At 45.7% G+C, this 71920-nt stretch overlaps 1 protein-coding gene across 1 annotated transcript; it reads right to left on the minus strand.

Annotated features, from left to right (window-relative positions):
- Nucleotides 1–12703: 12703 nt before the first annotated feature.
- Nucleotides 12704–35531, minus strand: ATP6AP2 (ATPase H+ transporting accessory protein 2). Its single transcript, XM_004587846.3, has 9 exons — nt 35342–35531; nt 29681–29811; nt 27627–27758; nt 20326–20421; nt 20047–20184; nt 19005–19058; nt 17935–18084; nt 15950–16069; nt 12704–13171 (listed from the first exon to the last, which is right to left on the minus strand). The coding sequence occupies exons 1-9, from the start codon at nt 35379–35381 to the stop codon at nt 12983–12985; spliced, it is 1050 nt and encodes a 349-aa protein (XP_004587903.1). The 5' UTR covers nt 35382–35531; the 3' UTR covers nt 12704–12982.
- Between the last annotated feature and the right edge of the window lie 36389 nt (nt 35532–71920).

Consider the following 71920-nt stretch of genomic DNA (forward strand, 5'->3'; position numbering starts at 1 on the left):
GGTTCTCCGTGCATCACATCAGGGTCACGTGCCGTCTGGTTGTCTCCTTAGCTGGGGTCAGGTGGTGGTCACCAGGTTTCTTCACTGTGAAGTCAGCATTTTCCTCTTTGCAATGAATATGTCATTTGTGAGGAGATACTTTGAGACAATGTGCATATGGATTTCCTCAGCAAATATTTAACCCACTCGTTTTTGCAACCATTGATGATTCTTGCCTGAATCCACTATTACTATAATGACTTCAATGTTTTATTTTTTAGATGAGTTTTTTGCGTGAGGGTTTAAAGCAATAAAATGCAGAAATGGATTCCATTACATTTGGCCTGGAACACTGGCCAACATTTATGAAAACATATAACTGTTTGTGAATTATGACTGTGAAAATGGGCTGTTTAGGACTGGAGTATTTTCAGAATTGTGTGTGTGTATGTTACCATATCTTGTGCTGATTTTCCTTGGAATATCTGGTCTTAATCTACCAAAGGGAATAAATAGCATTGTGCCTCCAGAGAAGCAGGGTGAATAAAACAATAGGCGGGTATATTGGCTGTGCTATTTCCAGATGCTGCTGAAAGTAATTTGAGAGCCATCTGTGGCCTTGAGTCTACTCTTTTGCCTTCGTTGCGGTTTTTCCCATGTGAAGACAGAGGCTGGAGGCTGGCTGGTTGTGTAGCATCTTCCGGTAGCCATGAGAATGTTCGTTCAGAGTGTTGCACCTCAGTCTTTTTAGGTATAAAATGCTCCTTGTGTTGTGGTTTGGTCTGGGTTCCTTGTGGGGCACAGGGCCAGAGGGAATCAGCTGTATTCAGCTCCTGTGGAACCACTGCTCCCTCCCAATCTTTTGCTTATTCATGTTTGGATAGCTCACCCCCTTAGGTTCCCAGTTTGCCCTAAAAATTAGGTTCGCCTTGCTTGTAATGGCATGGGTTTGCCAGACTTGTGGGGGTCTTGGGGCTCGCACGGGCATGTGGGGCCTGGGGAATTGTGCATGTGCTTGGATCCCAGGCTTGTGGGCAGGCATGGTGCAGAGGAGGGGAAGGGAGACTGGCATGATGTGGTGTGTTGGTGGACGGGTATGAGGAATGGTGAACGTGTTTGGGTTGCACGTGGGTGGAGGGGTAGGGTCCTAAGCCAAAACGCATGGTGGACTGTCTAGGGAACCAGGCATGCACTTGGGTCCCTGATGGGTGAGGAATGACTTCTAGGAGACATCCACCAACAAGACCATGGTACTTGCAGGTAAGTAAGGGGGCTGTGACCAAGTAGTTTTGAGGAGGAAAACTGGAGGACTTTTCTGGGTCAGACCAATACACTTGCCTATGTGTGAGACCTGAGGTGGGTTAGTGTCTGCCACCACCAACCACCACCCACCACCCACTGGCGCACATGTAAGGTAGAGCTTGGGTTCTGCATGGCAGGCCTTGACCACAGTACCCGCTAGTGAGTGTTGGATCATAGGATGGGCCACATTAGGCTGGGCCATGACACTAATCAGCACGTGAGAGACTATGTCTGGGGACAGATGCTGTGGGGGAAGATGTGGGCTCATCCCTTTGGGTTGGGACTGCAGTATCTGCTGATTTGCTCAGGAGCTGGGGATGATGATGGGCCAAGCTAAGCATGACCTTGGAACTCACCAACACTCATGGGTGCTGGGGTTGGGAACAGGCTGGGCTGGTCCAGGCTGTAGCACCTGCAAGTGCACCCAAGAATTGAGTGTGGGGTGGGCCAGGTCAGAATATCCATCAGCACAGACAAAAGCTGACATGGCGTGGGGTGGGGGCATGGGGCAGACTGCCAGGTAAGGGCCTAACACCCACTGTCACACGTGAGATTTGGGGAATAAATCAATGAATCAAAGACTCTCTTTTTCCCACTCTATATTGGTCTCTGTTCTCCAAATAAATAAATCTTCTGCAAAGAGAACTATTTTTGATGAAGTCTTTATACAGACTCTCCTTGGCTCTGACCCCCCATTTTCCTGAGGTGGGAAGGGCATCTTACACACACCTTACACATAGGAGTTGTCTGTCATGTTTCTCAGGAGGAGGAGAGGATTAGGAGTGCTTTTGTGGGTTCTCTAACTTGCAGGTGCATTTCACAGCAGGTGTTACTTGTTTCCAGGTGGCTGTTTCTGCCACTTCTCACTGTACTAGGAAACAGGCTGCTGGCTACTACTAGTGTCCAGTGTTTGCACCAAAAGGAAAACTTTTCAAAAAAAGATTTATTTATTTTTATTGGGAAGGCAGATATACAGAGAGAAGGAGACACAGAGAGGAAGATCTTACATCCGATGGTTCCACTCCCCAAGTAGCCACAATGGCTAGAGCTGAGCTGATTCGAAGCCAGGAACCAGGAGCCTCCTCTGGATCTCCCACGTGGGTGCAGAGTCCCAAGGCTTTGGGCCATCCTCGACTGTTTTCCCAGGCCACAGGCAGGGAGCTGGAAGGGAAGTGGAGCAGCCAGGATTGGAACTGGCACCCACACGGGATCCTGGTGCATGCAAGGTGAGGATTTAGCCACTATGCTACCACACCAGGCCCAGGAAAACTTTTTAATTTTACTAAGGGAATCATCCACTATTTGAATCTTTTCTTTTAAGATTTATGTATATATTTTTTGAAAGTCAGATTTACAGAGACTAAGAGAAACAGAAAGATCTTCCATTTATTATTTTACTCCCCAAATGGCTGCAGTGGCTGGATTGAGCCAATCCAAAGTCAGAAGTTTCTTTCAGGTCTCCCATATGGGTACAGGGTCCCAAAACTTTTTGCCATCCTCCTCTGCTTTCCCAGAGTACACACAGTGAGCTGAATGGGAAGTGGAGCATCCAGAACATGAACCGACGCCCACGTGGGATGCCAGGGCTGCAAAGCGGAGGATTAGCTAGTTGAGCTATCACACCACCCCTCCCCGCAAACATTTTAAAACTTAAAAAAAACATGTGTAAAAGTGTAGAATGTGACTTGTTAACAACTATTTTATTTTGGAAATATTTCACACTTTCCAAAAAGTTGCCAGAATAATACAGAACTCTCCTTGGCCCCTTGACTCAGACACCAGTGGCAGTCACCTGTCAGAGCATCAGAGGCACTAGGTGACAGGGGATTGACTTTAGGGAGCAGAGCCAGCAGAGCGTGAAGTCTGGGAGTCTAAGGAGGCAGCGCACAGCTAATGTGTGAAACCAGCAGCAGGCCTAAGGCCCTGCATGGAGGCCTGGCACTGGTGATGGGCTCAGGGGAGGGGTCACTGTGAATCCTTGAGCCTCACAATGAGGACGGAGAGCAGTGTCTGAAGTAGGGGAGTGTTTCACAGTTGCAAGTTTCAGGTAGGCGTTTGGAGTAGTGCTTAAGCTGCTGCTAGGGATGCGTCCATCCTGTGATATCCGAGTTCAAGTTCCAGCTGCCCCATCCGTCCCAGCTGCCGCAGGCACTCGGGGAGTGAACCAGTGGGTGGGAGCTCTTGCTCATTTTGTCCCACTGCCTCTCAGATAAGCAGAGTGAAACATGTGAAGAAGTTGAAACTTGTTCTCTGTGTACAGGATTCTTAAGGGGCGGCCAGGCTAGATAGAACATTCTTGGCTTGCGTGATCTTTCCTTCCTCTCCCCTCTTGGAATACTTTGGAAAAGTCTGATGCCAGCCACATTTTCTCATTCAAATATGGAATCTGACCTTTTGCCTGAAATCCCTGAAAATGTCTTCTTGTCATTTAAAAATTTATTAAGCTCTGTCTTGGAGCCAATTTGATATTGTCAGTTTCCTCTAGTGCATGCTAGGCCCTTTCCATTTATAGATTTAAGTTTTCTCTTGTTTCTGAGAAGTTTCCTTAGAGTTTAAAAAATTATCTCTCTTTTATTATGCTTCACTGACTCCAAAAATAAAACAATATGTTGGGGGTTTTCAGTAACCTACGTTAAATTTTCATTTGAACCTCCTCTCCCATGGGCGCTTTGTAATTTATTCATTTCTGAAATGGTTGTCTTTGCCCTGTAGGTTTTTTCCCTGGGTTCTATCAGCTCACATGCATTGTTCGCTGTTTTTTGGTCTCTAAAGCTTGACATTCCTGATTTTAGGATTTTTTTTAATACAAAACGATTTATTTTATTTTTGTATTTGAAAGGCAGAAATACAGAGGGAAGGAGAAACAGAGAGCTCTTCCATCTGCTGGTTCATTCCCCAAATGGCCACAACAGCAGGAGCTGAGTTGATCCAAAGCCAGGAGCCAGGAGCCTCTTCTGGGTCTCCCACACGGGTACAGGGTCCCAGCGCTTTGCGACATCTTCTGCTGCTTTCCTAGGCCATAAGCAGGGAGCTGGATGGGAAGTGAAACAGCTGGGACACGGACCAACACACATAGGAGATGTCAGCCGACAGTCCTCAGAGTATGGGAAAGAACCAGTTTCTAACTTCAATTCCATAGTGGACCAGTGATTTTATAAAACACAAGACTTACTTTGAAATGAAAATTTTAAAACATGATATAGAAACATAAACCTGATTTTATTATATTTGAAAGATAAAATTGTAAATAATCAGGAGAAACACAAGGTTAGTCTTGGAAAGTATAAATAGGCAATTATGTGATAATGACTTGTCATTCCCCAAATATGATGCACTAGAAAGTTGGAGTCAAAGCAGTTTCTCCATATTAAAAACCTACATGCACAGTATGAACAAAATTCTAATATTAGTAAAGTTTTTTTGGTAAGATTTCCTTTTTTAAAGAAAAAGATTTCTTTATTTTTGTTTAAAAGGCATATTTACAGAGAGGAGACAGAGAGAAAGATTTTCCATCCGCTGGTTCATTCTCCAAATGTCTGCGAAGTCCAGAGCTGGGCTGATCTGAAGCCAAGAGCCAGGAGCTTCTTCCACATCTCCCACATGGGTGCAGGGGCCTAAGGGTTTGCAGCAGCTTCTGCTGCTTTTCCAGGCCACAACCAGGGAGTTGGATGGGAAATGGAGCAGCTGGTACATGAGCCAGCACCCATATGGGATGCCGGTGCTAGTAGATGGAGAATTAGTCTGTTGAGCCATGCCGCTGGCCCCTATGTATTTAGTTTTTATTTGGAAAGTCAGATCTAAAGAGAAAGAAAAACAGAAAGATCTTCCATCCACTGCTTCACTCTCCTAGTGGCCACAACAACTGGAGCTGAGCTGATCCAAAGCCAGGAGCCTAGAGTTTCTTGTGGATCTCCCACATGGGTGCAGGGTCCCAAGGCTTTGTGCCATCTTCTGCTGCTTTCCTAGGCCACAAGCAGGGAGCTGGAAGAGAAGTGGAGCAGCAGGGACACAAGCCAACACCCACATGGGATCCTAGTCCATGCAAAGCGAGGATTTAGTCACTAGGCCATTGCACCAGGCCCTCCTACTTTTTTATTTCAAAGTCAGAAGAAGAAGCCAGAGACGTCGATCTGCTCTTTCACTTAGCAGGTGGCTGCAGCAGCCAGGGCTGAAGCCAGGAGCTTCTCCCAAGTCTCCCACATGAGCAGCAGGGACACAAGAACTTGGGCCATCTTCTGCTTTTTCCCAGGCCGTTAGCAGGGAGCTGGGTTGGAAGTGGAGCAGCAGGGACAGAAGCCAGCACCCATATGGGATAAATAAAGTACTTGGTTACTTGTTACTGCGTTTGATTTAGGTCAGGTTGTTGACAAGCCTACCTTTGGGGAATGATGTGTAGCTAAAGTATTTCATCATTTTGTCTTGAGATTTATGGTGAAGCCAAAGTGCCTCAGAGGTGTGTTTCTAGGAGTCGAGGATGAAATTTTTTTTTTTAAGGATTTATTTTTTTTTTTAAGGATTTATTTTTAATTTTTATTACAAAGTCAGATAACTGAGAGGAGGAGAGATAGAGAGGAAGTGGAGCTGCCGGGATTAGAACCAGCGGCCATATGGGATCAAGGCGAGGACCTTAGCCACTAGGCCACGCCGCCAAGCCCGAGGATGAAATTTTAAAGGAACTCACCAAACTGAGGATGTTCATTTTTATTTATTTATTTATTTATTTATTTATTTATTTATTTATTTATTTAAAAAGATTTATTTATTTTTATTACAAAGTCAGATATACAGAGAGGAGGAGAGACAGAGAGGAAGATCTTCTGTCAAATGATTCACTCCCCAAGTGAGCGCAACGGCCAGTGCTGTGCCAATCCGAAACCGGGAACCAGGAACCTCCTCCGGGTCTCCCTCACGGGTGCAGGGTCCCAAAGCCTTGGGCCGTCCTCAACTGCTTTCCCAGGCCACAAGCAGGGAGCTGGATGGGAAGTGGAGCTACCGGGATTAGAACCGGCGTCCATATGGGATCCCGGGGTGTTCAAGGTGAGGACTTTAGCCACTAGGCCATGCCGACGGGCCTGGATGTTCATTTTTAAAAGTTTATTTATATCTGTTTATTTGAAAGGTATAGTGACAGAGAAATAGAGAGGCAAAGAGACTATCTGTCCATCACTCCACAATGTCCCCGACAGCCAGGCTGGGGCTGGCAGAGCTAAGAGTCTGGAATGCCTTCTGGCTCTCCTGTATGGGTGCCAGGGTGCCAAGTTCTCGAGCCATCATCCCTTTGTCTCTTGGGGTATACAGTAAGAGGGAATTGGATCAGAAGATGAAGTGGAACTTGAACCCAGGCATTCTGATGGGCATTCAGGTGTCAAGCGATGCCTTAACCTGCTGAATTACAGTGCTTGCCCCCAGGATATTTGTTTTTAATTTTTATCCGGAATAGAAGTAAATAATGATTTATCCCCAGAATGTCTTCAAACATTCATGCAGTTTCTATTTATAATTTAAAACATAGGGCTAACTATAAATTCTGAACATTTTTTTGATTTATTTATTTTCATTACAAAGTCAGATATACAGAGAGGAGGAGAGACAGAGAGGAAGATCCTCCGTCTGATGATTCACTCCCCAAGTGACCACAACGGCTGCTGCTGCGCCGATCCGAAGCCAGGAACCAGGAACCTCTTCCATGTCTCCCACACGGGTGCAGGGTCCCAAAGCTTTGGGCCGTCCTCGACTGCTTTCCCAGGCCACAAGCAGGGAGCTGGATGGGAAGTGGAGCTGCCAGGATCAGAACCTGCGCCCATATGGGATCCCGGGGTGTTCAAGGTGAGGACTTTAGCCGCTAGGCCATGGAGCTGGGCCCTAAATTCTGAACTTTTAAAAAAAGACTTATTTGTATTGGAAAGTCATATTTGCAGAGAGAAGGAGAGAAAGAGAGAAAGACCTTCCATTCGCTGGTTCACTTTCCAAGTGGCTGCAATGCTGGGGCTAAGCTGATCTGAAGCCAGGAGCCAGGAGCTTCTTCCAGGTCTCCCAGGCGGGTGCAGGGTCCCAAGGCTTTGGGCCATCCACTTGCAAGGTGAGGATTTAGCCAATTATGCCATCATGCTGGGCCCTAAATTCTGAATATTCATACTTTTGGGTGATAGTTGATGCAGTCATTTAAACTTGGGTTTTCCCTTATGACATTCATATTTGAGCTTACTCCCAATTGTGAGAGATTGAGAAGGTGGAAACTGGAGGCTAGTATTTTGAGAGGGTTCAGCCGCTGCCTGGCACATGGACATTCTGTGTGAGCCTCGGTTGGAGTCCCAGCTGCTCTGCTTCAGATCCAGCTCCCTGTTCACATGCCTGGGAAGGCAGTGAAGGATAGTCCATGTCCTTGGGTCCTGCTACCCACGTGGGAAACCTGGGTGAAGCTCCTGGCTTCAGCCTGGTCCAGTTGTGGCCATTATGACCATTAGGGAACCAGTTGATGGAAGATTTCTCTCTCTCTGACACTCTGCCTTTCAAATAAATACATTTTTAAAAGGCAGAAATTTTAATACAGTTGTTTGGAGATAGGGCCTTTGGGAGGTGATCAGATTAGATAAGGTCTCCAGGATGTAATCTCCATTAGTGAATACTAGTGGCTTTATGAAAGAGACCAGAATACGTATGTGAGTGCATTCCCTGGCTCTTGTAAGGGACTCCCTGGCTCTCACCTTACTTCAGAACTCCATCAGCAAGAAGACCAGGAATAGTTGTGGCCTTGGACCAGAACTGTGAGCCAAAATAAACATCTTGGTTGTAAGTACTTTGCTATTAGCAATGCTGGGGATTAGGACAGTTGGCAAACCAACCTCACACCGTATTCCAGCTTGGCTTTGTTGTATATGGCTAGGCTGCAGGTTGTTCTGTATGTGGCTCACCACACAAGCTTCCCAACACCCAGACTGTTCTGTACCTCATTCAACACAATGAGTCTGTTTTTGAGTTTGGATATCATGGAATATCAACTTGCTATACAATTTTTCAACACACTGATCTCAGTTTTTGTGCTTACCACATGGCAGGCTATGGGCTGGCAGCAGGTCCACAAGCCACATTTTGAGTAACCCACATGATCCACTGGCATGAATGAAGATCTAGCTGAGCTGTTAATTGAAGATTAAGGGAACATTGAGTAATAGACCAAAAAAAAATCATCAAATCTAACCAAGATCTAGCTGAGCTGTTAATTGAAGATTAAGGGAACATTGAGTAATAGACCAAAAAAAATCATAAAATCTAACCATGACCTTGTTACCCTTTGAAGCATCGAAAGCAAGAACATTTCTTCCTACTCCCTTACTCATTTTCTCACTATCTATTCTAGTCATCACTTTAGCTAGCTCCCTGTCCATCTTTATCATCCTGCTGTAAAGATAAGCTTCTGGTTAACTTAAACATCTAGCCTATAAAGGTAGGTGCTGCCAGAACACAAGCTATTCCAAAGAATGGTGGGATGTCAAAAGAACACAGGAGGCAATGTATAGGGGCTCCCAAGAGCCACATCAGGGACAATTAAGTGACAAAATAAGTGGCAGTGCTCAATCATAATTTAGAGATTTATCAGAGGCTAAAACAAATACCCATGAGTTCATGCCAATATAAATAATAGAATAAATAAATTAATGAGGGAGAAGAGAAAGCTGTTCTTTGCAGAATTTCAATTAATAATTTTAAAGGGAATGATGGAAATAGAAAATAATTATTTGGCAAGCACTTCAGTAATAATTGTTTTGGATAATAATCATCAGATGGGGGACCAGAATTGTGACTTAGCTGGTAACCAGATGGGCACCAGCTCGAGTCCTGGCTGCTCCACTAATGATCCAGTTCCCTGCTAATGGCTTGGAAACGGCAGCGAAAGATGGCATGAGTATTTGGGGCCCTGCCATCCATGTGGGAAACCTGGATGAAGCTCTTGTCTCCTGACTTTAGCCTAGCCCAGTTCTGGCCATTGGCCCTCTGGGGAGTGAACCAGTGGATGGAAGACATCTCTCTCTACAAGTCTGCCTTCCAAATAAAACAAATAAATTTTAAAAAATCAATGCATGATAAAATTAATGTTGGAAGTATGATAAAAATGGAATAATTTTAAAGGCGTTTAATTTTGGAGGCTGTACGGTAACATTGTAACCTAAGGCTCCACCTACATACAGTGCCAGCATCCCTTATAGGTGTGGGTTTGAGTCCTGGCTGTTACACTTCCTATCCAGCTGTCTGCTAGTGTGCTTGAGAAAGAGCGAAAGATGGCCCAAGTTGTTGGGCCCTTACACCCACGTGGGAGACCCGGATTTCTGGCTTTGGACTGGGCCAGCTCTGGTTATTGCAGCCATTTGGGAGGTGAACCAGAGGATTGAGGATCTCTGTCTCTACTTGTCTCTGTGTTTTGTATATCTGCCTCTCAAAAATTAATAAACATTTTTAAAAAGTGATTTGTATTAGCCCTGGGCTAGAAGTAACCAGGCTCGTTCTTTCAAGTGTTTAATAACAAAAAAAAAAAAAAAAAAAAAAGTGTTAAAAGTGTTAAGGAAAAAAAAGTGAGTAACTTTAAAGGGGAAAATCTTGGCAGTTTGACCAAAGTTTATATAATCAAAAATGAGACATTGATATGCCATATCTCCTGATAAGGATGTATTGTGATGGGCACACCACCACTTCACTTGTCTTCTTTCCAGAAACAAATAGCCTGAACTGAGTCCTGAGTAAAGCCCAAGCCCAAATTGAAGGACTGTAAATTAACTGGTTAACAGTCTTCAACATCAAGCAAGATTAAAGGGGACAAGTGTTAAGGACACGAACAGGCCAACTGACATTTCACTGGAAGTTTCCTGCTGTGGCTTGTAATCAAGAGACCGGCTAGTGAACATCAGGGGCATAATAATATTGGTCTGAGTAGAGTTCCTGAATTTACTTGACTTCAACTAGTGTACTGTAGTTTATTAACCATCCACAAACTTTAGAACATGTTTTTCTCTTTGAGTGCTAATTCCCACAAACCTGGGGTATTACCATCATTCAGCGAGGTTAAAAGATTTTCCTGAAATTATTCAGCTATGGAATGGTGAAGCAGTGAGTCTAATTCAGTGATATGTGTGTTGATACATTTTGATCACAATGACTCTTACTCCTGACCTCCTTTGACCCACTCTATTTTCCCAAGAAAAGGTGGTATATTCAGCCATTCTGACATGAAAAGGCTAGAAAGAAACTTTATCTAAGTCCAAGGCTAGAAGGCTTGATGCCACTGTGAGATTCAGAAGGCATGGTTATTGGTCCCAGCTCCTCAACTGGACTGTCCATTGAAGTTTATAGCTTCCATATGACATGGATCGATGAAAATATATTATCACTCACTTAAGAAAGACATAGCCAAAGAAAATAAAAATTGATTCTGTGTTATTTCTAATAGAGTAGGCCATAAGCACTATCTGGCACATATAGAATCTGATATTTTGTAATCCTGGAATCTTCCAATTAGCTGCCAAGTGATTGGATTGGATTTCCTCTTTCAATGTCAGAGCAGTCTGCCATGAGTCTGCCTTTCCTGCCTCTCACACAGATCTCAGCACTGTGATTTATGTTCCTGAACAAATTAGACTTAATTTAAGAGCAAATCATCAGCAACAGGTATAATAATCTTGGCAGAACATTTATTTTAATTAATTGCTTTCTGCCTAACACAGATAGAAGGATGCTGATGCCATTTACCCTGTAAGGATTAGTGCTGTCATGTAATTAATTTTTTTTCTTCCCCTAGAACTTAAAGTCTCATCAGTTTTAAATTACAAAGGCATTGGTTTACTTCATATTTAATCATAACAGTCTAACTTCTATGGCAATGTTTATATAAGAAACTTGGGAGAAAAATGGATTCCAACTGCTCTGCAGCAGTATAGATTTCTGCTCCCCAAATGTGAGCTCTGTTGGGACCAGGCAGCTAAAACGCCATCACCCCATCAAGCTGGCAAGGGGTGAAGAGCAGAGAATACTTGAGTGACTTGGTAGTTTTTCTTCCCTGTGAGACTGCTTCACACTATTACGTATATTTCAGTGAGAGGCCAGAGGAAAACAAAAACTGACTCCATTCTAAAGAAGTCTGATGTTTAAGAAAAGATCTACTTATTTGAAAGAGTTACAGAGAGAGGGGGTAGGGGAAGAGACGAGAGAGTGCGTCCATCTTCTGGTTCATTCGCCATGTAGTAGTCACATTTGCCAGAGCTGGCCTAGGCTGAAGCCAGGAGCTTCTTCTTGGTCTCTTATCTGGGTGCAGGGGCCCAAGGACTTGGGCCATTTTCCACTTGTTCCCCAGGTGTGCCAGCAGGGAGCTGGATCAAAACTGGTGTAGCTAGGACTTGAACCAGTGCCTATATGGGATGGGCTAGATGCCTATATGGGCTTTGTAGGCAGTGGCTTAATCCATTATACCACAACACCAGCCCTATTTATGGAAGTTTTTTTTTTTAAAGATTTATTATTTTTATTGGAAAGGCGGATATATATAGAGGAGGAGAGACAGAGAGGAAGATCTTCCATAAGATGATTCACTCCCCAAGTGAGCGCAACGGCCGGTGCTGCGCCAATACGAAGCCAGGAACCTGGAACCCCCTCCAGGTCTCCCACAAGGGTGCAGGAACCCAAGGCTTTGGGCCGTCCTCAACTGCTTTCCCAGGCCACAAGCAGGGAGCTGGATGGGAAGTGGAGCTGCCGGGATTAGAACCAGCGCCCATATGGGATCCTGACGCATGCAAAGCGAGGACTTTAGCCACTAGGTTACCTCACTGGGCTCTGTCCGACAGGTTTGTACATTATAAAAAATTTAGTACTGAAGTGGAACAAATTTGGAATCATTCATAACTTTGTCACTCCTTATAGTCATTGGTCCACTTCTACACGAAAAGTAAAAATCATCCATTTTTCATTTAATACTCTGCAGAATGAAATTTTACCCATACTATAGTAAATTTATAGGGGAAAGGTTATTGAAGCAAAAACATGATTCAAGATACCTTTCCCAAAGATCTGTCTCTATCTGTATAATTGTAAGTATCTAGACTCCACAAAGCTAGTCTCCCCATAGATCACTGCAGCAGCTTCAACATCTATACTAAATAGACCACCAAACTTGCAGAAGTTCAGAAACCAGCTACCCTGTTCATCAGACAGTCCTAGAGCAAAGCGATTGTATATGCACACCCACGTTTGAAGGCTGCACTAAAACACTTTTCTTTTGTTTCAGATATTTACATCAAATTAAGACATTTATAAATGGTTCAGATACAACATCCCAAACATGATCTTTTTTCCTATCTTGTGTGAGAAAGTTGAGCATTGATGTTTCTGTAATAAATTCAGTGTACTTTTCCAACATAAATAACAGAGACTGTTCCAAGCGTTTTACATTTTCATTCAGTGCATATTTCCAACTTTATTAAATGGAATGAGATTATATTACATGGGTATGTCATAACAGTCGAGCTTATCATGGAATCTGTCATGGAGTTCACTTCATATCAATACTACACTTCACTCTGAAAAAACATCACAGGCACAGACAAAATAGAGAACATTTTTTAAAACAAATTTAAAGTATTCTATCTACTTCAAACCACACTAAAAGATACATTTTAATAAAACAAGCAATTCCTAAACTCCTTTCCTAAGTCTGACAAGTTCAATCCATTCGAATCTTCTGGTTTGTCATCCTATAAATGATGCTATCATATCCGGGATCCATGTTCCAAATATTGTAAGCAGTGATGATCACAGAGAAGGCCAAGGCGATCATGATCCAAAGTATCATGTTGAAAATCACTGGATACTGAAAATTATAGTTATATGCAAGGTTGTAGGGACTTGGATTCTACAATGAAAAAAGAAAAAAAATCAACAAGGATAAATTTTTTCAAAAGCCATTCTTTTTCAAAGATTTAATTATTTTTACTTGAAAGGCAGAGTTCCAGAGAAAGAAGGAAAGATGAGAGAGAGAGAATCTTCCATCTGCCGGTTCACTCCATAAATGGCTACAACAGGTGGAGTTACAGGCTTGTCCAAAGCCAGGAGCTTGTTCTGTGTTCCCTACATGGGTGCAGGGGCCCCAGCACTTGGTAAGCTGGGTTGGAAATAGAGCAGCCGAAACTTGAATTGCCATCCATATTGGATGCCAGTGTCACAAGTCAAGGCTTAACTTGCACAGCATCTGCCCCAAGGGAAGAATTTTAAGATTGGAAATGATCTCAATATAGTGGCTAGGATTCATTTGTCTAACAGACATTTATTCATAATTGGCATAAGATATCACTTGCACCAGGAGGAACTAATGGGGACCTTTGTGGAGAGGGTACTTGGCAGTACTGGTCGTAGTATAAACTGGTCCAGCTGCTTGAGAAAAGTTGGCAACACCAAATGAAGTTGAAGGTGTGCATATACTGCGCTTCAGGAAGTCCACAGCCTAGGGAAGACGTCTAGCTATACCCATTCCAGGACACACATGAGAACAGCAACAGAATGCATAGTTGTAGTAAACCCACACAAGGGTTGTAACAGAAATAAAGTGACAGAACTACAGCCATGTTGATTACCTGGCATGGTTTTCTTAAAGACAATACTGAGCAAAGAACCAGAAGAAGATGTGCAGTGTGATTCTATTTGTAAAAAATTCAAATACAGATGAAACCAGATGATAGCACACATGCAGCCCAAGTGTAAGGAAAAGCAGAGCATGACAGAGAATAGGCAGGCTAATAGTCACCTCTGGAGAGGGACGGACAGACCGAGAAGGTAGGAGCTCTTGCCAGGCACGACTGTTCTCTTAAGCCACAGGGAGTTAATATTTTCATTCTTTTACTAGTATTAACCAGCTTATAATTTTAAAGAGGGAAACAAATGGTGCATCAATCCCATCACCTGTCTTGGAGCCGGATCTGCCAGGCCTCACAGGAGGGGAGAGGAGAGGAGAGAGGATCAGTTCCTGGCCTGGCAAAGGCATTGATGATAAAAGTGAATTCATTTTGGCCCTGAACACTTCAACAGTAGGACGACAGCAGGACAGGGAGTAGAATCAGGGAAGACATGGAGTATCTGGACTTGTACCTAGGGGCACGGAGAAGTCAGGGGCCACTTCTAGACAGGAAGTGAGTGACACGATCAGGTTTGGCTTAAAAAAGGTGAAGTTTGATGTCAGTCTGTAGGATGGATCTGGGACAGGCCAGCTGAGCAAACAGGGACACAATTTAGAAGGCAGTGCCGAACAGGTCAATCAACCACCTCAGCTAAATGTTGGGCAGCGAAATACTGGGCAAAGGAAGACTCTATGATGGACTGTGACAATCAGTGGATTCTTCAATGACCTAATCGAGCTGGGAGTGGTGAGACTGGCAGCGATCCATAACTGGAGGACTATTAAGACTACTTGAGCAAGTATCTCAGAGCATGCCCCACATCCGGGACTTTGGGCGGGTGGGAGACTGGGTGGGGATTCTCCCTCAATATCCCCCTTCACCTCAGATACATAAATAGTATAATAAAAATATATATTAAAACAAAGAAGAAGAAGAAGGCAGTGCCATAGTGAGGTGCGAGAAATGAGGGCACGGTGCCTAGCAGTGCGAATGGAGAATACCCACCCAGGTTCTATCTGCCCCACTAGGAGCACGCGATCAGCATCTCCTTACACTCAGGGAAGCTGGGCGTTTCAGCTGGAGCAGAGAATGGGGACGCACATGTGTGTGTTACCGCAGAGAGCTTAGGGTTGAAGTGAAGATCTCCAACCCTGGAAAGATTATTGGTTTCTCTTCATAAGCAGGTTCCCTTCCCCATGCCTTTGACAGGGATGACTCAATGAATTTTAGTGTATTTACAGAGCTGCACAGTCATTGTCACAACCTAATTTCCGAAGCCTACAAAGATACTTCATGCTGAGGCCTCTCTCCTCTGGGAAGCAGGACAGAGCATGAGTACAGAGGGGCTGGATGTACCACAGTGATGGCCAGTGACAAGACTGAGGGAATCGGAGACTGCACGTTTCATACTGACTTCCCGTTTCAGAGCATTCACTTTGGTCTAGTATGTTTAGCAAAAATGGTCTAAGGATTCGAGGTGGTGGCTGCAAGGTATTAACTCACTAACCAGTGACAAAGACACATATATTTTACCATGGCCACTGACCGTGCCTCCAACCCACTAAATGCTTAAGATCAAAGAAGGAGCCTTATCAAAAGACTGTTGAAGTCAAGTCAAATTAGAGTCGTGCACAAAAGGGTCACAATGAACCTGTGCCACAGAGACGACGAGGCACCTCCTAGAGGAGTGGCATCCACAGGTGGCGGGAGCCTGCCATCCCCGCAGGGGCACTTTGGATGCCTCCTCATGTCTACCCATATCTGAATGGCCTTTTTGGCTTTGACAGATTTGATTTTTACCCCAGACTCAACTGCTTGCGTGGTGTGATTACACCCACAAAGAAGTGAGCATTACTGGCAAAGAAGTGGCAAACTGTAAATGAGAAACCTTGCCTTCAACTGAAATTGATTGTCTGATTCACCGACTGCTCCTTTGTGTCACCCACAGGAGCTACAGGATTGGATCTGTTTTTTAAAGTGACCTTTGTAAGTTTTAAAGCAGGATGTAAAATCATACTTACATCTTGTTTTATCTCAAGGATGGTCCTTGCCTTCCTCCCAGCGGGTGAGTCGAATGATTTGATAGTCACTAATTCCACCACAGCATTCCCACCATACAGATTGTACATGTCATCTGCAAACTGAAAATCTCTTATTAATGTTATTTGTCTCAAATACATCTTTATCACTTCTAAATGGACAAATAAAGTCTTTACACAAAATGGCTCAACTGAGCTAATTAACATGCATCACTCACATTCTTTTTAAAAAATGGCTTATAAATCATTAGTGTAGCCATAAGCCATATACTTACTGGTGGTTCACAAACTACACTATGTCTTATTATTTTTATTTTCAAAGATTTATTTATTTTTATTTGAAAAGCATAGTTAAGAGAGGAGAGACAAATCTTCCATCCACTAGTTCACTCCCTAGATGGTTACAATAGTCAGAGCTGGGCTGGTCAGAAGCTGGGAGCTTCTTCCAGGTCTCCCAGGTAGGTACAGGGAGGGGCCCAAGGACTTGAGTCATCTGCTGCTGCTTTCTCAGGTATATTAGCAGGAAGCTGGATTAGAGGTGGAGCAGCTGGGATTCCAACCAGTCCCCATACAGGATGCTGGCACCACAGGCAAAAGCTTAACCTATAATGCCACGGTGCTAGCCCCTACACTATTGTCTTAGAGAGGTCCAAGTCTTCAAGCTTTTGATTATGTTAAAATATTCAGAAAAGCATTGAGCTTGAACAGCTATTGAAATTTTGAAAGTGGTTGCTTTGAGACTGAACTTGTTGGCATATAAACTTGGGGAGGGGGAAGATAGAAAGGGAAATGAAGAATTCCTCCTGATGTGGGGCCTTTGGTGCAATTTAGGACAATTGGTGACCCATATCATAGTGCTGGGTTCTAGTTCTGGCTCTGCTCCCAATTGCAGGTTCCTGCTAACACCCACATTGGCAAACAGTAGGTAATGACTCAAATGCTTAGGTTTCGGACACCCCTGTGGGAGAGTGGACTGACTCTGAGGCCTGGCTTCAACCTGCTGCAGTCTGTGCTGCTGGGAGCATCTACAGAGTGAACCATGAATGGGAGACTGTTCCTCTCTGCCTTTCAAGCGAATAGAAATAAATCACAATAACACCGAATCTTCCTAAGTGGTCTCTGTTTAATCACAAACTTCTGCAAGGCCTTACTAAAGAAGTTCAGGTGAACAACTTCAAGGGCAGAGGAGACCATGCATTTCTTAAGCACCTACTAAATGCCTGTTACTATGCTAGGCAGTCTACCTCGGCTGTCTCACAGTGTTTAACACGTACAGAGTTTTAGTTCAGGAAAATGAGAAAGTCCTGGTGATGGAGGTTGTGCAATATGTCAATGTATTTAAAGCCACTAACACATGATTATAGCACTGAGTCCAGCACAGTAGCCTAATAGCTAAAGTTCTCACCTTGCCTGCACTGGGATCCCATATGGGCGCCAGTTTGTATCCCAGCTGCTCCACTTCTCTTCCAGCTCCCTGCTTGTGGCCTGGCAAAGCAGCAGAGGACGGCCCAAAGCCTTGGAACCCTGCACACCTGCGTGGGTGACCTGGAAGAGGTTCCTGGCTCCTGGCTTTGGACCAACTCAGCTCTGGCCATTGCAGCCACTTGGGGAGTAAACCAGTGGATGGAAGATCTTTCTTTCTGTCTCTCCTTCTCTGTAAATATGCCTTTCCAGTAAAAATCTTTAAAAAAAGTGATTACAGTGCTAAGTTTTACATATTTATACACAATCCACATATGCACAGTACTGCGCTGGAGGTATCACTTGCTTTCTAATGCTGCTCCTTCCAACATTGGGAAAAAAACCTCCCACTATGCATACCCACTTCGGACTCTACCCTTGGCCACTGTGATAAGGAGAGCCCTGCAGAGGGCACGGGAGACTTGACTCATGTTTCCTGGAGCAGTTTTCCATGTGGAGGCTAAGAGCTGGGCACACTCCACACTCTTACCCACACTGAAATTTACCTTTTGCAGGGCATTCACAAGGATCTTAGAAGCATCTTGAAATTGCTCAGAGTCTTGTCCATAACGTTTCCCAATTTCATCCAAACCTGCCAGCTCCAGCGAATACAGATCTGGAGAATGGTCCTTGGCTAGATGCTTATGTCGAGACAACTGGGGAAAAGAGAGCAAAGCGTGACAGCAGACAAAGTAAGGTGTCGCACACAGCCGTTCCAAGTGTTAGGCCTTATTTATTGACCCATGCCAGTGTCTCAACAGTCTAAAATGGGGGCAAAGGCAACTGGTTTTAAATAGGAGTTTTTGATAAAAACAAACCTAACACAAATCTTAGGTTTAGGAGCAGTGCCTGGACTCTGAATCTTTAATGAAAGCTCTTCAAAAACTGCCTTGGTTTTAAGACTTCAGATATGAGCCAGGGGGTGAAAGAATAGAAGGGTAGACCAGCCTGATGAGTTCAGGAATCTACGAGCCCCCCGTGGTTAGAGCAGAACACACCTCCCATAGCCCCTCTCAGATGGCATCCTAGGGCTACAGTGCTTGGCTTGCAGAACTTCTGCTTCCCCCAAGGTGATGCGCGCTGAAAAGTTTAGGAACTGATTTTGGCAGCGAGCAAACAGCTAAGGGGTTCCATTTTAGCCACAAGGATGATTTTGTAAAATGCATTCACCAGAAAAAAATTCAGGCAGATTTAGTCTCTTCTTGACTTGGTCAATAGCACTATTAGCTCCAATATTATTTCCATGGTCGGCCCAAAGATACCAGAATCAAGTCTTAATATCTTAGAAAAAAATTGATGGCTAAGTTAGGACTATAGCCAAGGTGGTGTTCTTATTCCCAGGCCTGTATTCTTGGAGAATATACTGTCTCTCTTAAAGGTATAAATGCATTTTTAAAAAAGTATAAATGCAAAATAATGACTCTAAACAGGAGATGAATTTAAAACTCCCTAACTTCGCAGTTTTCATGAAATCCTAAATATCAGACATCAACTTTCCCACTGTCCTTCAGTATCATTCAGGGATCCTCTAAAAGCTAAACAAAATTGAACTAAAACGTGAGGGCTGTCAACTTACCAAACTTGAAATGTCATGTAATACTTGCAGTTCAGAGAAGAAGAGTAGGTCAACCTTCAAAGCCAAAGGAAATGAGCATTATTTTAAATATGCATCAGAGAGCTGTACAAGGGGACCTCAAGCATTCTTGAAAAATGGAACTAAAAGACATGTTTTTTCCATAAAGTGCATTTCCCATCAACTACTTAAAGAATGCTATGATTTCAAGTTTTCTGCACTGAAATAAATTTACCTCTTAATTCCATTTTTCCACAGACTTTTTGAAGTTCCCTTCTGTTTGCCATTTACCAAAACAAGGCACAGGATATTACAAATGTCACTCACGAAAGAGAACGCCTACAACTGTGCTCCCCTCGAGAGGTTCGCTTCCATTGAAAAAGCTATCAAATGCTGTTTCCAAAGAAAGAGGTGACCGCCATGCCCTGGCAGGGTGATCACTACTCCATTTTTCATACACCCACATTCTACAGTGGGGTTCCCTCCAGCTGCACTGCACTGAGATCCTGCCAGTGGCCCAGTTTGCTCACTCCCTTTGACCACTTTCCCTGCTGGTGGTCTTAGCCATTCACAGTGGATAAAGAGACAGGCTGCTGGCAAAGAGGTATGCCTCGTAATTATGAGGGTGCATGGGCAGGTGGGGAAGCCACAGGGCAGGAGCCAAAGGCAGGGGTGACTCCAGAACCAATGGCACTGCACTGAATAGTGGCTTTCGTGTAACCATGTCTGCAGGTTTCACTAGCCGCCAAGGAGACACGGTGATCTCCGGCCTGTCCCGTAATTAATTGGGAGGTGGGAGATGGTGGGGGAAATGACACAGCCCTCATGCTAGAATGTAATACTATTTCCTACAGCTCAGCTTATTAATCAAATCAGTTTGCTCATGAGATCTGTATGAGCACACCAATATAGACTCTAGTATGGCACAATAATTGCACAACTTTCATTTTCTGAAATTTCAAAGTTTCCAACATTTCAAACAGCATGAGAAATGGGAAACGAATAATGACATTCATGCATTCAATCCAGCAACCACACTCCTTACTTCATTGTTCCTACTCAGAGAGTTGAGGGGAAGGGAATTGAGAACAGAGTTTTCTTGAAACAGGCGATTACGGAGCTGTCGTAAGGTGACTGACAGGTCTTCAAACACGGAGTTTGCCTTCCCCACCATATATACTCTCTGCAAGGAGAATCCAAAACACCAAGTTACATTCCTCTGGACACACAAGACTGACAGCATGGATCACAACCTGAGTTTTAAAATTATCACTAAGTAATGAAAGGCTAGTTTTCAAAGCATCAGTACAAATTATTAACTTACTTCCTCACTGGGAGCCAACTGCAAAACGACTGGAGTTTCTTCAGAAAACAAGGAGTGAATGGAATTGGCAACGTTGTCAAGACTAAAAGGAACGGCCTGAAATTTAAGAGTAAAACCACAATTATTACCTGAACCAATATAGGAAGGAAAATCATGGAGATTGGCATTAAAAAGGAGCTGTATTTTAAAAAGGGCAATGGGGCTTTCCATGGTAATAAAGATGCAAATCATTTCCAAATCAAGTCGCTGCTCCAGGGCACGGAAGATCCAAGTGCCCCCTAGAGGTCTAAGTCTATATTTTGCAACATGCCTAAAGGGAGAACTAACTGGCAAAGGTCTACCACAGATCATTTTCTGGTCATTTGTGTATGCGGAGCAGCAAAACATTTGGTTTCAATAGTGATTCAATGTACCACAACGAATGTGTATTCCACAGTAAAATATTAATTTGCACCGAAGAGAAGGAATCGGAACAGAAAGAAATGCAGACCTAATTTTTCTCTGTGAAACTTTAAAATTGTTCCCTAAGAGCTGGGGTTTGTCTTCAGACCGTCTGAAGATCTGTAGACAAGGACTGTAATATACACAGCAACAGTGAGGACCACATGATGATAGTAGTCTGAAAAAAAAACCCAGTTATGATTAAGACCTAGTTTTTCCACTGGATTTTTTTAAAGCAAAGTATAACATAATAGACTGCACAAACCCTGAGTTCCCAGTTCAGCAAGTGTTGACAAAGGAATGCACTTGAGTCACCCAGCCAGATCAAGACACAGAGCACCATCAGTGCCTTGGGAGCACCCACTTGTCCCCTCAAAGGTAGCACACTCTGACTTATGGCATGGCATATTTGTTTTGCTTTATGTTATTTTAAAAAGATATATTGGAACTAGTGTTGTTGCAGCAGTCAACCTAAGCCACTGCCTGTGCCCACAGCCCTTGTGGGCAGCAGCTTAAGTCCCAGCTGCTCCGCTTCCAATCCAGCTCTCTACTGATGCACCCTAGGAAGACAGCAGAAGGCCCAAGTGCAGCTACTACCCACATAGGAGTGGCAGGCTCCTGGCTTCAGCCCGGCCCAGCTCTGGCTGTTGCAGCCACTTGAGGGAGTGGACTAGCAGATGGAAAGTCTCTTTCTCTCTCTCTCCCCCTTCTCTCTTTAATTCTGCCTTTTAAAGAAATAAATCCTTAATATATAATTTTTTCTTCTCAAAAATACTTGCTTATATTATTCTAACACGTGGATTATTCTAACACGTGGTAGTGGTTTTATTTTTGATTTATTTATTTGTTATTGGAAAGGCAGATTTCCAGAGAGAAGGAGAGATAGAGGAAGGTCTTTCATCTGCTGGTTCACTCCCCAAATGAATGCAATGACTGGAGCTGAGCTGATCCGAAGCCAGGAACCAGGAGTTTCTTCTGGGTCTACCACGTGAGTGCAGGGTGAGTTTTGAGCCATCCTCTACTGCTTTCCTTTTAATTAATTTTTTTATTTTTATTTTTTACGTTTCCTCTACTGCTTTCCAAGACCGCAAGCAGGGAGCTGGAAGGGAAGTGGAGCAGCCGGAACTAGAACTGGCTCCCATATGGGATCTTGGCGCTTGGAAGTGGAGGACTGACTACTTGAGCCATTGCACCGGCCTCTGATGGTAGTTTTTTAAATGGCGATTTTTTCCCCCCAGTAGTTCCCTTTCCTATTTAACAGTTCATGTTTATAAGTAGCAAATTAATGCTAATGTAGTACAGGCAGGAATCAATGTGATTATACACATCTTACTGATGAAATCCCAGCATAAAAATTAAGCTTATCAATTTCTGGATACTGCAAAATGAAATCAATTTCTTATCTTATTCAGGATGCACATTAACTCTTCTAAAAATTCTCTTAAAATGAGTTGATGAGTAACTAAAGAGGGATAATGAGTAACTACAGAGAGCTCAAACTTGTAAAATCATACCACAACCAGCCTGCTTGAGGCAGCTGCAAGTGGTTTTGCCATCATAAAGCTCACTTACTCAGCCTTGGAGGGACACAAGATACTTCTAATAAGTTTAAAGTTGAAATATATGTATACAAGGGATCTTCAAAAAGAAGTGGGGGTTTGGCCTTGGGGTGCAGACACAAGCGTCCTGCATCAGAGTGCCTGCTTGGGTTTGATGTCCCTTGCCAACCCCTAGTTCCAGCTTCATGCTAATGCGAACCCTCAGTAGCAGTAGTGATGGCTGCACCTGCTGGACTGCTGCCACCTACACAGGAGACCTGGACTGAGATCCTGGCTTTCAGTCTCAGCCCAGTCCTGGCCATTGTGGACATGTGGCGCAGAAACCAGCAGATGGGAGCTTGGGTGCTTTCTCTGCCTACTAAAAAAAAAAATGTGTATTAGTATAAAACTGCATGGATTTAAAAAAAAAAGATTTTTACTAAAAAGGCAGATTTACAGAGAAAAGAAGAGACAGAGAAAGATCTTCTATCTGCTGCTTCACTCACCAAGTGGCCACAATGGCTGGGTCTGGCCTGATCCAAAGCCAGGAGCCAGGAGCTTCTTCTAGGTCTCCCACACAGGTGCAGGGGCCCAAGCATGTTGGGTGTCCTCTGCTGTTTTCCTAGGCCATAAGCAGGGAGCCGAATAGAACATGGAGCAGCAGGGACATGAACCAGTGCCCAGTTGAGATCCCAGTGCTTAGAGGTGGAGGATTAGATAGTTGTGCCATCATGCCAGCCCCATGCATGGACCTTTTTTTTTGGGGGGGGGGAGGCCATCAAAATAAGCATCTTTTAATTCTATTTCTCACAAACTTTGAAGTATCCCCGTACATGAGCAATGACACTAACCCGCCAGCAACATTTCGCCTGGTGAAGTGGCACTGTGTTTAGGGAAGTTGTAGATTAAAAGTCACCTGTCCCTAAGCCACCACACTGGAGAAGTTGATGAACTGGAAGAAAGGCAGGCTGAAAAAAAGGAAGTGACTCCATACACAGCTAAGCTAGGGAAGTAAAAGGCTTGGGTGCTAAAAAATCTGTTTTCTCCCCCATATTAGAAGGCTGTCCATATTTGTCCTGGAATTTTTGTACTCCTATGACATAAAATCTAATTAAAGTTGCAAACTAATCAAACAGGAGCTTCATTAAGCAGAATCCTAAGACCATCTGTTAAGTAGGAGGTTAGAAATCCTCCTGTGTGTGTGAGGGGGCATGAGGAAAACAAAGCAGCAGTAGCCGCTTGGCAGCAGCCCAGCATTTCCCACTGTGCAGTCCTGCCCAGACCCTGTAACTTTACAGGTGGTCCCAGCCTTTCCCCCCAGGAAGGCTGCCCAGGAGAATCCCCTCTGCCCAGCCAGCTGGGCAACATCTGGTGACAAAGCCTTCACCGCCCTCCCCCAGGAAGGCACCACCTTTGTGCGGTGCCAGGTGGACTAGCCAGCTTGGGAGCACCGAGTACGGAACTGGGAGGGATGGTTCCTGCTTCACACCCAGCAGCCCCTCTGTTCTGGAGAAGAGGGAGGAGGGGAAGAGGGAGAACTGACCCTGTGCCCAGGCTGAGTGCAGACGGCGTGCTCAGCTCCCAGCTTTCCCCCGGCCGTCCTCCAGCCTGCCCGCCTGCCCGCCTGCCCGCCTGCCCGCCTGCCCGCCTGCCCGCCTGCCCACCTGCCCACCTGCCCGCCTGCCCGCCTGCCCGCCAGGTGTGTTCCCTCATTCATCCCCGGCCCCTTGCCTTCCCCGGCCTGAGGGAGTGGGTGCTCTGGCTCGGGTTCTGTCTGCAGAGGTGCCCATGGGTCCTGATGGATGCCCTGCCCCCTACACCTTGCTGACCATTGCTGTCTGTCTCACGTCTGACTTCCTTCTTGCGAGAAAACAAGAAGCTACCCCAGCCATCTCTGCTAACACTTCTAGATCTTAAACACTATTGTTGAAGGGTCTGTGCTCTGAGCCTTACATCTCACTCCCCAGCTTTGGTCAGGAAAAGTATATTCTGAGCGACCCATGAAAAGTCAAGCAACAGAAAGAGTTGTTTGCCCAACTTCCTGGTGTGTGGAAGGGGACTGGTTAGTTCCCTTTCCAATGCTAACTTTGTTGCTATATGCTAATGAAAGTCTTGAAATGGCATTTTGGACTTTTCTATTTAAAGGAACTCTTTTACATTGATTCGTCTCAGAAACTGCACAATAAATTGGAAAAATACTCCTTGTGAACATAATCTGCCTTTTCATCTGCATATGGTTCTTTCCTGCTTTACTGGCATTTACTGTGAAATTCTTTTGGTTTCTAGAAGCTCACTAATTTTCAATCTTGGCCCATCTACATTGTCTAACATGCACATATAAGGCTATACATTTCCCTTCTCTTACCCCTTCAGCTGCACCCCACAACTTTGTAATATATACTACACTCATTGTTATTCAGTTCCAAATAATTTAGAAATCTCCACAGTGATTTCCTCCTCAAAACATGAATTATTTAAGAGTGCATCTATTCTCTTCTGGTGCAACTCTCTTCTTGTTGACTTTTTAAAATAAATTAATTTGAGTTATATATACACATTGCTTAAAGAGACAGTTTCCTAAGACTTTGTATGCAAATTTGCCTCTTCCCTCATTTCCTATTCCTTTGAGGCACTCACTTTTCAATCCTCTAATTGCTTCCCTTTGTTTTTAGCACCATCTCTAAGACACTCATATTGCTGAATCTTGATGTTTCCCAGTTACTGTCCATTATAGAAAATATAGGTTTACACAGCCCCTCCCCCATCTCAGGCCAGTACTCTGCTTCTGGCTCTTCCTCTTCCCAACAGTTCTACTGGAATTTTCCCTATATCAGTATCATTTTGTTATTATATCAATAGGCATAATATTCCCAGCCTAGCCTTATACTAAATAATTGTTACTTTTCCTTTCTGGTTCTTCCGGTCTGCAATAGCAATGATGAGAAATGTCATTCAACTCTCATTCCTGTGTAACACTGATGTCTTTCCTGTCTGATAGCTTTCAAGGTTTGCTCTTTCCTTCTTCAATTTCTCCAGATCTAGATATTGATTTGGCTTTAGCCTCCTGGGTGTTCAGTATGCTTCAAACCTGAGGAGTCACAGCTGTGGTTTGTTCTTATCATTTCCACATATATTCATTTTAAACTGACAAATCATTGTAGATATTTATGAGGTACAGTGATGTTTTGAACTCAGATCGCTGGATTCAAAGTCCACAGTGTTAACCATCACACCATAGAACCACACACCTACAGTGATGTTTTGATATGTACACATACAAAATCTGCTGCCTCACATACTTTTCCTTTTTTTTCGCATATAACTAAAACATCTAATATCTACTCTTTAAGCAATTGTGAAAAACACAATGCGTTTTTATTCTACCATTCTTTGCACCGTTCTGTGCAATACTAAAACATGAGCCAGCAATCTCACACAAAGGAAATGGAAGTAAGCTGAAGGGATGGCTACACTCTTGTCCGTGGCAGCCATAGCCACAACAGCCAAGACAGGTGAGCAACCCACACGTCTGTCCTGAGATGAATGGGCTAAGAAACTGATGTAGCCACACAACGAAGTATTATTCAGTCTTAACAGTGCAACAACAGAGATGAGCCAGGATGACGTTATGGTAAGTGAAATCAGCCAGGCACAGGACAAGCACTGTATGATCTCACTTCTACACGGAATTGAAAACAGCTGACTTATACATGTACAGAAGAGACTGGTGGTTAGCAGAGGCTGTGGAGGGGAAAAGGCTAATGCAGATCTGAACAGACTTCTCAACAACCATTCTGTTATTCTTATATTTAGCTGTGCTGTGGTTAGAGCAGGTGCTTTACATCATGTGGAATTCTTCATCCTTCAGATGTGCCCTTGTGACCCAGCACACGGGTCATTTTTTGCAAGCATTCCAACCATATGTTCCTGGCAGTAATTTACCATAGGCCACAGCAGTACCCAAAAAACAATTCAGTCTTCCTCAAACCTCGGCATCACACAGATCACAGTCTTGTTAAATGCCATGACATTAAACTTGTAGAAATTGGTAGTTATTTTGTATTGACAACAGTACCACATAACATAAATGTGTTATAACTGTCTCATAGTTTCAATTCTTTCAAATTTTTTATACTTTTAATATATGTACTTAAAAATTTTCTTGGAGATTGGTTTAAAGGGATAAATTTTATTTGTTGCACCTGCTGACTCTCTCATGATTTTTTTTTCCTCCAAGAGTTTTGTAAATGTGACTCATCTTCAGTGTTTTTATCGAAGGAGCTCCAGGTTGTGGAGGTGTCCCTATAGGGTGGGTCACCTGAGTTGTGATGACCCAGTCTGTACACAAATCCTGTAATTCTGATTTCTCTTAGGTGACTCTTTGAGACTCACAGCTGGAGTTTCACTAGTCTTCAAGTAAGGTTGATAGCATTTTGTGGTCCCCAGCCCTCCGCAGAGAGCACAATTTCAGAGTTAGCTCCTGCTAAACTGTGGCTTCTGAGCTAGCTAGCTTCTTTTTGTGTCTTTTTTTTTTTTAAAAAATGAAATTTTAATTTTTTGTAAGCAGGCAGACAGGCAGGCGAGGTTGATTCCCCAAATGGTCGTAACAGCCAGGGCTAGGTCAGGTCAAAGCCAGGAGCTGGGAATTCACTCTAGCTCTCCCATGTAGGTGGCAGGGACCCAAGTACCTGAACCATCACCTGCTTCCCAAGGCTGTACATTAGCAGGAAGCTGGAATTAGAAGCAGAGCCAGGCCTTGAATGCTGGTAGTCTGATATGGGATGCACACATCCCAAGTAGAGCCTGTTACTGCTGTACCAACTGCCCACCCCCAAGTGTTCTATTCCTCTCTGGCACTGTGCGGATACCTTTCTTGCTTTCCTGTTTCATTACACCTGTAGAAATGACTTTGCCAAGTTCTATCTGGCACTTGAGGAAGAACACTCACTTTTGGCTCCATCACTTGTGGTGACTGAAAGCCTGGAAGAAGTGAGTCTGCAAGCCTCTAGTCTCCTTACACATGGAGATGCCATGCTGCAGGGAAGGCAATGTTCCCGGAAACTCTGGCAGACTATTGTGAATGGGATCATTTAATTCTGATCTCAAAAAGTGCTCTCACCTGTTTGGAACAGCCACGTCTCAGTGAATTGACACTCACCATGTCATGTTCTCAGAGAAAGTGTTTTCCAGATCATGCTAAGGAAACCGTGCTTTCAAGAAATTGTGCATCAAACAAGAAGAGGATGTTTAGCAGATAGTTCATAATGACAGCTGACCAAATCAAAGACTAGATCCCCTTCATTTCTTCTAGTTGGTACTCACATTCTCCAATGGGTATGAAATGACATCTTCCGGAGGCAGAGCCAGTTTGTCGACTCCCTTCACCAGCACCATAATAGTGGCCCGGGGCCGGTGGAACAGGTCACCCACTGCGAGTCCTGGCCAGGAGAGGTCCTATGCAAAAGCAAAAAAAATGGTGCTTAATGATGAATGCAGGAAATCACCTCCCAAACATCAAAGCATCTGAGCAGAGCTATAAGGGGGCCTGGGGTGACACTGGTTAAGCCAATTCCCAGGGAGAGGCAACATTTCATTGAAGGTCATCATTGTGACCTCATCAAGAATGTCAATTTCTGCCTCAATTGATAGATTTGAAACAAAATCTCTAAATCATCTGCAACTTTCTGTGGAAAAAGATAGGTGAGTAAACAAAATTCTTTTCAAATTTCAGCTTATAAAATATTATCTTCTTCAGCCAGCATTGGACACTTTTTCTACATAATCTTCCCCTTTATATGCAGAATATTTTTCTTTATCTTTCTTAGTGACCTATCAATACTCTCAGTTTTTAAAAAATATTTATGTATTTGAAAGAGTTACTCAGAGAGGGGGAAGAGACAGAGGGACAGGAACTCTGGTTCACTCCCCAGATGGCTGCAACAGTCAAGGTTGGGCCAGGCCAAAGTCAGGAACCAGCAGCTTCTTAGGTGGTAAGGGCCGAAGCACTTGGGCCATTTTTTCCTGCTTTCCCCAGGCCATTAGTAGGGAGCCGGATGGGCAGTAGAGCAACTGGGACTTGAACTGGTGCCCATTTCAGACACCACCACTTCAGGCAGCACCTTTACCTGCTATGCCACAATGCCGGCCCCAAGATTTTCATTAAAACATTCTCTTCAGAGTAAGCTCATTTTAAATAAAATTCCTGTTGAAAGTAACTCATCTTAGTTTACTAATAATTATTTCTAAAGGTTAACAGTCATTTTTATTCATGTTTAAGGCTATAAAGAATTAGTTACAAATTTCATCTAAGGACCAGCATTTGCGGTATAGCAGCTTAGGCAGCCACCTGCAATGCAGGCATTCCAATTGGGCACCAGTTCAAGTTCTGGCTGCTCCACTTCTGAGCCAGCTCCCTGTTAATGCACCTGGGAAAGCAGCAGAAGATGGCCCAAGTGCGTGGACTATTGCCACTCATGTGGGAGACCCAGATGGAGTTCCAGGCTGCTGGCCTTTACCTGTTTTAGCTTTGGCCCTTATAGTCATTTGGGGAGTGAAACAGTGGATAGAAGATTGATTTCTCTCTTCATAACTCTGCCTTTCAAATAAACACATCGAAAGAAAGAAAGAACTAACGAACGAAAGAAAGAAAAAGAAATTTCACCCCTAAGTGGAAACAACTTTGGTTGCGTGACGAGACTGCAAAGAGTTCAGGGGCTCCACTTTAGGCCCAGCAGCAGAGGAGCTCCCAAGCAGAGCTTTTGCTTTGAAGGGTGAGAAGAAAGTTGCTTTGGGTGACCGCTGAAATCTAGAGACCGTGTCAAAAGCACCACACTTAGAAAATGGGAGGAAACAATGACGGTAGGACAGAGCCAATTGCTGTGTCCTTGCTTCTTAAGCCCTCAGCTCTCTCGGGAGGCCAGGATCTTGGTCCTTCTGTTAACAGTCCACATGAGTGGCCAGTTGCTGCAATAGGTTCTAGTTTTGTTCCAGCCGAGCAGGAAGGTCCCAGGCTGCCCTGCAGCTACCAACCACATTATCTGCAGAACCTCAGGCAGGATGTAGACACAGTGCCATATCACGTATTGCAAATCGATGTATGCCCTGCACTGAAGTGAAAGTCAAAGCTCATACATGTCATTCATACTGGGACAGCACATTTTTTTTTAATAGACAAAGGATTTTACTACTCTGACTAGACAACGGCGTGCCTCATGGCTTATGACTTGGCTTCAGAAGCCAAGCTTGAGGCACTTCACCAAATCCTCCAGCTCTACAAAGAGGCTTTTTCACTGCGTTTATCTGTTGCAAATGGAGCTATGTTGGTTCGTTGCTTTCTTTGAGAAGCAACAGCAGCCATTCCAAAGCGGCACACATACTTCTTTCACAGAGAAGCCCATGGACAGCGCAGCCACATCTGGGATTCGCTCTCCTGAGATGGGCCAGTTGCCATTTCGGAAGACCACAGACGCCGGAGATTTTAAGATACTGAATTCATTGCCTAAGACACCTGAGGAAAGAGCAGATTAGGAAGTGAGTCACAAGCACCACATACTTCTTGCAACCCATTGGGAAGATTAGGAGATGGAATTCATGTTTCCTTCTTTTCTAATGACACAGCACATCAAGCTGAGATTGGACAAAATGCCGAATCCTAAGCAATACATTACTTTTCAAAGGATCCCTTTAAGAATTTATGTCCACGCATTCTGCTGGAACAAAGATAGCCTTTCCAAAGCAGGATTCCCCCTTATGATTCTAGAAGCTTTCCTGGCCCTTCACAGGGGGGCACACAGAAATTTGGCAAGAACCAGAGATGCGTGACAGGAACACTTCATCTGTTTCATGGAAAGAGGTGTTTCCCAAACTCTAGAATCAAAAATAATAGCCAGTAAGACCTGTAAACCAAAAAAGAAAAGAACAGAACTCCATGGCATTGCTCTAGAATTAAAACAAAACAAAACAAAAAACCGTCCTGGCACAGACAAAAAAAAAAAAGGGAAGAAAGCTTGAAGTCTCTTCATAACTTTTATCATCAGTCCGACCGAATCCAAAGTCACCCAGTTACCGCAGCAGCTTTGCGTATCTTAAGATGGACCACATCCTTGCTTAGTGCCCATAGGTGAACCTAGTGAAATGCAGCTGTCAAATGGGGCCGTCAGTCAGAATATAAAACACCAAAGACTTTAGAAATAAACTCCAGAAGAGTATCTGCAGTTGACACATGAAGAGGGTGAGAAAAGACCTTCTGCAGTTGAGAGTCAACCCATTCAAGACTCTGGGGTCTGGGATTAAACAATGAAGGATGAGCGGAGGGGCTATTTTACACAGCCCCCAGCGCTCAGGATGAGGTGTCTGACTTCCACACATATGTTATGTACTGACCTGGTCATGTGTAGCGTCCACAGGGTCAAGCAGCCAACCCAGACTTCTTAGTTCCTGTGTAAACATTAGCTGCAAATCCAGAAGAAATCGGAGTGTGGAAGGGGGGGGGTTCTCTAGTATGGGGCAGTTGGACTTCAGTTAACTCACAATGTTATTCTCTTGACCTAACTTATCATGGAAGGGTATGAACCAAGTTGAAAGCAGCAGTGACTGGGTGTTACAGTGTTGACAGTAAATAAAAGGCCTCACAGTGGTGCTGATACAACCTTAGGAGTTAGGAGTTCTAATTCGGTCACCAGAGCAGGAATTTCCAAAGAGTTCTAGCCAAAGGCAGACCACCACCAAAAAGACCCAGACAGACATCTAGTTCACTGAGTAGGAATATAGCAGAAGCAAAGGAAAATGGGACAGCAAGAGACCCACACTTTCCATGTGCATTCAAACAACCCCCTTCTGACCTGGAAAAACCACTGTGTTGAGCTGTGGTCCGACTCAGCAGACCCCAGTAGGGCTGTAGCCTCATCTTCATAGTTGGGAGTCTGCTTGCAGGCTGCCTGCACACCAGGGGCATAAGCACTTGGCAAAGCCTTTGAGTGCCCTCCTTCCCACCCCCACCCCCATCCCCACAGCAATTCTGCTTTCCTGAAGGTATCCTATCTCTTGGGAATGTCTGGCAGGAAGCCACCTGGACACTACCGTGATGGGGGACACCCCCAATCCCCCCACCGGACTGACAGCATCATGATGGCTGGCAGACAACACCGCAGTCCCAACACTCTTGCCCTTTGACGAACCTCTCCTTGTGCCAGCTGCCAGAGCTTCCTTACTAAGGTCTCTCGGGGTGTGTGTGTGCGGCGGTGGTGGTGGGGGAGACACTAGAACTTGAACCACCTGCTCCCTCGCCCCCACCGTTTACAGCAGCTGTGTAGAATACAAGCTCTGCGAAAGCCGGGATTTCCATGCATCTTGTTCACTGACTCCTCGGGGCTGGGAACGCTGTGGCCTGGCACGTAGGGGGAGCAGGGCTCACTGACTACTTAGTATGAAATGAATGAATTGGAGTCTCCTCTCGGCCACCTCCTTTGCCCTCGCTTGGTTCTTGCACTGTGGCATAAAAGCATGTTGGGGGTTGGGGGTGCTGTCATGTGAACATTATAACCACACAGGGCCCTTCCTGTGGTCCTCCCAGGCTCCCCCAGGCTCCCGGCCTCTTCCCTCCCAACACCCCACCCCCCTTCAGAGGGGGAGCAGTCTGCCACCAATGGCTTCTCTCCTGCCTCTCACCTATGTGCCCCCTGCCCTACAATAGATCTGACCTTGTCACTGAAATGACTGAGCCACTCCAAAAACCATCTTTTAGTGCTGAAAGCCCTAAGCATCACCAGCAGCTCCTTCCCTCCATGGCAATCTCCTGCCTTGGGCCTCAGGAAGCCAGAGTGCCTGGTTTCGCTTCCAGCCACTCTGCCGGCTTCAGGCTCTCCGCCATAACAGCCACTGCAGCAGTGCTGCTGCAACTTTATACACCTCCCCCTTTCCAGCACAGCACTAGCACACAGTCCCCATTTGCACTTGGGGCACTTTAAAAAGTTCAGGGAACATGGAATTGGGTTTATTTGGGGAGTAAGAAAATTTTTGAAGTCCACACATAATCTTTTTTTGCTATATATATATATATATATAGTTTGTGAACTTTCTGAAGATCTTGTGTTTGACATCAAAGTCTGTGGAAAATAGAATTTCATTGTGCACATGTTTACAGCATTTTGAAGCACGCTGGGGGGGCCCAGCACAATAGCCTAGTGGCTAAGGTCCTCATGTGAGCACCGATTCGTATCCTGGCTGTTCCACTTCCCTTCCAGCTCCCTGCTTGTGGCCTGGGAAAGCGATGGAAGACAGCCCAATATCAGCATCCCATAATCAGAGTATCTTTTCAGATCCCAGCTGCTCCGCTTCTGATCCAGCTCCCTGCTAATGCACCTGAGAAAGCAGTGCAAGGTGGCCCCACTGCTTAGGCCCCTTCCACCCAGGTGGGAGACTCAGATGGACTTCCTGGATGCTGGCTTCATTCTGGCCAAGCCCTAGCTTGTTGTGGTCATTTGGGGAGTCAACTGGTAGTTGGATAACCTCCCCTAGCTCTTCTATATGTATGCATGTGTGTCGTTGTGCCTTTCAAACAAATATTTTTAAAAACAGACATAAATGCTAAGTTCTAGTACATTCTCATGGCACTCCAGCTAGCATACTCTGTCTGCTTCTGAGATCTGAGGACTTCACTTCTAACCCTCGCTGCTTTTCCAGTCTACAACTCGCCCATCCACTCCTAAGGCTGTAAACAGCAAACACACACTAATGGCTCCCTGATCTTTATTTCCAGCCTCCATTTTCCTAGAGCATTAGACCTACACACCCAGCAGTTTATTGAGCATTTCCATGGGCTCAGGAGGTTCACAAGTGAAGTCACCATTTCTCTATGGGCTTCTCTATCTTCCCTCTCTCGCAAGATGACACCACCTTCCATTTAGCTACTCCAGTCCATTCTGCACCACTCTTAACCACCCCTTGAATGCTGTTTTTTTTTTCCCTAAGTATCTCCCCTCCCTGGATGGGCCTCACCAGGTTGGTGGCAACTGCCTGTCGCGTGCCCCCATTCATGTTACTCCCTGGTTCCAGCGTCCCACCACTTTGCAAATACAGATTTGCTGGGTCATTTTTTTGGCTTACATACTTTCATTCCCTTCAAGGCAAAATCCCAAAAACTTCCAGGGAATCTCAGCAACCTTATTTCTGGGGCCTCCCCAACTCAACGCCCAGACAGTCTGGCCCCACGAAACCATCTGCTCTTTTGGTCTCACGCCCCTGAGCTTTCCACGCCTGCTGTTGCTTCCCACCATAACCTTTGGCATGTCTGCACTTGTAAGACACTGCTCCTAGGGTCACTGCCCGCAGGCAGCTAGCTCTTCAGTGTCCTGCTCTGGGGGCATTCCATCAGGAGCTTGTTACGACAGGTGGATAGAATCAGCCAAGAACGTCCCCAAAATGGAACCTACTTTTGTCCACTGGGTTAGCAGTGAGTGAATGAACTCCATCTTCTACATGGCAACCCTTCAGATTCCATGTGTTTCCCCTTGACCTTTCCTTTCCAGGCTAAACATCGGGATTTTTTTTTTCTCCAGATGCTTCTCATGACCTGGTATTCATCACCCAAGTTCCCTATGTTTCTTGTTCCCTTTCTCGCTCATTCCTTAGTTTCCCCTCTAGTCTCATAATGCCGTTTTGAAGGATTTTTATTCTTTTTCTGAAATGGAGAAGGTAGAGCTGCTAACCATGTTTTCCATTAAGTCATGTTTGGTCATTGTGGAAAATAACTATTTAATCTTGGCAGACAAGCCCAGGCAAAGCAGAGCCGACAGGATCAGAACCCTGTTCTGTGAGCACTAGACTACTCTAATACAGAAAGTCTGCTCAAAGCACCGAACAGGAGCAACTCCTTGATCTCGGACCCAAAGTAAACAGCAAAACCCAAGCCTCGCGGAATCACAGCTCTATCGGACATACGTGAAAACGTGGAGTTTCAACAAATGTTCGGTTCAACTGAAATTATCAGAGGGAAGATTCTTTCCAATTTGAAAAGCAATGCACCCACTCTGCCAGGTTGCTAGCAACCTGACCACTTGTTCAGTATGAATGAAAGTATGTCAGCCCAGTCCACCGCCATCACAGCCCGCTCTACCCCCATCACTGTCACATTCTTGCACAGTCCTAGGACCTGTGCCACAGCATGCCGAATGCAAGAGCCGGCCCCTCCCCCGGGAGCCAGCAGATCTGGATTCAAATCCAGGCTTGCCGCTTACTCCCTGTGGGGGCTGGGTAGTGTATTTGGGCTCAATCACGCTGCAAAATGAGGCCCCATACCCTCTTCTAGGAATTGCTGCAAAAGAAAACACGTTACCACACTACAAAGCAAAAGGCCACATACTAGTGGACTTGCACTCCTTTTATTAAATGGTAGCCAACCTGGGCTCCAATCGGAAAGCTGCCATGTATTTGTGACCCTAAGGAGGCGACTGACATCCTACTTGCCCTTAAAATGGGGAACTGTGACACACTTGTGCGAGGTGCTCTATATTCGCCTGAAAAAACATATAATCACATAAATCAATGACTCCACCTCAACTTTTACGTCCTGAGACATCTACAAGGCAGGGGAGGCCGTTCTGTCCACTGCTAACGACAACCACTGGATATTAGGGCACCACGTCAACGCAAAACAAGGCAACAGCCCGTGGAGGCTAAGAAGTCTGCTTACCCTTCGTGGCGGAGGGCTACGGTTCAACAGTTCATTGAGAAAAGCATCCCCGTTCTCCGAAGGGCCTCCCGAGCCGGAAAAGGAGGCTGTGCTGACCGGAGGTCGGCGACGCGGCAGGCGGAGGGTGGAGGCGGCTTGAGCCGCACCGCCCCTGAGCCGATCGCGAGGAAAGACCAGTGCAGAAGCTAGGCCGCCGTCGGCTTCCCGCACTGCGGCACGCGTCCCGCCGCCGCCCACCTGCGATTGCCCACGACCCTTCGAGCCTTGCGGCACGGCCCCCATTCCCACCCCCACTCCCGAGCGCGCACCCCGCCTGCCCGGGGTTCCCCGCCTGCCCGGGGTTCCTCACCTGCCATCAGCAGGGACACGAGCAGAATGAGTGCAGCCATGGTGCCGCGGTGGCTGCAACACTGCAGAGCGACGAGGCAAGCCCGCGGAGACGCCAAGCCACAACCGCTGCGTGAAGGGGAGACGCGAACGGGCTCGTTCCGACCTCCTGAACCAGTCCTTCGCTCCCCTCCGCGGGGATAGATACTTCCTTCTCCACCAATCGGCGGCTACGCCGCAGACGTCGGCGATGACGCAACCCGGGAGTCGTCAGCATGATGGGCGGACCCTCAAGTGACGGATCGAGGGCTCTACCAGTGGGAGGCAAGGCTCCAACAGCCGAGCAGTTCCGCCCCCAGACCCGTGATGACGGGTCACGAGATGGAGATAGGGTGGGTGGTCAGCCCAGGGCGGATGCCGGAGAGGGTCAAGGGGTCTCTAGAGCCCGTGGGGGTAGAAATGCCTCCAGGTGCGGGCCTTTTGGTTTGCGTCTGCTGGTCTCTAACCAGGGTGAGTGTCTGCCCGCCAGGAATTCCAGCTGCGGAACTGGGGCGAGCTTGGGGTTTTATGCTCTACCCAGATCTGAGCACCTACAGTGAGCCGGTTCCTTGGCATAACGCCTGTCCTCGCAAGAGGGGTGCCAGATAAAATTCAAGACAACCCTATTAAGTTTTAACTTCAGAACACTTTTAGGATGTTGCAAATATTTCAAGGAACCTCATTAGACTCAAATAAACATTCCTTGTTTATGTGAAATTCAGGTAGAACTGGGCATCCTGCGGTTTGATTTGCTAAGTCTGGCAACTCTACCTCCAAGCACTTTCTCATGCATAGTGCTCAAGTGGGACTGAACGTGCATTACTTCATTCTTGCAGTCATTGCTTCATTCTGGCCTTGGGTGTGTCAGTCAGTGTGGGCAAGGGGTTCGTGAGGATGGGTGATGGCTAGGCATTCTGAGCACACCAAAGTTCTGTCTTCCCGCAGTTTGTAGTCTGTTGCCGAGAAGTGGCGCGGTGTAGCAGCTGTGGTTGCAAAGAAACAACGTGCCAGCTTGAAACCTAAGAGATGGCTCAAGTTTTGGAAGAAAGTAGGGAGAGTCCAGGTACCCAGGACTGTGAGGTATGACAGGGAGCCAGCCTGCTCAGGTGAAGCCTGACCGGCTTGCGTAGAGTGACCGAAGAGATTGTGTGGGGAGAGGGACACCCAGAGCTAAGACTTGCAGAATCTTCAACTATACACAGAAAAACCATTGGAGGTCTTTGAGCATTGTTAAGAGAATTTGGGGGGATGGCGGGAAGAATGTATTGCTCTTTCCTTACTCCCCACACCCCATTCTTTGTCCCTTGGAATCCTCTGTGCAGATAAATTAGGAGACTAGGGTCAAAGGAGTGGCTGTAGAAGCTTGCCCAGACTGCAGGCCCACCCCAGGCAGAACAGGCCCAACAGGAAAGTAGAGCCAGAACATGTCCCAGATATGCAGCGAGAGTCTTCTAGAACCCGCTTGTTGTGTCCACTTTGAAGCTCGGGAATGCACAGGGAGTTTCTTCATACAACCCCAGGGAATGGAAAATTCTTGCCTCTCATAGTTGTACTTTTTTTTCTTCAGGGAAGAATTTGCACAAACGTGACTTTAAAGAAACCTGAAAGTGGAAAGAAAGAGCTTTCCATTAGGAATGTGAAACTGTCACAAACAAAATGGCTAAACCAACTGATTTCCAAAATATCAACTCTATCGTGACTGGCTTATAAAAATGTAATCAGTTTTTAAAGATTTATTTTTTAAAAATATTTTTATTAGAGAGGTAAATTTTGCAGAGAGAAGGAGAGAAAGATCTTGCATCTGCTGGTTCAAATCTCAAATGATCTCTCCCTTTTTCAAAAATCTCAATTTAGAGAGAGATTGTTATTATTATTATTATTTTAATCAGAAAGTCAGATTTACAGAGAGAAGGAGAGACAAAGAGGAAGATCTTTCATCTGCTGATTCACTCCCAAAGTGGCCACAACAGCTGGTGCTGAGCTCATCCAAAGCCAGGAGCCAGGGGCTTCTTCCAGTTCTCCCACATGGGTGCAGAGTCCCAAGGCTTTGGGCCATACTCAACTGCCTTCCCAGGCCACAAGCAGGGAGCTGGATGGGAAGTGCAGCAGCCAGAGCACAAACCAGCGCCCATGTGGGGGTCCTGAGGGATGCAAGGCAAGGATTTAGGCACTAAGTTATCGCACTGGCCCCCCCTCCCAAATGATCTCAATGACTAGAGCTGAGTCAATCCGAAGCCAGGAGTCAGGAGTGTCTTCTGGGTCTCCCATGTGAGTGCAGGGTCCCAAGGCTTTGGGCCATCCTTTACTGCTTTTCCAGACCACAAGCAGGGAACTGATGGGAAGTGGTGCAACTGGGACACGAGCTGGTGCCCATATAGGATGCCTGTACTTACAGGCAGAAGATTAGCCAATAGACACATTGTGCCAGCCACAATATTTATTTTTATTTGAAAGACAGAGTTACAGAGACAGAAAGAGACACAGTGAGACAGATTTTCCAGCTGGTGGTTCATTCCCCAAATGGCCACAACCACCAGAGCTGAGCTAATCTGAAGTCAGGAGCCAGGAACTTCTTAAGGGTCTTCCATGTGTGTGCAAAATACCCAAGGACTTGGGCCATTCTCTAATGCTTTCTCTACTGCACTGGTGTGTGCCACTGGATGCTACTTGAAGTGATGACCTATTTGGTAGGCTAAAAGAAGCCTTCCTCCTCTTCAGCACGCCTCCCCTCCCATATCCAGGCCCAAAGGACCCCCATGCATGGCCTCAAGGGGAGCAATAGCAGAGAAGAACCAGGAAACAGATTCAAATTCTGGGCTCTTGAGAGTCAAAACTAGAGGTGCAGAGCCTGGCGTGATGATACAGTGGCTAAATCCTCACCTTGCATGTGCCAGGATCCCATATAGATGCCAGTTTGTATCCTGGCTTTTCCACTTCCATCCAACTCCCTGCTTGTGGCCTGGGAAAGCGAGGACCCTGCACCCACATGGGAGACCTGGAAGTTCTGGCTTCAGATTGGCTTAGCTCCATTGTGGCCACTTGGGGAGTGAACCAGGGGGCAGAAAATCTTTCTCTCTGTACCCCCTTCTTTCTGTAAATCTGCCTTTCCTGGAAAAACAAATCTTAAAAACAAAACAAAACAAAATAAAACTAGAGGTACAGAGATAGGATTTGAAAGAATACAACAATGTATTGTGGATGGAATCCTAGAACAGAAAGAGGGAATTCAAATGAACTGTGGGCTGTGATTGATAATGACATTGATTTTGGTTTTCACTGTGCCAGAGGGGTCATCCTCATGTTCATGCTAGAGAAGACTGTGTGCAAAGTGTATGTCTTCTTAATTTTTTTTTGTAAAACTAAAGCTGTTTTTTCAAAAAGACTCCACAAAGTGAAAATGCCACAAAATGGAAAAATCAGATTGAATCTGTCATATATAAATCATTCCTGTAAATTCATGAGAAGACAGCTTGATAGAAAAATAGACAACTGATTTCTGAGGGTATTTGACAAAAGAGGAAATCCAAAGGCCAATGACCTGGATGAATAAATAGGGAAATGCGAACATGAAACATGAGATACCACAGCACATCACTAAAGTGGCAAAAATTATGAAGTCTCATTGTGTCAAGTGTAGGCAGGCAGTGTGAATTGAATGGCACTTTCATATCACTGTGGTGAGAGTATAAATTGCTGGAGTGATAGTGGAAGAGATTGCCTAATCCGTTGAGCACGAACATGCATGTGTTCTGAATGTAAATAGAATGTTTCTTTTTTTTAAGGATTTATTTTTGTTACAAAGTCAGATGTACCGAGGGGAGGAGAGACAGAGAGGAAGATCTTCCATTCGAAGATTCAGTCCTCAAGTAACCACAATGGTCGGTGCTGCGCCGATCCGAAGCCGGGAACCGGGAACCTCTCCTGGGTCTCCCATGCGGGTGCAGGGTCCCAAGGCTTTGGGCAGTCCTTGACTGCTTTCCCAGGCCACAAGCAGGGAGCTGGATGGGAAGTGGAGCTGCCGGGATTAGAACTGGTGCCCATATGGGATCCCGGCGCGTTCAAGGCGAGGACTAGAGCCGCTAGGCCATGCCGCTGGCTAAATACCATTAGGGTATTTAAGGAGAGAGACATTGGATGGAAGATCTCTCTGTCTCTCTAGTTTTTTCCTCCTCTACCTCTCAAGCAAACAAACTGAAATCAAGATAGTGTTTGTTTCTAGAGTGGAAGGGAGGTAGATGTGTCAAAAAGAACACATGGGAGCCAGTGTGGTTGGCACAGTAGGCTAATCTTCTGCCCTGTGGCACTGGCATCCCATGTGGGAGCCAGTTCATGTCCCAGCTGCTATACTTTCCATCCAGCTTCCTACTTACATCCTGGGAAAGCAGTCGAGGGTGGCCCAATTTCTTGGGTCCCTGCACCCACGTGGGAGACCTGGTGGAAGCTCCTGGCTCCTGGCTTCGGGTCAGTTTAACTTTGGGCCATTGTGGCCATTTAGGGAGTGAACTAGCAGATGGAAGACGTTTTCTATTTCCCCTCTCTCTATAAAATCTGCCTTTCAAATAAAAGTAAAGATAACTTTTTTTTAGAGGAACACATAGAAAGATTTAGAGAATATTGAATGTAGGCTGTGTAGTGGCTAGTGTTCACTTTGATTACCCATATTTTGGACAGCGATGTTTGTTGGCTTATTTGTGTGTCATTTTCTATAGGAGAAAGGTTCTGAAACTACAGTTGGGTTTGTTTGTTTTTTTTTTAAAGATTTATTCATTTTATTACAGCCAGATATACACAGAGGAGGAGAGACAGAGAGGAAGATCTTCCATCCGATGATTTACTCCCCAAGTGAGCCGCAACGGGCCGATGCGCGCCGATCCGAAGCCGGGAACCTGGAACCTCTTCCGGGTCTCCCACGAGGGTGCAGTGTCCCAATGCATTGGGCCGTCCTTGACTGCTTTCCCAGGCCACAAGCAGGGAGCTGGATGGGAAGTGGAGCTGCCGGGATTAGAACCGGCGCCCATATGGGATCCCGGCGCTTTCAAGGCGAGGACTTTAGCCGCTAGACCACGCCGCCGGGCCCAAGTTGGGTTTTTTAAATCCTGAGAAAGTATGCTTCCTTTTGACTTGGTAGAAATAATTTACATGTGGATTCAGTTTATGTTTTAAAGGACTGGTTCTGTGGCACAGAGGATGAAGTCATCCCATATGGGCTCTGGTTTGAGTCCCAGCTGCTCCATTTCTGATGCAGCCCCCTGCTGATACTGGAGAAGCAGTGAAATGAGTCCCAGGTGTTTGGGCCTCTGACAGTCACATAGGAGAACCGGATAAAGTTTCCGGCTCCTGGCTTTCGTCTGGCCAAGTCCTGGTTGCTGTGGCTGTTTGGGAAATGAATCAGTGAATTGGAGATCTCTCCGTAATTCTTTCAAATACACACATTTTTTATCTTAAAAAAAATCAAAAGAATATGGATTTCTAAAAATAAAAATTATATGTGAAGCCTGAGAATTCATAAAAACTCAATCTTTCATTTAAAATTATTCTTTTAGGGCCTGGCACCATGGGTCAGTGGCTAGATCCTCCCCTTTTGTGTACCGGGATCCCACGTGGGCGCTTGTTTGTGTCTTGGCTGCCCCATTTTCCTTCCAGCTCCCTGCTTGTGGCCCTGGAAAGCAGTGGAGGATGACCCAAGGTCCTGGGGCCCTGTGCCCGTGTGGGGGATCCAGAAGAGGCTCCTGGCTTCAGATCAGCTCAGCTGCAGTCATTGTGGGGAATGAACCAGTGGGTGGAAGATCTTTCTTTATTTCTCTCTCTCTCTGTAGGACCTACCTTTCCAATGAAAATGAATAAATCTTTTTAAAAATGATTTTAAAAATAAAATTATTCTATAATCTTTTTTAAAATATGAAAGGCAGGTTAACAGAAGAGGAAGAGATACAGAGAAAGAGAGAGATCTTCCATCTGCTGACTCATTTCTCCAAAATGACAACAATGGCCAGGTCTGCTCCAGGCAGAAACCAAAAGCTCGAAACTCCGTGCAGGTCTCCCAAATGGGTGCAGGGGTCCAAGTACATGGGATATTCCAAGGCACATTAGCAGGAAGCCTGATTGGCAGGGGCAGGTCATCACTTGACACATTGTGTCACAATGCTGGCCCCTTAAAAATACTTCTAGTTGTAGGGCCTGGCACAGTAGCCTAGTGGCTAAAGTCTTCATCTTGCACGCGCCCTGGAATTCCATATGGGCGCCGGTTCTAATCCCGGTGGCCCCGCTTCCAATCCAGCTCCCTGCCTGTGGCCTGGGAAAGCAGAAGAGGTTCCGGGCTCCTGGGTTCAGATCGGCATGGCTCTGGCCACTGCAGCCGCTTGGGGAGTCAATCAGCAGATGGAAGATCTTCTCTGTCTCTTCTCCTCTCTGAATATCTGAGTTTCCAATAAAAAATCTTAACAAATATTTCTAGCTGTAGTAAAACACAGGTAACATTCAATGTGCCATGTAACCGTTTTCAGTACACAGCCACTTAAGGCATGGAGTGCATTGAAGCTGTGCAGCCAGCTCTTGCAGAGTTCCTTCACCTTGAGAATCAGGCACATACATTGGACAATAATTCTGCATTCCCTCACGCTGCAGCTCCTGGAACCACCATTCTACTTTCTGTCTCTAAGAATGTGACTGCTCTGTTTCATCCAGGTGGAATCTGCTTATCTTGTGTACGTGCAGCACAATATTGTGGAAAGCTCTTTGGAATTTGTTTGTGATGGACTTCTTTCACAAGTCCCAGCTGATCTACTTCTAACCCAGCTCCTTGTTAATGTGCCTGGGAAAGCAAAAACAAATGCCTCAAGTGCTTGGGCCCCTGCCACTCATGAGGGAGACCTGCATGAAGCTTCTGGCTCTTGGTTTCAGCCTGGCCCAACCCCACTCATTGTAGCCATGTGGGCAGTGAACCAGTAGATGGAAGATCTCTCTGTCCCTCTCTCTTCCCTTTAACCCCATTTTTTTCAAATAAATAAGCATAAAGCCAGGAGCCCCTTCTGGGTTCCCAGGTGGTTACAGGAGCCCAAATATCTGGATCATCTTCTCCTTTCATAGGCACATTAGCAGGGAGCAGGATTGGAAGTGGCTTCAGATCAGCTCAGTTCTGGCTATTGTGGCCACTTGGGGAGTGAATCATCAGACAGAAGATCTTCCTCTCTGTCTCTCCTTCTCTCTGTAGATCTGCCTTTCCAATAAAAAATAATATATCTTTACAAAAAAAGAAAATATAACAGATTGTTCACTTTAAAAATAAAGCATTTTACCACATGCAAATTATACCTAAAAATATTTCCAAGTGGGGTGGGCTGTTTTTAACTTGCATCTAGTGGATACACATACTTAAGTTCACACAAATAGAAAGTGCTTGTGGTTCATATTCATCCCTGTTTCTAACGTTGTGTGTTCATAGAGTCCTGCGAGTGCTAGGCCCTGTTAACTTAGAGCTGACTCAGAGAAATAAGCTAAGAATTTGTGTCCCATTTGAAGTGGTTCTGCCGCAACGTTCACAGAGCACATTGCAAACACATGCCATTGGATAAATGGATGCAGGAGCAAGTGACTCAGTGAACAAATTAACAAATGATGGTTTCTATTCACACAGGAAATATGAAGTGGAGCGAAGGGATTGCAGTAAGTTCAATTTCCAGATAATTACAAAGATAAAGCTTGTTTCGGCCGGCTGGGCCGGTAACGTGGCACGGCGAAGGATCTGGGGATGAGGCACCAACACACGGAGACTAGAGATGGTGGAAATGTCTCTCTCTCTGGCCTCTCTCAAGGCCTGCTTTTATTGCCTCCACTCTTGACCTTTCACCTAGTTTTTGTTTACGCTTTAGCCCACATTCTCATTAGCAGAATATTGGATACAGCTGAGTTCCATTAGACCAGGTGCTTTCAGCCCAAGCCCATTCATTCCCTGTAGTGCTCAGCTTAGCCAGTGCTAACCAACTCCTTAGCCCACAACAAAGCTAAGGCAAGGCCATGTCTCCACCACAACTCTTTTCAGGACAGTCTTTGGAGCTATCTGAAGTTGCTTGACACATACTATAGTTTGAACATGCTTTAGTTTTCCAGTTTGTACAAAGTTGTGAGTTGATGGTCCTAGGAGGATTTAGACTTGATTCAACTGTGGCATATGGGAGGTGAGCCTAGTGGGAGGTCCTTAGGTTGCTGCTGAAGTTGATTGTAAAGCCAAATTGGGCCCAGATCCTCTCTGCTGCCTGTCCCTTCTTCCACACACCCTCTTCTGTAGCCAAACCAATGACAGTCACCTGATCTTGGGCTGCAACTCTCCAAAACAGTTCACAGAAATAAACCTCCTTGCTTTATAAGTAGCCTGTGTTTGGGATGTCATTAGAATAATGGAAAGGTGACTAATCCAAGATGCTTGAACAGGTGTCTCCTGCACCAGGTGTCTCCCACACCAGTTCCCTTCTGTCTTTTCTGCCTCCCCTGTTCTGCCTTGAACCTATGGGCTGCTCCTTGTTCTTTTACCACAGCCTGATTCATTTTCCTCTTAGGTCTTCTCGTGGTATGTAGCTGCCTACTTTCTCTTCCTATGATGGGCCGTGGATTGCTCTTATAGACATTAGCTTTCAGTTGGGCCATCAAACCTACCTGCCCATCCTTCCTCCTGCCCTGCAGCTTTTTATAGCTGAAGTGTCTCTCTCTGCTTCCTCTTTGGACATCACAAGGCTGGCTCCAGTCAGCTATTGAACATCCAGCCTGCTGACCATGAGAGGACAGAGCCCAGACTCAGGAATGTGAATCACCACTGGCTGATCTGTTGCCAGCATCAGGAAACCAACTGTTCTCACCTTCTCTCGTCATGACTGGGAGCTCCTTCCCCTTCTTTATGAGTGTGTTGATTTCTTTTTTTTTAAACATTTATTTGTTTTTGTTGTAAAGGCAGGTCAGATTTACAAAGAAAAGGAGAGACAAAAAGATCTCTATCTGCTGGTTCACTCCCCAAGTGGCCACAATGGCCGGAGCTGAGCCAAACTAAAGCCAGGATCCAGAAGCTTCTTCCAGGTCTACCACATGGGTGCAGGGTCCCAAGGCTTTAGGCTATCCTCCGCTGGTTTCCCAGTCCACAAGCAGGGAGCTGGAAGGGAAGTGGTGCAGCCAGGACATGAACTGGTGCCTGTATGGGATCGGGGTGGTTGCAAGATGAGAATTTAGCCATTGAACTATTGCTGTGGGTCCTGTTTTGATTTTTAATGAAAAATCTCCAATCTCCAGCTAAGTGTCCCTCACCCTTGAATGGGTCACACCAGGAACCCTGCCCCCAGCAGCCTGCGGGGTGCTTTGCATTGACCCATTGGCCCCCTGGCCTAATCTCAGGCATTGGAAAGGATCTGAAAGCAGAACATAGGAGCCTGACTTTCATCATGATTCTTATACACGTTTCCTGCCATCCTGAGTTCTGGCACAAGCTAGGTAAGGTGCTGGGGTGGGAAGGACAGAGTTGGCTCAGGCTTGACTCTCAAGGAGCTCACAGCCCTGTATTCAAAACTCATCTCTGGCCTGGCATCTGCTATCTCCTTCGTCCTCCATTAGCCTGTCTGTTATGCCAGATGCAGCTTTCCAGTTGGAGTGTGTTTGTGTGTTTGAGTCAACTCTTTATTTGAGAGTAGTTTTCAATCTATAGACCACATACAAGGTAGCCAGAGAATTCCCATATACTGTATACTATAAATTGTTAGTATCTTACATTAGTACAGTATATCTGTCACAACTGGTGAGCCGGTATCTGTTACTAGCTTAAGTACACACTCTGTTTAGATTCCCTAATGCCACTGGGGTTTTGATTCATTTCAGATGGCACCATAACATGGTGGAAGGGCAAGACAGCACCTGGGAGGTAGGGAGAAAAATCAGGCCACTTTTGTATCAGGAGCCCACTCGCGAGATAATTAATCCCCTCCTTTTGATAATAGTCTCCTTTCCATGCCTAACAGCAGACCCTCTTAAAGGTCCCATGTGTGAATGCAGTTATAATGACAACGAAATTTCAACATGAAGTTTGGAGGGGACAGACATCTCCACCTGCCATCACTGGAGGCCTGTGAGGGACTTGGAGTCACGCTGTAGGAACCTGTGGGTTGGGATATTTCTTGGAATGGTCATCTTTGGAAAACAGTGGGCTGCAGGGAGTTTGCATGTAGATGGAGAAACAACAGTTGTCACAGCTAACATGGAAGTATTTAGTGTTACATGGTCAACCCAACAATATGTTGAAAACACTTCACCACATTTTTCTGCAACCAGATTTTATGGAGTGTTAATTTTAAAAATCCATGTTATACAAATAATATACACTTACATAAAAATTCAAGATACAGGAATGTTTAAGGAAGAAAGTGAAAAATTCTTCTGATTTCTTGCCTCTAGTCATACTAGTTCCTGGTTCATGGCTTCATCTTGGCCCAGGCCATTGCAGCTTTTTGGAGAGTGAATTAGTGAGTGGAAGATCTCTCTCACCTCTCTCTGCAACTCTGCCTTTCAAACAAACAAACAAACAATCCCTAAAATATCATGTAGTATAGATACTATTGCTTATTATACTTTAAAATGTCTCAGCTTTCTCTCTTTTTAAAAATATTTATTGATTGGGCCCAGCATGATGGCCTAGTCGCTAAATTCTCACCTTGCATGTTCCGGGATCCCATGTGGGTGCTGGTTTGTATCCCAGCTGCTCCACTTCCCATCCAACTCCCTGCTTGTGGCCTGAGAAAGAAGCAGAGGACGGCCCAAAGCCTTGGGACCCTGCACCCACCTGGGAGACCCAGAGGAGGCTCCTGGCTCCTGGCTTCAGATTGGCTCAGCTCTGGCTGTTACAGTCACTTGGGGAGTGAACCAGTGGATGGAAGATCTTTCTCTCTGTCTTTCCTTCTCTCTGTAAATCTGCCTTTCCAAGAAAAACAAATCTTAAAAAAAAATTTATTGATTTATGTAAAAGGCTAACAGGGGAAGAGAGCGAGAGATCTTTTATCCACTGGTTCATTCCCCAAATAGTTCCAATGGCTGGAACTGGACTAATTCCAAGCCGGAGCCAAAAGCCAGGAGCTTCTTCTGGGTCTCCCATGTGGGGGCAGGGGTCCGAGTACTTGAAACATACTTGGCTGCTTTCCCAGGTACATTAGCAGAGAGCTAGATGGGAAGTGGGGCAGCCAGGACTCAAAGTGGAACTCGCATGCGTTACAGGCAGTGGCTTATTGTGATGTTCCACAATGCTGGTCTCCTTCTCAACTTTTTTTCCAAGGCAGGAAGTAGACACATAGCTTATTCTTTTTAATAGGTGCTTAGTATTCAATTGCCTGAGTTATGGCATTGTAGCTTACTTTAATTAATTAATTAATTAATTAGTTTGCAGCATGTGAACCAATTTCAATGGAAGCAGTGATGACACAATACCATTTTTGTACGTATTCACAAAATAATAATAATAAAACAACCTTTCAATCTTCCTGGGGATTGTAGAAGGAAAGCAGTAGGGAGAACCACGTTGCAGACACTCTCCAGTTGGAAACAGAGGTTTGTAGTTTGAGTGTTGAACTTGAGTCTTTGAGCAGTCACCTTCCTCTTGCCAGTGATCACACGATCACTGATCATCTTGCATTGGTGCTCAAGCCCAGCTGGTCGCTGATTTCCTTGGAGCACCTGCTGTTCTGCCCCGAACACCCTCTCGGAAAGTAGCTTTGGCCCCAAACTTCTTTGCTGTCCATACTCTTGTTCTCTTCTTCCTGGGTGTCAAAGCCCCAGGAACCTCAGCGGCCCTTGTTGTTATTACCTATGGGATTATCTATAACCCTATGAGCTGAGCAGTATATTTAACATCCTAATTAATCATTTAGAGCATCAAGTGTAGGGTGGAGAGATGCCATGTATGTTGTGTTTGTGAGATTTGCTGCGTTAACTACATTACGAAAAAGCAAAGCAGAGACATTTGCCAGGAAGTGGCAAGCCCGCCTTGATGCTACAGGGCAGGGATGGTATTATTCTAATTCATTAGCAGGTAGCACCACCCCATAGAAAAGAACATCTTTCAATCCAATTTCCTGAGATTTTGATGGGGAGTTTTGCCCTTTTGATAATGTTTTACAGTGCGTGGTCCTAAGAGTTGGGTCAGCTTTTGTAGTTGGTCTGTAATTTATTTTGGACAGCAAGTAGTATAATGATGCAATGCCATTTTAATACTGGAGTTTTTTTTTTTTTTAAAAGATTTTATTCATTTTATTACAGCCAGATATACACAGAGGAGGAGAGACAGAGAGGAAGATCTTCCATCCGATGATTCACTCCCCAAGTGAGCCGCAACGGGCCGGTGCTGCGCCAATCCGATGCCGGGAACCAGGAACCTCTTCCAGGTCTCCCACGCGGGTGCAGTGTCCCAATACATTGGGCCGTCCTCAACTGCTTTCCCAGGCCACAAGCAGGGAGCTGGATGGGAAGTGGAGCTGCCGGGATTAGAACCGGCGCCCATATGGGATCCCAGGGCTTTCAAGGCGAGGACTTTAGCCGCTAGACCACGCCACCAGGCCCAAATACTGGAGTTTTAAAGTAAGAGCAGCAGGCTTTTCTTTTTGAAATTACTTATTTACTTATTTGAAAGGCAGAATGAGAGAGAGAGAAAAAGAGAGAGAGAGAGAGAGAACGTACAACAGAGGTATTCAGTCTACTGATTCACTCCCCAAATCTCTACAATAGCCATATCTGGGCTGGACCAATGCCAGAAGCCAGAACGTCCAATCTGAGTCTTGCACTTTGGTGGCAGGGACCTAAGAACTCAGGCCATCTGCTGCCTTCCTAGGCACCTTCACAGGAATTCCTGCTGAATTGGAAGTAGAGGTGGGGCTCAAACTGGCATTCCAATATAGGATGTGGGTACTCCAGGTAGCAATTTAACTTGCTGCGCCACCCCAGGTTTTGAAAATTGTAACCACAATTCACCACTTGCTCACATTCTCCATTTTAAAAAAAAGATTTATTATTATTATTTTTTTTATTGGGAAGGCAGATTTATAGAGAAGGAGAGACAAAGAAAAAGATCTTCCATTCATTGGTTCACTCCCTAAATGGCTGCAGTGGCCAGAGCTGAGCCAATCTGAAGCCAGGAACTAGGAGCTTCTTCTGGATCTCCTACGTGGGTGCAGGGTCCCAATGCTTTGGGCCATCCTCGACTGCTTTTCCAGGCCATAAACAGGGAGCTGGATGGGAAGCGGGGCAGTTGGGACGTGAATCAGTGTTGATATGGGATTCTAGTGCTTGCAAGGGAAGGATTAGCCAATTGAACCATTGCATCAGGCCCACACACTGTCCATTCTATACATATTGCAATGTAGCTAATTTTTTTCTAAACAAATCCATTGGCAGTTCCTCCTGCAGGTTCATTCTTTGTCCCTCTGTATAATTCCTCTCCCCTGCTGAAAGTCAGCTCTCTATTCTGATCCTCCAGGGTATTTTATCATTCTCTTAAAAATGCGTATCATTCTTTATCTTGGCAGGGGGCCTTCTTTCGTTGGAACTTTATTTTTGTTTTCTGTACCAAGCAAGCTGCTTGTTAAAAGTGATTTAGGCCCTGTTTATAAGTTTATACATTATAATATTATTTGTAAAGTGATTGCAAGCAACCTGTTTGTTCATCCACTGGAAGACTTTGGGTTGAATAACTTAGAGTCCACTCATATTCTGCAGCTGTAATAACAGAACATGCTGTGGATTGATTTAAAAATACACTGGTGAAAAAAAATTCAAGGAGCAGGATGTTGTAAATTGTATGTCGTTATTTATATAAAGGGGGATAGGCAGATAGATAAAAATACAGATGGATTGTGTTTGTTATAGGATAGTCCTTCCTTAATCAAAGTTTTACTTTCCCATGACTTCATTGTCCATAGTTAACTGTAGTATAAAAACACCAAATGGAAAATTCTGGAACTAAAGAAATCAGGGTGGGGGTACAGGCACCATTGTGGTGCAATGAGTTAAGCTACTGCCTGAGATGTTGATGTATGAGTGTCGGTTCAAGTCCCAGGTGCTCCACTTCTGATCAAGCTCCTTGCTAAAGAGCCTGAGAAAGCAGTGGAGGATGGAACAAGTGCTTGGGAGACCAGGATGGAGTTTCCGCAGCTACCTTCAACCTGGCCATTTGGGAAGTGAATGAGTAGATAGGAGATCTCTGTCTCTCCCTCTCTCTCTGTCACTCTGTCTTTCAGATAAATAAATCAATCCTTGAAACATTCCCAAGTCTCACACTGCACACCATTCTAAGTAGCACGGGGAAATCTTGCTCCCCTTCCTGTAGCATCTGCCCAAGATGTTCATCACCCCTTTGTCCAGTGTCCACCTGTCTGGTAGTCAGCAGTCATGGTGGCTGTCAGAACAACTTTTGCAGTATCACAGTGTGTATGTTCCAGTAACTTCCGAGCTAGCCTATGTCACTCACCTGACTTCATCTCCTCACATAGCCATTGGTATCATCTCACATCATCACAGGAAGAGTGAATTTGGTATAAGCTGTTTTGAGAGACCACTTTGATGTAACTTTGACTGCAGTATATTATTATAGTCATTATTATTATTGCTAATCTCTTGGGCCATATATATATGTATGAAAAAAGAGTAGTTAATATTTGTATAGGGTCTGTTAGTCTCTGAGGTTTCAAGCATGCACCAGGGATTCTGGAATGTGCCCCTGAGGATCAGAGGGAGGCTGTTGTTTATACCTGAAATGTGTCTGAAGGAAACAGAAGAAACTGGTAACACTGGCTGTTTGTAGGAGACAGGAATTGGGTGGCTAAGAGCAGGAGTGAGAGAGACTTCATGCATCCTTTGTTTTCTTTTGCATTTGGAACCATACAAATACATTACCTGCTCAAACACTAAATGAACAAAATGAAAATGAATGCAAATCAAAAGAAAGGCAAAAATAACAACAACCCTGACTGCCTAGGAGGAAACAGCAGGTCACCTTGGAGCTGACCTTGGTCTGCCCTTGTTACCTATATGAATCTTGGGGGTGACAGGCAGCTATCGGGGGGAAGGGATAGAACGAGCTGACTCTTCGGGTTGGAGTGTGACCAGCCTTTCCCCCTAGCTCTTGGTATGCAGAGATTGATACAAGGCAGGTTGGCATTGGAGGTCAAAGAGATTTATAAGATGAGAGAGATCAACACCCCAGCCCTTCAACTGTTGAGGAATCTGCCTTTTTGGAGGGGTTGAGAGAGTCCTGGTGGGGGTCAGGTGCCTGGGAGGGGACATGAAAACCCTTGGGGAACTGAAGGAGAAGGGAGAGGCTGGACTTCTAAAGTCAACATCTCGGCATGCAGATTGTTATCGCGGTGGGGTTGGGCCTGCAGGACATCAGGTGTGGTATGAAAATGAGAGCTTCTTGTTTTAGAAAAACACTCACTGGAAGGGCTCCCAGTTCTAGGTCCTGTCCCCAGGCTGCCCGAGGAAGGGTTAACCTTCCTGGGGGAGCCTGTGGGGCCTGCACTGGAGCTGGACTAGCATAAAATTAGACGAGATGGGGCGCGTTCAGGGTGGTATGGTTGTAGACAAGCATAGAATTAGGATGATTGGAGCAGCAATGGCAGCCAAAAAAGACGGAGCATGCTGGAGAGTAGCTCCAATTCCATTCCGCCCCTCCTCTCCCCTCCATCCCAGACATGAGCAGGACTGGGATGGAATCTGACAGACATCTTGGATAATTCTCCAGGGGAGGGGCCCCAAGAGAGAAACTGCTTTAGATTAAACTGGTCATGTGGACACTCCAGCAGTTAACTTAAATATGTAAAAGTAACATATTGTTGTTAGTTATTTTTGGGGGGTAGGGGGCTGATATTGTATTGTGTTTCCTAGGATTTGCTATCTTTAAAAGATACAAATAGGGACCAGCACGATGGCATTGTAAGCTAAGCCTCTGCCAATGGCACTGGCATTCCATATAGGCGCCTGTTCATGTCCCGGCTGCTGCGCTTCCAGTTCTCTGCTTATGGCTTAGGAAAGCAACAGAAAATGACCCAAAGCCTTGGGACCCTGTACCTGCATAGGAGACTCAGAAGAATATCCTGGCTCCTGGCTTCAGATCAACTCAGTTCCGGCCGGTGAGGCCATTTGGATAATGAACCAGTGGATGGAAGATCTCTCTTTCTCTGTCTCTCCTCTCTGTAACTCTGCTTTTCAAATGAAAGTAAACTGTTTATAAAAATGAAACAAAACAAACAAAAAATAGGGGCCCATACTGTGGTGCAGCGGGTTAAGAGCCCATATAACAACACTGATTCAAATTCCACTTGCTCCATTTCTGATCCAACTCCCTGTGAATGCACCTGCGAAAACAGCAAAAGATGGCCCAGGTGGTTGGGCCCCTGTTCTCTATGTGGGAGACCTGGATGGAGTCCAGCCCCTGCCACTGAGGGCATTTGGAGAGTGAGCCAGTGGATAGAAGATCTCTCTCTCTCCATCTCTTTCTCTGCCTTTCAAATAAACAGATAAATCTTTAAAAACAAAACAAAAGGATAGATGTAGAAGTATCTGGGGAAAAGGAACATGAGGTCTGGACTTTGCTTCCTAACAACCTGTGGGGAGGAGACAGGTGGAGGAAAAGGGGCATGAGGCACAGATGCAGTTAGACTGGCCAGAGATTGGAACTAGTTGCTCAGAGTGATAGATGCACAAGAGGTTCGTTTTGACCAACTCTGAAAGAGTTGTTGGTTATTGTTTTAATGTTAAAAAATTAAAAAGCTGTATGAATTTCCTTAACCCCAAACCAGCAAAAACTGCCTCACCAAGGGTGCATCTGTACTGTTTGCTTCTGAGCTGGGTTGATCTCTGTCCTCTCTCTGACTCCTTGCCTGGATGAAGGAGTTTGCTTTCAGCATCTTTCTGTTTCAGCTCTGAGGTTCTGGCTGGGCACATGGAGGCAGTAGAGGACAGTGGTTAGAAGCCGACTTGAGGACATGCCACCTGCTCAGATTTGGGCTCAGCAACCCACTGCCTGGGCAAGTCGTCCAGTTTCTGAACCCCAGCTGTGTCATTTGCTGTAAGGATTAGACAAGATGAGTGAGATATGGGATTTGTAGCCTCGTTCGTGATGCACATAAGTGTTTGACAATGTTTATTACCATTACTATTAGGCACTTAGAGAGTATTTATTAAATGAATGCCTGGAAGAATAAAGATGTGTGGGAGACTGTATTGTTTTAAAATCCATGATTTTGTGCTGTCTTATTTTTTAAAAGCAGTCAGTATTTTTCAATGTCCTTAGCATTCTGAGAAAACAGGAAATGAGTTAAATCTACCATCCTTTTTTTTAATGACTCTTGTATTTCATTTGGAATCTCATTTGCTAAAATAGTGGGTATTATGAAGAATTCATTCTGAAAATTTATTATGTAGAATTTGCTTTTTGATATTTTATAGTCTGAGGCATCAGGGACTTCTTAATGAGAAATATGAAATTTGTACTTTCAGCTAATTTAGTTTGGAGAAGATTATATTCTTGCTAACTCTAACATGGGGATATATTTTTCTCCCATGCTTTGTTAATTTACAAAAATTTCAGTTAAGTCTCAGTTTTAAAGCTTCCAAACCTAGGCCTGTCCATTCTCAAGTTTTTCAGCAAACAAAAGTACCCCCCCAAAAGCGTTGAGCTGATTAAAATCCTTGCACAGACATAAACTTTGTTGGTTCTTCAAAAATGACACCTCAGAATACGGTGCCTTTGCACACTCATTATATGGACTGAAGGAAGGTCAGTCTGTCTGTCTGTCTTTCTTTCTTTCTTTCTTTCTTTCTTCAAGAAAACAATCATTTTTATTATTTTCAGTGCTGCACTTTTGTAGGTATAGGGATCCTCACTTTCCCTGCCCTTTCACCCTTATCATTTCCCCTCATATTGTTACAACAGCGTAGTCCTTCACAACAGTCGCAGGTCCAACATTCTGTTGTTCAGGTGCATCATAGATTGTAGGTATCTGCAGTGGTGGAAAATCTAGTATCCTATTGTCAAGATATATTTAACAGTTTCATTGGGAGTCCTCCTATTATGTAGGAGTAGAAATGCCTACTCCAATATACCTTCACTTCCCTGTGTGCTAGTCTCCATTATACAGTTCATCCATGAGAATATATGCACTTACTTGTTTCTTCCCTTAATTCTGCTGCTTCATTTTCTCCCCCAAGGCAGGTCATAGAGACAAGAATGCTGTCTTCCAAAGCTAGCTATAAAACCTAGAAATATTATTCTAACCTTCTCCCGCCTTTCTGTGTGAGAACTGGCTATAAAGCAATTCTCTGGTCTCCCTTGTCTGCTAGTAGATCATAAGAGGCTTGCTCGAGAAGTGGTTCTTTCCCATACCCGACAGAAGAAATGATGCACACAGAGGTCAAGAAGAATGTGAGCAGGCAGGCCTTGCTGCATTTCTCCCTGCCTGTTACCATTAGGTTGTACTCCTTTCGTACAGTCATGTTTGTGCCTGGTCATCTATTCTTCATCAAAGCTAAGCACAAGAATGGACAGTTACCCTTCAGTCTTCTTTAGGTTTTGGTTGATTTCCTAAAACTATTTTAAAATTTGTTTTCACTTAAAAATAAAATTATTTATTTGAGAGACAGAGAGCAGAGAGGAAGAGAGAGAGAGAGAGAGAGAGAGAGAGAGAGAGAGAGAGAGAGAGAGATGCCAATCAATAGATTACTTCACAAAAGCTCACAGTAGCCAAGCTGAAGCTGGGAGCCAGACACTCAATGTAGATCTCCCATGTAGGTGACAGGAGCCGTACCACTGCCTCGCAGGGTCTGCATTCGCATGTAGCTGGTGTCGGGAGTCGGAGCCAGGGATTGAACCGAAGCATTCCAATGTGGGATATGGGTGTCCAAACTCGCAGCTTAACACTTAGCCCTTACCAAACACCTGCCCCCTTAGCCCTTGGTTTCTGAAGGCTCCCAACTCATGTAAAACTTTGATTAAAGAAGTGTGCTGTGCTTTTCTCTTGTTAATTTTTTTGTTATAAGGGTGTTGGTTAGCTGTGGTCCTTGTGATAAGTGAGGAAAAGTATTACACGTTGCTACCCCTCTAGTTTCCTAGTCTTGGGCAAATATTGTAGCTGAAGAAAAATGGGCACCCTCTTAGAGAGCAGCCCGCCTTGGATGGCATCACTGGAGTGGGCTGGATTGGATCCTCAGCTTTATGCTCCAGCTTTACGTTCCATCTATCAAGCTCCAGTCTTTATGTTATCAGTTTACCCAGAATGGATGTGACTCTTGTGGATTGAATTGTATTTATGCAGATTTGAAAAAGATGGATGGATATAATGACACCACTAAGGCTTTAAGGATGGGAGAGTCACTGGTATTTGGCACCCATTAGAAAGGTTTAACACTTCTGTCTCTTGCTCAAACTTGAGACATTAGCTATTCAGAATGACCAGTATGGCTTGCCAGTCTTTGATCTTTCCTGTGGGAAATCGGCTTTCAGGATAAGGCAGTGGCTCTCAGTGATCAATTGTTGCCTAATAAATCAGCAGACAAATTATTGGGTTACTGTTATTGTATTAACTGTTCTCATTTTGTTACTGTCTCTCATGGTTCTGGGCGTTGACAGGGCTCAACAAAAGGATGTGAACAGGAAGGGTAGAGAATGCAAGTGTGACTACAGTGATGACATCTGAGAATGAAAACACCATATAATTTTTATCAGTCAAACTTTAAATTAAGAGATCATAAACTCACAGTTTCTTGTGGCTGTACATTAAGACCATGGGCATCAAGATAAATTCAACAGTTTCATTGGGAATCCTCCTTTTATTCGGAAGTAGAGATGCATGCTGCAATGTATATTCATTTCTTGGTATGCTAGTCTGCATTAAAAATTTCTCTAGATGACTATATGTACATGCATGTTTACCTCTATAGCTATTGAGCTCATATTTTGTATGAAGGTTACTTTGTATCAGAAAGAACATATGATATTTGTCTTTTTGCTATTGGCTTATTTCACTGAGCATCAATTTTTTGGATATATTCCCAGAACTGGGATAGCTGGGTCACACATTTTTCAATTGTTTTAGCACTCTTCATACTGACTTCCATAGTGGTTGTACCAGCCTACACTCCCACCAGCAGTGAAGGAGGGTACCTTCCCCATATCCATGCCAGCAGGTGTTGTTATTAGAATTCTGAATATATGCCAAATGTGGAGGGAGGAAGGGGAAATCCCTGAGCCTATGGAACCATGTGATGAGAAAGAAAGAAAGAAAGAAAGGAAGGAAGAAAGAAAGAAAGAAAGACCATGAGTGCCTGCATAGAGAGATCAGTAGTTGGTGAAGCACTCTTCCGTGACATGGAGGGCTGTGGACCTGAGGCCTTGCCTTTGCTTTACCTAAACGCTGCAGGGACATGACCTCAATGTGACGAGTGAGCGCGGTATGGCCAGTGTGGGACTGCATTCCTGGAGTCCCTGTCCCTGTTTGGCATAGAGCAGGACATGATGCCTTTTCCAGTTTCAATAAAAGAAAATAGGTGTAAGCCCGCCCTCCCCTCCTCTTCATCTCTCTCTCCTTTTCCCTCGAAGTATTTGCTAATGGCCCAATATCTAATCTGGGGCCCCCAGGGATGGGACAGGGGAGCAACTAATGGATGGGGAGCAGAACAACTTGGATCAGCACCTGGCCCAAAGGGTTCTGCCACGTTGAGGGTGGGGGCAGCCCTGGGAACCCTCACTGCCCTGAAGGAGATCTGTATTGCAGCATTTTGGAAAGCAATAGGTTGCAACAATCAATAGTAAAGTGAGGTGGGGGGAGGCATTGTGGTAGGGGCTCCTGAGTAGCCCCAACAGCCACAGCTCACACCTAGCCCTGGCTTGCAAGGTCACATTGTGGCTCTGTCCTCACTCCTGGCATCTGATTCACAGTTTCAAGGGGTGCTGTGATGGGGTTGAACGGGCCTCGCTCTGTCTCGAGTCCGGCCTGGCACCTCCTCAGGTTTTTGGGACTGCAGGATGCTTGAGTCTTCGCTAGGAACCCTGACCTTCCCTCCGTCCCCATCCCCCTCCTCCTGCTCCCCGGCTGCCTGAGCATCTCCCCGGCCCAGGGCGGTGGAGGCAGGGTGCAGGTCTGCCTGCCCAACTGCACAGACCACACTCAGGCACTGGCGGTGAGGACACAAAACACACAGGATGACGTGTGCGTGGACGGGCAGTCAGTTTGGGACCCAATGGGATGTTTGGCTTTACTGTGAGTCTTTCTTGCTTTAAAGGTTTGTCTTTCATTTTCCTGTCTTTTGCAATGCTGGACGAACCATTGTTTGTGGGTTGGGGAAGGACTGTCACTGAGGCCCGGTGCCAGTCAGCTAAGCTGTGTGAGGGTCTTAGACCCTCACATCAGCCTACCTCGGGGGCTGCTCAGCTTGGGCCCAAGTTCTTTAGTACCAGGTGGGCTTGCAGATGCCCCAGCCATGGGAATAGAGGCTCAGTGTATTGCAGATTTACAGCCCCTGCCCAGCGGCATGGCTGCCTTCCCCCGAAGCACCCCCAGCGGCAGGTGACCCTGACTAAGACTGGTCTGGCAGAAGCTAAGGTCTGAAAGAGTTCAAGTTTATGTACATAATGAGATAAACAAACGTACTAGTATCTTTTTTTTTTTTTTCTTCTGAGCCCACTGAGGTTCCATGCTCATTTACAATGGGCTTTGATTTGAAGAAACAAAACAGGTTTTGTGAATCCGGGTATGAACTTTCCTTGGTGTTTCGCTTTCTCATTGAAATCCAGAAAAGGCTCCATACGATCTGGAGGTGGCTATAACACTCCATCACACAGCAGTCATTGCTGGCTGAGGGTTGTGCCCCAGCTCCTGAAGTCCAACAAGGCAGGTGGGCTGGAGCCCCAAACTGTTTTCTCTCAGGTGCTCAAGTTCAGCGCCTGGAACACCAGCCCCAGGGTCCCTCCTGTTCTCTGGGTCTCACTCAGAAGTGAAGAGAAGCCTGCTTGGGGCTGGAGGATTGCGTGGAGGTGGAGGGCCGGGCCAGGAGGCCTCCTGTGGCCCTCCTTCCCTCACACTGTTCAGCCTGAGTTCAAGGCTGTGTGTTCAGCAGGAGATCTCAGGAGGGGGTAGGATGGGAAACAGCCATTTTGGGATCTGAACAAGAAAAGTACGAAGTCAAATGAAGATTAAGACCTGCTGACCCAGCTGGGCAGCTTCCGGAGGTGGAGGGCAATGAGCTACAGCGGTGACCTTGGTCTGCCCTTCAGCTTGATTTGGGGCCCATGTTTGAGATGGCTGAGGCTGGCTGAAAAAGACTGGGGGAGGCACAGAGTGGGACTGGGCGAAGCCTGTGGGCACTGACTAACCTCTCACCTGCCCCTCCCCAGCCCCCCAATCCCACCTCCAAGGGAATCCACAGTTGTGAACCACTCCTTCCAAATCTCTTGCTGGTTGGGCAAGGACTACCGCGCTCCCAAGCTCAAGGTCTCGTAGGCACTCGGGGAGGAGATGAGGTGGCAGAAGTGGGGCGCACACCCCTCAACCTGGGCCCAGAATGGAGGCTTGTGCGCTCAGGATGCTAGGACACCATCAGGGAGAAAAATGTCTAGGTAAGTTACAGGTACACAGTGGTGCACCAGGCTGTGGAAAACATGGGAGGCACAGGCTCAGCTGCCAGTCACCATGGGGCTCACATAAGGAATGCAAGAAAGCTCACGACTCCATCCACAGAAAGGGAAGGAGGAGGGGTGTGCCACGGGGTGGGGGCATCAGCACTGGTAAGAGAAAGCCTCTGAGATCTCTCCCGTAGAATTCCAGCGGTTGGGGAGATGGAGGGGAGATCGCAGACAAGAGAAAGGGGATGTTAATCAATGTAATGGTTGTGGGGGGACTGTTTCACATTCCAGAATGCGTGCTGAAACTTGACTAAGATCCCATCATAGCCATCTGCCCTGTTGACGCAGAAACTTTCCAGCTGATGTCAAAGGACTCTGAGACAACAAACATTTCTGCTGAAGGGCTGCCCTCCTGTCCCAAGCCTTCCTTGCAGGCCCTTATCCTCCCTCCTATCTTGGGCCAAGGGAGGGTCTACCTGTTCTCCGAGTTTTGCTTTAAAAATACCCGCAGCTTTAAGTCTAGTAGACATTTTTTTTTTTTTTTTTTTTGTAACAGCTAAGTAACCTTGCTGCTGGTAGTTCCAGGGTCTGGTCCTCTTACTGGCTAGCATCTAGTAATAATGTAAAAAAAAAAAATCCTTTTATTCCAGAGGTCCTTTGGTTAGTAGGATCCTTGACTTAGTAGCACAGATAGGTGTTGCTGCTGAAATGTTCTTCCTTTTTTTTTTTTTTTAGATGAAGACTTATTTATTGGGAAGGCAGAATTACACACACACACACACACACACACACACACACAGAATCTTCCATCCACAGCTTCATTCCCCAAATGGCTGCAATAGCCATGCCTTGGCCAGGCTAAAGCCAGGTACCTGGAATTCTATCTGGGTCTCCCACGTGGGTGGCATGGGCCCAAGCACTTGGGCCATTTTCTGGTGCTTTTCAGGCGCATTGGCAGGAAGGTGGGTGGAAGTGGTGTGGCGGAGGATTCTGGTGTGGCAGGCAGCACCTTGACTCACTGTACCAACACTGGCCCCAAAATGTTCTTTATTGCATCCCAGACATCTGCTCCTTCTTCCAGAAGACCATGCCTTTAACTGAGGACCAGTTGCTGGTAAAACCTCAACCAATAATGAAAATGTCAGTTTTTTTTTTTTACCCTTTTTGAAATATGGTTTATTTCAGTATAAAATTCCAAATTGATGGTTATTTTCTCTTGGTTCTTTAAATATCAAATTTGGTGCCAAGAAAATTCAAGGGGAAATAAATGGTCTTTTCAATAAATGTTGATATTCACATGCAAAAGAGTGAAGCTACCTCATAGCATATGCAAAAATAAATTCAAAAAATGGATCAGAGACCTAAATGTAAGAGCTAACAGCGTACAGTTCTTAGGAGAAAATAGAAGGGTAAGTCTGCATGGCCTTGGATTTGGCAATGGATTCTTAGGTATGACATAAAAAGCATGAGCCACAAAAGGGAAAAAAATAGATAAATTGAACTTTATCCAATGTAAAAACTTTGATGTTTCAAAGGGTACCATCAAAAAAGCAAGAAGACAATTCCTAGAATAGGAGAAAGCATTTATCTGATGAGGGCGTTGGATTAAGAATATATAAAGAACACTTACAACTCAATAAAAAAGGACAACTCAATTAAAAACGGGTGAAGGATTTCAATAGCCCTTTCTCCAAATGACCCATGGACACATAAGAAGGCATGCAACATCATGAACCATCAGAGAAATGAAAGTCAAAGCGACAGATAATACCTCACACAGTCATTCAGATGGCCATGATTAAAAAGACAATAAATAACAAGCGCTAACAAGGATGTGGAGAGATTAGAACCCTCATTAATTGCTGATGGGAATGTGTAGTGTGTGGTTGTTCTGGAAAACGATGCAGCAGGTACTTCAATTGCATTAGTCCTGAGAGCTAAAAGATGGATGGAACAAATGTCCATCAACCGACCGGCTCAATGAAATCCAGTCTATCCATAGGCTAGAATATTATTCAGCCATAGCAAGGGATTAAGCAAAGATGCATGCTATTTAGCACAGATGGACGTTGAAAATATGCCTAATACAAGGAGCCAGTCATACTGGCCCACACAGTGCCATCATTCCATTTATGTGAAATGCCCCGGACAGGCAAATCTAGACAGATAGGGAATAGATTCCTGCCTGCCAGGTGCTGATGGGAAGGGAATGGGGAGTGACTAAAGGGTAAGTAAGTAAGGGTTTCTTTTAGGGGTAATAACAATGTTCTGGACATAGATAATGGCAGTGACTTAATTGCACATTCCCAACGCATGACTAGTGTGGTAGGTAGACTGTGCCACTGCACTGCAGCATTCTGATCAGCAACAGGCTGCATGTATGGCAGTGATGCCCTAAGTTCGTGACCACTGTAACACAGTACAGTGACACCTTCGTGGGGACGCTAGTGGAAACACAGCTGCCTGTGCTAGCAGTCTCAGCAGAGCACAGCACATACAATTCCTTATCGTACAGAACACTGGATCATGGTGATGAACCACCATGTGACTGAGGGTGTTTGACCCTAGTATGACTTGTTATTTTAGAGTGTCCTCCTTTTACTTGTAAAAACCCTTGCTATAAAGGAAAGAATCTTGATTGAATTTGAACTGTAATACTGCATCAAGGTGGAGGAATCCACCAGGGGGGAGGGGAGGGGGAAGGGTGGGGGAATTCCCAGAGCCTATGAAACTGTCACATAATGCAAAATATTAATAAAAATTAAAAAAAAAACCCTTGCTGTAACACAGTGTGCCGTGTCACACTGACAACAGTCTCCCACACCTCGTGCTGATGACACAACCATCTGATAACACCTCTTGCAGAATGTGTTGTTAAGCAACACATGACAATATATATTATATATATATAATATATGTAAAGAATACTTGCCTATTCTACTTTCTATAGATGCTGTTGGGAATTATGCTGGCATTTTTTTAAAGATTTATTTTATTTTCATTACAAAGTCAGATATACAGAGAGGAGGAGAGACAGAGAGGAAGATCTTCCATCCGATGATTCACTCCCCAAGTCACCGCAACGGCTGGTAATGCGCCAATCCGAAGCCGGGAACCAGGAACCTCCTCCGCGTCTCCCACACGGGTGCAGGGTCCCAAAGCCCTGGACCGTCCTCGACTGCTTTCCCAGGCCACAAGCAGGGAGCTGGATGGGAAGTGGAGCTGCAGGGACCAGAACCGGTTCAAGGCGAGGACTTAGCCACTAGGCCACCGTGCTGTGCCCTATGCTGACATTTTATAGGTAATTACTCCCCCACCCAGGCTGCAGTAGAAACATCTCTTTGTGTTGTAAATCCATTTTCTGTGCTGTAACTGATTACTAGTGAGTCCTGGAAGTTGGGAAGCCTAAGGCCAAAGGTCTGCATCTGGGGAGGAGCCTCCTTGCTGGGTGGCACAGAGCATTGCATGCTGAGACAGAGCAAGTGTGCCAGCTCAGGTCTCCCTTGTTTTTGTTATAAAACCACTCATTTCAGTCTTGGGCCCTGCCATCATGACATCATCTAATCCTCTTGACTTGCCCAAAGGCCCCGCCTCTAAATGCTATGAGGATTTGGAGGAATACGTCTCTGATGAGTGAGATTGCAAGATACAGTCAAACTGTGCCTACTGTAGTTCTGCAGTCTCCTGGTGATGTGTTTCAAATTGGAGTTTTTAAAAACGAATCATTTTTATTGGAAAGTCAGATATACAGAGAGATGGAGAGACTGAGAGAAAAATCTTCCATCCACTGATTCACTCCCCAAGTGGCCACAATGGTCAGAGCTGAGCTGATCCAAAGCCTGAAACCTCTTCTAGGTCTCCCACACAGGTGCCAGGTTGCAAGGCTTTGGGCAGTCAGTCCTCTACTGCTTTCCCAGGTCAAAAGCAGGGAGCTGGGGAAGGGAAGTAGAGTAGCTGGGACACGAACTGGCGCTCTTATGGGATCCCAGAGCATGCATTGTTTTCAGAGGCAGGTGTGGTGCGGTGGTTAAGCCACTCCTTGGGATGTCCACATCCCTTACTAGAGTGCCTTGTTTGAGTCCTGGATCTACTTTCCATCCAGTTTCCTGCTAATGTGCACCCCGAGAGGCCGCAGATAATGGTTCAAATACTTGGGTTTCTGTCACCTTTGTGGGAGACCTGGATGGAATCCCAGGCTCCTGGCTTCACCCTGGGCCCACCTCACCTGCATTTGAATAGTGAGCTAGTAAATGGAAGACACCTCCTTAACTTTCAAATAAATCAATTTTTTAAAATTAGAGATGGTAAAGAAATTATTATAGTTGAGCACCATGGAAAAGATTAGGCCAGAGGTCAGGGTGGTGCACCTGTACCCTCAGGAGCACCCAGGGGTAGCCAGCCAACCCCCAAAAGCCAGGGAAGGGACAGCCCTCAGGAGGAACCGACCCCGCCAACAGCTCGGTCTTGAACTCCAGTCTCCAGCACGTCGGAATGATGCACTCCTGTTGTTGGCACCTGGCAGTGTGGGGGTACAGCCTGCCCTAGCTGCCTGGGACTCCAGAGAGGGATTCTGACAAAGGCTGCGAGGGGCCCTGCACATCTCCATCCCACAGCTGCCTCTCTCCCCTGCTTTCTTTGCCTCTCACTTCGTACCTGGATGTCCTTCCTGAAACACACCGTTTCTGTGCAATCTGCAGCCAGCCACTGGCTGTCTCGTGGACGCCTACCCAGTGTGCCTGCAGGAGAGGCATACAAACCTTCTGAATGAGGAAGGGTGTCTTGAAGCAGTGTATTGAGTCGGCTTAGCAGTGCCTGATAAGCTAGTCTAGGAAGGGAAAACCATCCTGCCTACGTGTCACTATGTGCTTCACATGTTCTTGCTTTTCCTTGCAAAGTTTCTTGGGTTTTGACAACATTCCTCGGGATAAGTACATGCTGTTGTGAAAATGCCCCCAGAGACAGCAGTGGTGGTGATGGGGATCGGGGCAGACTGACTTTCCAGTGGGCTGAAGGGGAAGTTTCCACCTCTGCTTTATAGCTGGAGCACAAGGGAAGGATCCCATTGCTTTTGTAATGGGGACACCTGCTCGCGGGCTCTCATGATTTGCTCCCAGGATTTGCTCCCAGCACTGTCACCTGGCTTCCAGAAAGTGTTCATCTGTTCTAGAAGGACTGGATGAGAGGACCCCAGTCTGGGTAGGGGACTGGAGCATCTGCGGTGCCCATCCAGTTACCTGCCTATTTTTGTAAGAGGCAGAAGGTCACTCTAGCCCCAGGCCAGGGGTGACCGATGTTATCCTTAAGCCTGCATCACAGCTGACTCCACCACCTGCCCTCCCTTCTTCTCAGCAGAACTTAGGCCGCCCGGGGCTGGAATGTGTGACTCTGTGAGAGGAGGCAGAGCCACCCGGGGCTGGGTTGTTGCCCTCCGCGGTGTCATGGCTCTAAGAGCTGGAAAGCCCCTTAGTGGATGCTAGCGCCAGCATCCAGAGCCAAGAGCCAAATCAATTGTGTAAGTCACCTGCTCTTAGCTCTGTTTTCTGTAACAACAGGAAAGGACTGCTCCCCAGGCGAGCGTGATGCTAAGGAGAGTGGGTCTGTCTCCTGGAGCCTAAGCTTGTGGGAGACATGGTCCTGCTATGGGGTGAGCCTGCTTATATTGGGCGGGGGCTGCGGCTTGCTGTTGGGGAAGGCCACCAAGTGGCTGCCTGAGCCTTGTGGTGTGCTTCAAACCTGCGCCTAACCATTTTGCTGCTGAGCTTGGTCCTTGGGGAAGCTTGTGCCACTGAACCAAGGTGGATAGACCAGCTGGTGGCATGCATGCATGGCATTCTGCAGGGTGGAGGCAGAACCTTCACCAGAACCCTGATGGGAAAGGGAGAGGCAGCTGGGCTCCACTCCACTTGCCACCCTCCTTGCCCCTACCGTGGGGCTGCATTATGTAGGACAACTTTCTAATTTTGTTCAGTCCTGGGCTGTCATGGCACTATGTCCCCCTAGGGAGAACTTGATCTCAGGGGTCAGGGGAGGGGGTGTCTCAGCCGGGCCACATCTTTGTAAGCACAAGACTGTCTTTGGTGCCTTCCAATCTCTTTAGATGTGGTGGCAAGCACGACGTACCTGGAACTTGAAGTAGAACACATTTTCCCTTTGGAGGAGGCCTGGTCAGCGGAGGGGGAGGGGCGGGATCTCAGGGGATTGTGCTGTGTCTGGTTTGGGTGAGTCACCTTGTGGCTTTCAAGATTGACTCTGTAACACTACAGAAGCTGTCCAGAGCGCGCACTCTTTTAGGCTGCTTGTGTAAAACCACAGAGAAGCACACACACATGGAAAGAAAAAGCAGAAGAAAAGAATTTATTATTGCTATCCCTGACCCACAGAGATAAAAATGAAACATTTGAGGGTCCAGCGTGGTAGCCTAGTGGTTAAAGTCTTCACCTTGCATACTGCCCGGGATCCCAATATGGGTGCCGGTTCTAATCTCAGCTGCCCCACTTCCCATCCAGCTCCCTGCTTGTGGCCTGGCAAAGCAGAAGAGGTCAGCCCAAAGCCTTGGGACCTGTACCCGTGTGAGAGACCTGGAGGAGGCTCCTGGCTCCTGGCTTTGGATCAGCACAGCACTGGCTGTTACCACTGCTTGGGGAGTGAATCATCTTTCTCTCTGTCTCTCCTCCTCTCTGTATATCTGACTTTACAATAAAAATAAATAAATCTTTTAAAATATGGAACATTTGGGGAACTCATTTTAGATTCTTTTAAAAAATATTTATATTTAGTTTTTATTCAAAATGCAGATTTACAGAGAGGAGAGACAGAAAGATACTTTATCTTCTGGTTCACCTGCTCAAATGGCCACAGTAGCCAGAGCTGAGCCCATCCGAAGCCAGGAGCCAGGAGATCCTTCTGGCTCTCCCATGCAGGTACAGGGTCTGAAGGCTTTGGGCCATCATCTACTGCTTTCCCAGGCTACGAGCAGGGAGCTGGATGGGGAGTGGAATAGCCGGGACATGAACTGGTGCCCATAGGGAATCCTGGCACTTGCAAGTGGAGGATTAGCCAATTAAGTCATTGCACCAATGCTAGGTACTTTCTTCTTGACATGTACACGTCAGCAAGTCACTTCATGTACCCTGTTTAAATCCGACAACTAAACTGGATACATTTGCAGAGCAAGAAGTTTAAATAAGGCAGGTGATTCCATGGTTAGTTTACTCTGAAGAGTGAGCATGAGAGGAAGGTTACACATGCGTAAACTTCATGGAAAGGCATATTAGGAAAAAGTTATGCATGCATGTTGAACTTTTTGTGCTATGGCAAACGTTTTTAATGAATTTGTTCATTTTTCAAGATTTATTTATTTTTATTGGAAAGTCAGATATACAAAGAGAAGAGACAGAGAGGAAGATGTTCTGCCCATTGATTCACTGCCCAAACGGCCACAACGGCCGGAGCTGAGCCAATCTGAAGCCAGGAGCCAGGAACTTCTTCTGGGTTTCCTACATGGGTGCAGGATTCCAGTCTTTGGGCTGTCCTCAACTGCTTTCCCAGGCCACAAACAGGAAGTTGGATGGGAGGCGGGGCTGCTGGGATTAGAACTGGCTCCCATATGGGATCTTGGCACATACGAGGCGAGGGCTTTAGCTGCTAGGCTACTGCACCAGGCCAGCGCGACAAACTGTTTAAAAGCTTATATATATGTTTGTTTTCATTTTATTTGGAAAGCAAATATAGAACATAGACAGAGTACAAGGAAGAAAAAGAAAGAGAGAGAGAGAGAGAGAGACTTTCCCAGCCTTTGGCTCATTCCCCCAATGCCCACAAAAGGCAGGGCTGGGCCAGAACTCGATCTTGGTCTGCCTATGGTTGGCTGGTTGGCTGGAAGGCAAGTAACTTGATCCACCACCTGATCCCTCTCCAGAGTGCTCATTAGCAAGAGCCTAGAGTGGAGGTGGAGCCGGCAGTCACTCCCAGGTGGGATGCTTGTGTCCCGAGCCACATCCCAACCACTAAGCCAAATACTCAGTCTTAAGTTTATCTTCTAATTCTACCCCCTACACATTTTAAAAAAAAAAGGTTTATATATGTATATGAAATGTAAAGTTGTAGAGATGGAGAAGCAGGGGCAGAGAGAGATCTTCCACTCGTGGGCTCACCCCTCAGATGGCTGCAACAACCCAGCCTGCACTGGGCTGAAGCCAGGAGTGAGGAGCTTTGCCATGGTCTCCCACGTGGATACAGGAGCCCAAGGATTTGAGTCATCCTCCACTGCTTTCCCAGGTGCATTAGCAGGCAGCTGGACCAGAAATGGTGCAGCTAAGGCTCGAAAGGGCGCCTATGTGGGTTGTCAGCATTGCAGGCAGCAACTTAGGCTATTATGCCATGGCACCGGCTCCTCCAAAGGCTTTTGAAAGTACTCTCATTATTTTCTCAGTCGCTTTCAATTCTAGTGTGCCTCTTCAATCATGGCAAGTGAGGCTAGTGTAGGCTACATGTCTTGTACATTGCACATCCGCTCTGTGGGAGCAAACTCTTGCCATAGGGACTCACTCGGACAAACCATGACCTTGCTGTGCAGGATTTAGGCGGAACCCCTGATTCATTGCCATCCTGCCTTATTTTCCAGGGCGCTTTGGACTACTGAGAATTTCTCCTAGGTCGCCTGTGTTTAGCAGCGTTCCCCTGCAGAGGGCGCAGTTCCCCTGCAACATGCATCTCGGCCGCTTAGGAAGCCTTCAACGTCCCGGGCGGAACTGAGACGCTGAGATGAACGTCCTTGTTCATAACACATCAGATCTCTCGCTAGGCCGTTTCTTTAGCGTAGAAGCCGACTCGTCCCGATTCTCTCCCCCCCACTCAGAGCAGTGCTGTTGGCATACGCTGCCGTGAATGGCGAAGGGATGCACCTGTTTTCCTTGATAGCACTGAGTATTATCGCTCACAAAAGCATCAGGTACGATTTAAAATACATGTATGTATGCAACTCACATACAGCCAGGCACCCTATAAAGACATTCCGGTTCACAACAGACCACACAGATGATGTCTGTAAGGTTAGGTGATGGCATAGCTGGATCGGAAATGGAGCAGCTGGGACTCAAATCCGTGCCCATAAACGATGGTGGTGCTGTAGGTGCAAGATTAGTTCCTGTGCCATGGCACCAGCCCCGCCTCTTATTTTTAATAGGATTATTAGATTTTAAATCACATCTGTATTTTACATTCTATTTCTGTTGGCTGGAGCTTATTCCATGCCTTTTTTTTTCCTGTTTTATTTATTTGTTTGAAAGGCAGAGTGACAGGGAGACACACATACACAGTCAGAGAGAGAAAGAGAGACCTTCCATCTTTTGGTTCACTCTTCAAACGCCCACAACGACCAGAGTTGAATCAGGTGGACACTGAAAGCTAAGAACTCCAACCGGGTCTCCCACCTGCACGGAAGGAATTGAAGCACTTGTGTTAACATCTGCTGCCTCCCAAGCATGTTAGTAGGACGCTGGTTTGGAAATGGAGACAGACTCAATCCCAGGCATGACAACAGGATGTCCCTCCATGCATTTTCAAATATGTATTTGCATTTTTAATTGACATAGCAAATATCTGTATTTAAGCTATTCGGAAAAGAATCAGTTGTCAACCTTTGTATCCCACTATGCTAGAGAACAGTAGCGGCACACTGGTACCCCACTCACCAGCCTCTTCCCAGCGCTTCTGCCTCCACACCCTTTGCACATGGAGCCCGGCGCTGTACTGTAGCCTCTGCCTCTTGTGCCAGCATCCCGTATGGGGGCCAGTTCAAATCCTGGCTGCTCTGTTGCAATCTAACTCCCTGCTAAAGCATTTGGGAGAGCAGCGAAAGATGATCCAAGTACTTGGGCCCCTGCACCTAGGTGGGAGACCGGGATGGAGCTCCAGGCTCCAGCTTTGACCTGGTCCAGCCCCAGCTGTTACTGCCATTTATGGAGTGAACTAGCAGATGGAAGATCTCTTTTTCTATCTTTGTTTCTCTCTTTGTGACTGCCTTTCAAATAAATAAATCAATATATATTTTAAAAATTAGAACTCATACACAGGTTTTCTCCCCCATATGTATTTCTCATGAACTTTTTGAAGACTCCCTCATACATGAATTTCGAAATTGTTTATACCAAAATCAATTTCTTTTGATTCCTTTTTCCCTGAACATCTGGAAGCGCCTTCACATTAAGTTCTAGGACGAAGCCTGGCCTGTTAAAGAGTGTAGCGCTAGGAAGACTGGCGAGGAAAGATCAACAAAAACCATCTGCTTTGAAACAGGGCAAGGTGCCACCCTGACAGATGGGCACGAGTGCTGGCCTGGCACGGGGCCAGCTGATGCCCAGCGGATGGCAGAGAGCAGAGTCAGTCCTCAGACCTGGCCAAGGGGATGACCACAGGGGCCTGCCACTGGCGCCCTTCAGCTTTCTGAGGCTGGTTTCTATGGGAAGTGTATTCCTACTCTGGAGGACACTACACGAAAGGTGCGCAAGAGGGCGCTGTGGGCTCCACTTGTATAGTGTTTGGGAAGGGGTACATTGGGAGAACATTCTTTTTTTCGCCATCAAAACTAAGTCCAACATTTGCTGTGACGTTTTCTGATACTTTGGAACAAGGTATGGCACCCCTTTCTCTGCATTCTTTTTTTTTTTCTAAAGATTTGTTTTTATTTCTATTGCAAAGTCAGATATGCACAGAGGAGGAGAGACAGAGAGGGAGACCTTCCATCCGATGATTCACACCCCATGTGACCACAATGGCCTGTGCTGCGCCGATCTGAAGCAAGGAGCCAGGAACTTCTTCCGGGTCTCCCACGCGGGTGCAGGGTCCCAAGGCTTTGGGCAGTCCTCAACTGCTTTCCCAGGCCACAAGCAGGGAGCTGGATGGGAAGCGGGGCATCCGGGATTAGAACTGGCGCCCATATGGGATCCCGGTGCATTCAAGGCAAGGACTTTAGCTGCTTGGCCACCTCGCCGGGCCCCTCTCTACATTCTAAACCTTATGAATGCTATGTTTTTTTCACAAACATGAAAAAAAACCTACAATAAAGCTTAACTTACAAATTAACTACAGTGAGTGATCAATAACAACAAAACCACTAATCCAATAGGACAGTGACTGCAATATACTGTCACTGCAGTCATTTGAAACTTAGGAATTGTTTAGTTCTGGAATTTTCCATGTAGCATTTTTGGACTATAGTTGACTGCAGTGAACTGAAAGTTTCGAAAGCAAAACTATCATAAAGGTGGGAGGAGTTTACTGTATTGTATACGGCACTTGAAATTTACTGAGAGAGTGTATCTTAAGTGTTGTCGCCAAAAATCTATCAAAAAATAAAACATGAGGTGATGGCTAGGACAGTTAGCTTGATTGGAGGAATCAATTGACAATGTATATCAAGACGTCAAGTTGAGGGTTGAGGGGCACACATTTAGCTTAGTGATTGAAACCCCTGCACCCCATGGTGGAGAGCACCTGGCTTGGATTTCCAGTTCCAGGTTCTGAGTGATGGCTCAAGTCATCGGGTCCCCGTCACCCAGATGGGAGATCTGGACTGCATTCCTACTTCTTGGTTTTGGCCTCACCTCATTCCTAGCCACTGGGGACATATAGGGAATGAAGTAGCTAATGGAAGCGTGTTTTCTCTCTTTTTCTCTCTCTCTCTGTCTTTCAAATAAGTAAATAAAAATTTAAAAACAAAGTTAAAATAATCACACTGTCCAACTCAAATCTATAGAACATTTGTCATAGCTCAAGACAACTGGAGAAAATGTTTCACATCAGTTTGGGCCCATGAACTGTTCCAAGAGGTGGGGGCAGGAAGTGGGTTGGTACCAGCTTGGTATTGCCTGTGAAAATTTTTTTCTCAGACAAAATGGACGTGAACATTGATGACAATCATTGCTGTTGCTTTTTGCTTTTTAAAACATTGATTTTATTTTTATTGGAAGGGCAGGTTTATAGCTGAAGATGAACTGCCTTTGCCACCATGCCAGTCCTTAAGGTTGATGAATTTTAATCTTGAACTCATAGGCTTTTGCTGGTCTTCATGACTTTTTTCTGTAAATCAGGGCTAATCCTACACTCTCTAATACTTCGGATCGAGTGAGGCTTCAGCAAGAAGCAATGGTGTGCTATGGCCTATCCCAGCACCAAGAGCCCTCAGCGGTTAGTTACAACAGTCATACTTGCAAGCAATGCCGCCGATGTCTTTATTTAGAATTGCATCTGTGTGCCTCTCACCAAGTCTTGCTCGATTTTCTAATCCCAATCAGCAAAGGCAGTGTTTGGAGAGAGGTATAATGCTACGTGTTCCTTTAGAGTGTAAAACATTTAATTAGATGCCAAGGATTGAAAATCTTGATTCAGAGCCCGAAACGGCTAATAAGCTTTTATTGTTGCTATTACTTAGACTTTTTATAGAACTTTAGGTTTGCAAAGTGCTTTTCAATCACTTGAGAGAATCCAAGTTTGTTAACAGCAGGCTGAAAAAAAAGTTCTATTCGTCAGGAGACACAACATACATAATATTTTAAGTATTTAAGAATTACGATCCTGCTGTGAGAACTACTGAAATTACTTCTACACGGATGCAAGAGATTCGAATTATAGGCATAGGACATTAATGCAGGTACCAGTGTTATTACCGTGCTGAATAGGCAATGGTGAACTTTTGCAAGTTAGAAAGTAAGAAAGTTTCTAAAACAAACATTAGCAGGCTCTAGTTACCCACATAGAGCTTTCTGCCTACATGTGATTGTTAAACATACTTCTAAGGGGCTTTTAAGGTTTTATGACTGATCATATTATAAAGCCATGCGTGGTTCCATAATTTGCAACAGCTCTGGGTCACTGGAATCTCCCAGGATCGTGCTGTTGAATCTGTGGCAATTGGACACAAATTTATACCAATTGCACTGGAAATATCAGTGGGACAGCACCGACTGGAAGGTGTGGGAAAACCCAGTTTCTCCCTCCTGTGTGCTAAAGCCAAAGCCAGGCCCTCCCAAGCCTTTTGGATGCTATCAGCTAGCTTCTACGGTAACAGCGCAGCCTAACAAACAACTCAAAGCTCAGACATTAAATGCTTGGGCATTTCATTGAACTTGACTGGACAATAAGATGCTGGACTCTATGTTTGGTATATGCTTGCAATGAGGGAATCTCAACTGAACTTGAACTGTGGTTATGCAACAAGGTGGAGGAATCCACCGTGGTGGGAGGGTTTGGGGAGGGGTGGGGAGAATCCCAGTACTTATGAAACTGTGTCACATAATACAATGTAATTAATGAATAAAAAAAATGCTTGGGCATTCACATGGCTGTTGCCAGCTGGACTCACTGAGCCATGTGGGGGTTAGCTGGTTGATGGTGGATCTAGGCTGGCTTTCACGCAGCTCTGCCCATACATGTCCTTATCGTCCAGCCAGCTAGCTGGGGACACATTAGCATAAAGATGGCAGAGGTTGGTAAAGTGAGCTCCAAGGCATGAACCGTTGCCAGCCTCTGGGTTATGCTTGCCAATAGCCCATTGGTCAATGCAAGTCACGTGGCTGAGTCAGTGGATCCACCTGTCTGCTGTGAGAAGTCACAGGGCAGAGGGCACAGGGAAGGTGGGGGTGAGACTCATGGGCCTATGTGTGGGCTGTCACAGTGGGAAAAGATTAGAATGACCTTGGAAAGAAAAGGAAAGGGGGCAAGTGCAGGGGCTCATTGGCTAATCCTCTACCTGCAAGCACCAGCATCCCATATGGGCGCCGGTTCGTGCCCCGGCTGCCCCACTTCCCATTCCAGCTCCCTGCTTATGGCTTGGGAAAGCAGTGGAGGACGGCCCATGGGGGAGACCCAGAAGAAGCTCCTGGCTCCTGGCTTCAGATCAACTGAGCTCTGGCCATTGTGGCCATTTTAGGGAGTGAG

This window comes from Ochotona princeps, chromosome X, assembly GCF_030435755.1.
Source record: "Ochotona princeps isolate mOchPri1 chromosome X, mOchPri1.hap1, whole genome shotgun sequence".
Classification (NCBI taxonomy): Eukaryota; Metazoa; Chordata; class Mammalia; order Lagomorpha; family Ochotonidae; genus Ochotona; species Ochotona princeps.

Coding starts and splice junctions, on each gene's coding strand:
- ATP6AP2 (XM_004587846.3), bottom strand. CDS start 35,381: ATGGCTGCACTCATTCTGCTCGTGTCCCTGCTGATGGCAG. Junction 16,070..17,934: donor TTGTGAATGCCCTGCAAAAG/GTAAATTTCAGT, acceptor AGAGATTTTCAG/TTTGCAGATGACATGTACAA. Junction 13,172..15,949: donor TCCTTGAGATAAAACAAGAT/GTAAGTATGATT, acceptor TTTTCATTGTAG/AATCCAAGTCCCTACAACCT.